Source organism: Abramis brama (assembly GCF_963993115.1).
Source record: "Abramis brama genome assembly, chromosome: 13".
NCBI lineage: Eukaryota > Metazoa > Chordata > Actinopteri > Cypriniformes > Leuciscidae > Abramis > Abramis brama.
This window is the reverse complement of record NC_139975.1, coordinates 2,426,159-2,498,247: the sequence shown is the minus strand read 5'-3', so window position 1 is coordinate 2,498,247 and position 72,089 is coordinate 2,426,159. Positions and strand designations below refer to the sequence as shown.

General features: G+C 38.3%; 6 protein-coding genes across 10 annotated transcripts in view; 5 read left to right on the top strand and 1 right to left on the bottom strand.

The window, feature by feature from the left end:
* The window catches only part of LOC311095280 (microfibril-associated glycoprotein 4-like), a 2,451-nt gene extending 783 nt beyond the window's left edge, over positions 1 to 1,668 (top strand). Inside the window, exons 4-6 of the mRNA XM_084133751.1 lie at positions 80 to 179; positions 419 to 586; positions 1,174 to 1,668. Of these exons, the coding sequence (XP_083989877.1) occupies positions 80 to 179; positions 419 to 586; positions 1,174 to 1,430 (525 nt within the window). The 3' untranslated portion in view covers positions 1,431 to 1,668. The remainder of the gene's footprint in view (positions 1 to 79; positions 180 to 418; positions 587 to 1,173) is intronic.
* A 12,478-nt stretch (positions 1,669 to 14,146) lies between these two features.
* Positions 14,147 to 17,826, top strand: LOC311094791 (microfibril-associated glycoprotein 4-like). Of its 2 annotated transcripts, none has more exons than XM_084132968.1 (6): positions 14,147 to 14,322; positions 14,579 to 14,637; positions 14,713 to 14,916; positions 15,264 to 15,360; positions 15,806 to 15,973; positions 17,315 to 17,826. In XM_084132968.1, exons 2-6 carry the CDS (start codon positions 14,632 to 14,634, stop codon positions 17,569 to 17,571), a joined length of 732 nt encoding a protein of 243 aa, XP_083989094.1. In that variant the 5' UTR covers positions 14,147 to 14,322; positions 14,579 to 14,631; the 3' UTR covers positions 17,572 to 17,826. The 2 variants fall into 2 exon arrangements, with proteins under 2 accessions (XP_083989094.1, XP_083989095.1); XM_084132969.1 differs by having other exon boundaries at positions 14,177 to 14,448.
* An 11,278-nt stretch (positions 17,827 to 29,104) lies between these two features.
* LOC311095545 (microfibril-associated glycoprotein 4-like) lies at positions 29,105 to 32,693 on the top strand. Of its 4 annotated transcripts, none has more exons than XM_084134072.1 (6): positions 29,105 to 29,250; positions 29,507 to 29,555; positions 29,631 to 29,834; positions 30,182 to 30,278; positions 30,726 to 30,893; positions 32,034 to 32,693. In XM_084134072.1, exons 2-6 carry the CDS (start codon positions 29,550 to 29,552, stop codon positions 32,288 to 32,290), a joined length of 732 nt encoding a protein of 243 aa, XP_083990198.1. In that variant the 5' UTR covers positions 29,105 to 29,250; positions 29,507 to 29,549; the 3' UTR covers positions 32,291 to 32,693. The 4 variants fall into 4 exon arrangements, with proteins under 4 accessions (XP_083990198.1, XP_083990200.1, XP_083990201.1 ...); XM_084134074.1 differs by having other exon boundaries at positions 29,105 to 29,376; positions 32,034 to 32,548; XM_084134075.1 differs by lacking the exon at positions 29,507 to 29,555 and having other exon boundaries at positions 29,662 to 29,834; positions 32,034 to 32,548.
* A 1,434-nt stretch (positions 32,694 to 34,127) lies between these two features.
* ube2ka (ubiquitin-conjugating enzyme E2Ka) lies at positions 34,128 to 48,919 on the top strand. Its single transcript, XM_084132747.1, has 7 exons — positions 34,128 to 34,237; positions 35,705 to 35,798; positions 36,668 to 36,726; positions 45,023 to 45,105; positions 45,200 to 45,299; positions 46,679 to 46,807; positions 48,059 to 48,919. The coding sequence occupies exons 1-7, from the start codon at positions 34,166 to 34,168 to the stop codon at positions 48,131 to 48,133; spliced, it is 612 nt and encodes a 203-aa protein (XP_083988873.1). The 5' UTR covers positions 34,128 to 34,165; the 3' UTR covers positions 48,134 to 48,919.
* On the bottom strand, positions 37,212 to 44,375 carry LOC311094648 (uncharacterized protein). Its single transcript, XM_084132746.1, has 3 exons — positions 44,186 to 44,375; positions 37,580 to 43,947; positions 37,212 to 37,341 (listed from the first exon to the last, which is right to left on the bottom strand). The coding sequence occupies exon 2, from the start codon at positions 43,699 to 43,701 to the stop codon at positions 37,885 to 37,887; it is 5,817 nt and encodes a 1,938-aa protein (XP_083988872.1). The 5' UTR covers positions 43,702 to 43,947; positions 44,186 to 44,375; the 3' UTR covers positions 37,212 to 37,341; positions 37,580 to 37,884.
* Positions 48,920 to 56,591: 7,672 nt separating the features above from the next.
* On the top strand, positions 56,592 to 62,976 carry LOC311094863 (neuronal acetylcholine receptor subunit alpha-9-II). The gene is made up of 6 exons (XM_084133047.1): positions 56,592 to 56,706; positions 57,895 to 58,040; positions 59,447 to 59,601; positions 60,254 to 60,434; positions 61,215 to 61,566; positions 62,390 to 62,976. The coding sequence occupies exons 1-6, from the start codon at positions 56,652 to 56,654 to the stop codon at positions 62,932 to 62,934; spliced, it is 1,434 nt and encodes a 477-aa protein (XP_083989173.1). The 5' UTR covers positions 56,592 to 56,651; the 3' UTR covers positions 62,935 to 62,976.
* The last annotated feature ends 9,113 nt before the right edge of the window (positions 62,977 to 72,089 follow it).

Genomic DNA, 72,089 nt, shown 5'->3' with positions numbered 1-72,089 from the left:
AATAAAAAACTTTTTTAATGCTTTACACCCTTAAAAGATGAATGATGTAAAACCGATGACTGATTTATGAATGTTTCAGGTGATTCTCAGGCGAATGGACGGCGAGGTGAATTTCTTCAGGTCATGGGACAGTTATAAACAGGGTTTTGGTAATAAGGAAGAAAGAAATGGATTTCAAAGTGCACGTTTTTTAAAAGCGACACTAAACTAAAAAAAGAAACGTGAGTTTGTGAATACACCGTTTTTGTCATTTCAGCGGATCCGTCCGAACGCAAAAAAATAGAGAGTATAAACTTTTCTAGGCTATCGTTGACGAGTAAACCTTCCCTAATCTGGACCACAGCCTATGAATGCAGATTTATGTGGACATTTCTTTGAGTTAGCCTGCTAAACCGGTTTCATTTCATGTTTTCCACAGGTTTAGAGTTTATTCACCTGCTGACACGCAGGAATCAGTATAAACTCAGAGTAGATTTGGAGGATTTTGATGGGTCAACGTCTTACGCTGTGTACGAGTCCTTCTCTGTGGATTCTGAGGCTGATGGGTACAAACTGCGTATCAGCGGCTTCGTAAATGGAGGAGCAGGTAAAATATCCACAAATGTTTTCAGGTTTTCACTTGTGTGACCCTAATGATGAATCTACACAAGTTGGACTGTTTAATTAAGGAGGATGAAAATGCTTTAAACCGTGTTTAAACTAACGTGTTTTTTTTTAAAGTCCCCCTGTGGTGAAATAAAGTTTTAATGTTGTTTATATGTCTATGTGGTGTTTTTAATACGCTTTAAGACAAACCATGTGCAAACTCATAAGTCAACACCATTGCTAAGTATTTTTACGGTTTGAAATCGCTGGTGTTTCTGACGTCACAACCAATCAGATCAACGTGTGATCGTCAACGAGTGAGTGGAGGCGGGGCTCATTTGCATATTCATAGAACCGCGCATACTAAATGAGGCAAGGGTGTCGAGTTACATTCAAGATATTTAAAGGCACGAAGAAAAAAAAATTCAAGAAAAAACGTTTAAATATGTCATTTTGGTGATCAAAGATGAGTTTTAAGGGATACAATTATTGACTACAGGGGGACTTGTAATTTTATTTAATTTTATTTTAGATGAATGAAAAGATAAATAAAAGTGTGTCTGTAATGAAAGTTTCTCCTTTTTGCAGGTGACTCTTTGAGTTACCACAATGGAATGAAGTTCTCCACCTTTGACAAAGACCAAGACAATAAGAATAGTGCCTCCTGTGCTATAAGCAAATCAGGAGGGTTTTGGTACAACTCTTGTTATTACACAAACCCCACTGGTCAGTATTTGTGGGGGAAAGATACTGTGGATATAAATACTTCGGCCAACTGGTACTACTGGAAGAAAAGCTGGAGATCTCTGAAGTCCATCACCATGAAGATCAGACGCGTGATGTAGACAAGGGGTTAAAAACGCTTTGCATATCCACAACTTTAATGCATTCATGTGGATCTTTCTTAAAATATGGCGACCAGCATATTCCCATCAGAAAAAATTCCACATAAAAAAAGAACAATAATTTGACATCCGTTGTCCTTTTAAATAAAAATGTTGAAATTGCGTTCATGACTTCAAGCTTTTCTACATGCTTTGTTTGCTTTGATTTTGAAGCAATAAAAGTGTATGCTCAATGCAAGCGATATGTTGTTTTTGTGTGTTTTATGTATTAATCAACTAAATAGACAATAGCAATACTCATGTGGGCTTCATATATGAATTAGGAAAATAGTGTATTCAGCGTTTCATGTAAATAAAAGGGGACACAATATGCCAATGTGTTCTCGAAACATGAATGTCTATGGAGCAAATGAGTTGTTTTAGCAACAGTTTGAAAATGCAACTTCCAACATTATGTTTTAATTTGACAAAAAAGCTAGAATATAACTTCTATAATATATATATATGTGTGTATATAGATATATAGATATAGAATAGAACTTCTGCAAAAAAGTGCTGTTCTTCCTCAGTATTTTTGTCTTTGCAATCATAGTCCTCAAAGATCAATCTCTACCATATAATGGCATATTAAGAAATATAATATCAAGTAAGAGAGGTCAGATGTTTAAATGCAAGTGTGTGTCATGAGTTCCCGTGTGTGTGTGTGTGTATAAGTGTGTCCAAGGCCTTGTTTTGTCAGGGTGTGTCCATGATGTGCACATAAGAAGTTACACACAGACAGTCTAACACAAGAATAGTCAAAAGTGGAGCCTAAGAAATAAGAAAATACAAACATGAATATATTTAGGTGTAATCACAATAAAAATGTACAGTGATTTGAGCAGGTTAGAAATGAACCAACTTCGTCTTCTGTGACAGCAGACTCACTGACAGATGTTCAAGGTCGGCTATACGTTAAAGCACAACGAAGTTGCAAAATAAAGCAACTTCATAGCATGATGAACTTGAAGCACAACAATGACTGACAATGAGTCGACTTTTCCATATAGAAGATGTTTTGACATTCAAATCTTTTTTTTTGCCCTATTAGGCTATCTCTCCAAGCAGCCTTGGGTGAACTTCTGATGAATTAACTAGATAAACACACACACACACACACACACACACACACACACACACACACATAAATGTATTTATTTAATGTATTTATTTCAAAATGTATTTCAAATGTTTATGTAAGGCTGGAAGCTGCTATTTTGAACCAATAATCGAAACAAAAAGCAGTTGAAGGATGAAGTGCATAATTCTTATGATCTTATTTACTTAAATTAATTTTATTATTTAATTTTGTATTTGTCCATTACACAGTTTTTATGTTGTTTTGCACTACTTTCTAAATGCTTTGGAAATACGAATGTAAAAACATTTGTCATGGCAATAAAGCACCTTAAAACTAAAACTTCTTACTCTGATATAGAGACACAACATTCGCTCACACTCACTCTGAATGAAGTGTAGGACAAAAGCTGAAGGTCGTGCAAAAGCTGCTGTGGTTATTACTGGTATCAGGAGTCAATACTGGTACTTTGATATGGAATCATTACCATATTCATGTAGCCAAGGCACATCAAAAATACCTGTTATTGCACTTTTGCACATTTTTATTGTATACAGCTGCAAATGAGGAGAGAGAGAGAGAGAGAGAGAGAGAGAGAGAGAGAGGTGTGTGTGTGTGTGTGTTGTTGGTGGTGGTGTATGAACAGCATGGCCAACATCGCGGTCCAGCGGATCAAACGGGAGTTTAAAGAGGTTCTGAAAAGCGAAGAGGTTCGTTTAACACTTACACACATGTGTGTATTTCGCTTGACAGCTGTCAATCATGCCTTATGACTGACACATGTGCATTTAATCATGTGAGATGATGGACGGATCAATTGTGACTCTCTCTGATCCGGACCGAGTCCGCTACTGCTGTGATTTGTCTCGTTCACTGAGATAATGCAGTTTAATGTGTGTTTGTGGTGTCAGATACGCGATTTGGGGGAATATTATGGGTTACCGAAGACCCTTCAGGAGACCACGGCGGAGAAGACCCTTCGGGAGACCACGGCGGAGAAGACCCTTCGGGAGACCACGGCGGAGAAGACCCTTCAGGAGACCACGGCGGAGAAGACCCTTCAGGAGACCACGGCGGAGAAGACCCTTCAGGAGACCACGGCGGAGAAGACCCTTCAGGAGACCACGGCGGAGAAGACCCTTCGGGAGACCATGGCGGCGCGGCCTTCATGGTCCCATCGCAGGACCTACTGCCCCCCCCCCAAATTTTCTTGGGGGCAGCTACGGGGTCATAGGCTGGAGCAGGCACCGGCTCAGGGACAGGAACAGACAGTGTGGCGGAGGCCATCTTGTCCGGAGACACTGGATCGGCAGACGTGACGTGAACAGTCTCTGGATCGGCAGACGTGACGTGAACAGTCTCTGGATCGGCAGACGTGACGTGAAGAAGCTCAGGCATGTCGTGCAGATCCTCAGGCTCAGCCTTGGCAGGCACTGTGGGGTTGCGGGGCTCCTCGTCCACCAAACCCACAGTAAAAGCTGAGCCGTTCAGTTGCAGGGCCAAGTCAATATAATACTCAAGAGTCCAGCTAGGGTCATGTAATGGCATAATGTAGCTGAGTGGCTCAGACAGTCCTCCGCGAAAAAATATCATCAAGCATACCTCGTCCATAATAGTCAGGTGAGCCAGCTCTAAAAAGTCAATCACAAAGCTCTCAATGGGTCGATCTCCTTGACGGAGACGGAGAGTTCTTTGATGAGTTCTTCTGTAACGATGAGGCAGGAATGAAGCAGAGAGAGAATCCAAATGCAAGCATTATTTTAATAAAGTAAACAGGTCATACAAAGGAACTCAGGACAGGACATGGAGAACATCAACATTACAACATCAAGAACTCACAAAGACTGAACTAGACACAGGGCTTAAATACACAGGAAAACAAGCTAAACAAGATAACAAGGGGGCGTGGTCAGGGCTGGACTAGGACAAAAAATCGGCCCTGGCATTTTGACCCAGACTGGCCCACTTCTCTTCTTCGGTTGTCAATCGAAATCCGATGATGACGTCCACGCCTTTAACGGTGAGATCTTTGATGGCTGAACAGTCCTATCCTGGACCCACAAGCTCTATTGCAGGTGGGGCATATGTATGTGATGGTGGTCACAGTGGCAGCTATGGCTGCATTTCTCCTGGCTCGCTTCTGCAGTCTTCTGGTTGTCCTCTCCATCTCTAGTGTACGAACCCCATCTCCACACAGCTGTCGCCAGATGGTGCGGTCAGCAGCAACATCCTCCAGATCCTCAGGTCTGATCTTACACTTTCTCAAGGCGTTCTTAATCTGATCTTTATAGCGCTTCTTCGGACCCCCAGCTGAGCGTCGACCATGATGTAACTGGCCATATAGTACTTTGCGGGGCAGCCGACATGGGGGCATCCTTATCACATGCCCCAACCACTGCAGTTGGCGCTGGGTAATAATGGCCTCAATGCTTCTGCAGTTCGTCTTTTTAAGTATTTCAGTGTGAGGCACATGATTACGCCAGGTAATTCCCAGAATGCGCTGAAGGCAGCTTATGTGGAAGTGCTCTAAAGACTTGATGTGACGAGAGTAGATTACCCATGCTTCACAGCTATAGAGGAGGGTGGTGACACAGACCGCTTGGTACACGGCGACCTTTGTGGAGGGATGAAGGTTCTTATTATGAAAGACTCTACATCGAAGTCTCCCAAAGGAAGCTGATGCCTGTTTAATTCGGCTCTGGATTTCATTGTCGATGCCGCTATCCTCAGAGAGAAAACTCCCCCGATATTTGAAAGATGGCACTACTGACAGCTGTTCATCTCCAACAGTGAAGGCAGGAGATGTGGGTGGGACATTGGTACTCCATTGGCAGACCACTTCTGTCTTGGTGGTGTTGACAGTCAGCCCCATCCCGCTGTACGCCCTCACCGCCACAGCAAGGACAGTTTGAAGATCCTCCGAAGTATGGGCCACAAAAGCACAATCGTCTGCATACTGTAGCTCCAGGACCTGCTCTCTACTGATTTTTGTTGTTGCATGTAGCCTCCTAATGTTAAAGAGGTTGCCATCTAATCTGAAGTCCACTGCCACACCATTGCTGTTTTCAATCTCATTGTGGAGAAGCTTGGTGACACACAGGAGGAAGATGTTAAAGAGCACTGGCGCTAACACACACCCCTGCCTCACCCCTGTGCGTACAGGGAAGGGCTCGGACTCTTGTCCGCCTATGGTCACCTGAGCAGTCAACCCTTCATGGAATTGGCGGAGGATGTTAACAAACCTATCTGGACATCCAAACCTGAGGAGGACAGCCCATAAGAGCTCTCTTTGCACAGTGTCGAATGCTTTCGAGAGATCGATAAAGGCCATAAACATGTCCTGATGTTGCTCCCGGCACTTTTCCTGAAGCTGCCGGGCTGTGAAGATCATGTCGATCGTGCTCCTGTTCTTTCTAAACCCACACTGTGATTCTGGCAGCATTGACTCAGTGATGTTGTTAATAAGTCTCTGATGCAGCACTTTGGCCATGACCTTACCACCAACAGAAAGGAGTGATATGCCCCTGCTATTGCCGCATACAGCCTTGTCACCCTTGTTCTTATAGATGACTACAATGTTTGCATCTCTCCATTGCTGTGGGATGTTCTCATCAGTCCAGGCCATGGTGATGTACTGGTAGAGGGTGTGTATACATATGTACCCTCCCTCCTTCAGTAACTCAGCAGGGATGTTATCAGCGCCAGGGGACTTGTTGTTCTTAAGGGAACGGACAGATGATAGAACCTCCTGGAAGGTTGGTGGTAGACTGAGGTCGTGGATGGGAGGAAGTTCAGGCAGTTCGTCCAGGATGGTGTGGTCTGCATCAGAGTCCTGATTAAAGGGATAGTTCGCCCAAAAATGATATTAAACCCATGATTTACTCACCCTCAAGCCGTTCGAGATGCATATGTCAATCTTTTTTCAGACGAACACATTTTCAGTTATTTTAGAAAATGTCTTAGATCTTTCAGTGGTTATAATGTGAAGCAATGGGATCCAGTTCCTTCAAGTCCCAAAATGTGCATGCATCCTTCACAAAAGTAATCCATCCGGCTCCAGGGGGATAAACGAAGGCCTTCTGAGGGTAATCCGTGCGGTTTTGTCGTAAAAATATACATATTTAAAACTTTATAAACGAAAATAACTGGCTTCCGGTAGCGGTCGACGCGCGTTCACGGAGATGGATGCTGGCATATGACGTAGGACGTAGAGTAGGAAACGTCGTGACGTAGAACGAACGTAGAGTTTTGTTTTGCTCTGCTCTCTGGCTGCGCTGTCACGTTCGTTCTACGTCATGCCGCTTCCTACTCTACGTCCTACGTCATATGCCAGCATCCATCGCTGTGAACGCGCGTCGACCGCCACCGGAAGCCAGTTATTTTCGTTTATAAAGTTTTAAATACTGTATGTATATTTTTACGACAAAACCGCACGGATTACCCTCAGAAGGCCTTCGTTTATCCCCCTGGAGCCGGATGGATTACTTTTGTGAAGGATGCATGTACATTTTGGGACTTGAAGGAGCTGGACCCCATTGCTTCACATTATAACCACTGAAAGATCTAAGACATTTTCTAAAATAACTGAAAATGTGTTCATCTGAAAAAAGATTGACATATGCATCTCGAACGGCTTGAGGGTGAGTAAATCATGGGTTAAATATCATTTTTGGGCGAACTATCCCTTTAAGAAGGGTGTCAAAATGGTCAGCCCACCTCAATAGGATACTATTCTGGTCCTTCAGAAGTGTTTGACCATCAGCTGTTTTCAGCAAAGTGACACAGCGATTTGTTGGACCGTAGATGGTTTTGACAGCATTATAAAAATTATTCTCCACAGTGATGAAGCTGCTTTGGCATAAGCAATACCAGTGTTTCTCACATGATTTTGGGTACATTTGTGGTGAGTGGATCTCTGTCCCTCTAGGGGGGTTTGGGGGCATGCTCCCCCGTAAGAAAATTTTGTGCTTTTTAATGATAAATTTATCAATCTGGTGCACTTTGAGAGTTCAAAATTAAGAGCTCCAACCAATATTCAGTGTGCAAATTGAACAAAGAAAAACTCAAAAATCTTTTAGTTGTGATATAGTATCTGTCTACATTACACTACTACATAATCATAGTTATAATATTAATCCCATGACAGTAATAGCCATATATTGTAAAACACATGCACTGAAAAATAAAAGCAACTTTCATAATTAGTTTTGTACTAATTTCTATACTTGAAAAAGATAAGCACATGATCTTTTGACCATGAAACTGATTTATTTTGACGGAAACTGCATCGAGCTTTTATTTTGACGGAAAAAATGGTTTACAAACGCGTCTCATTACAATTCTAGTAAAATGCGTAATTGTCAAATATGCAGATGTGGAAATAATGCGTAACTGGGTAATGGGCTCCTACACTCATAGCCTAAGTGTTCTGAAAGTAACCTAGTTCTGTCATGAAATGATGGAAGGAAGCAAGATGCAAGTAAACTCTTTTATTGTGATATAATTGACGTAACGTCCAGAGAACAGGCTAGCGGCGCAGGGACCCCGATGGCCAGATGAACCCGGTGGTGAAGGTGCAGCAGTGCGATGAGGTGAGTCCAGAGGTGAGATTATCCAAAGTTAATCCACAGGAACACGAACAGGAACACAATTGATTGACAAGTTCTGCTTACCGCAGTTCTCTACAAACTAATTTCTCTCCTGATCCTCCTCACTCCTCATCAGCCACTTGAAGGGCCTGTTTCTTTTTTTCACACTTTTTCTCTGCACATTCCTTGCGTTTCTTCTCCATCGCTCTGACTATTTTGACAGATACACACTGACACTGCAGGCTCGCTCAGACCCCAGAGGGGGAGGTGATTAAAGATGTGATTGGACCAGAACAGTGTCAATCAAGAAAATAACCAATGGGCCGCTGATCTACATGTTTCATGGGCCAGTCTGTGTGAGAGAAAAAAAACTACGCTGACTTTTTTGTCCAATGCGTTACACCGGCACAAAGATCCCAGCATTGCGAATTAAGCAAAACTAAACGATTGGGCCGCCGATGTACGAGTTGTATGGGCCGTTCAGACAACAACAACAACAAAATGTATATATTTTTTTAAAGTATGAGATGTATCGGCCCAAAAAGCATGTCGGCCCACCGGGAAAATGCCCGGTATGCCCGATGGCCAGTCCAGCCCTGGGCGTGGTTAATCTAAAACACCTGGGGAGACTAATAGACATAACAGGGAACCGCTGAACATGAAAAGACAGGGGAACACATGACAGACAAGAACAAGACACAAAACCCACACCGTTACACTTATACACTATGCACTTATACACTATGCATTATGTACTTATACACTATGCACTTATACACTATGCACTATGTACTTATACACTATGCACTTATACACTATGCACTTATACACTATGCACTATGTACCTATACACAATGCACTTATACACTATGCACTATGTACTTATACACTATGCATTATGTACTTATACACTATGCACTTATACACTATGCACTATGTACTTATACACTATGCACTTATACACTATGCATTATGTACTTATACACTATGCACTTATACACTATGCACTATGTACTTATACACTATGCACTTATACACTATGCACTTATACACTATGCACTATGTACCTATACACAATGCACTTATACACTATGCACTATGTACTTATACACTATGCACTTAAACACTATGTACTTATACACTATGCACTTATACACTATGCACTATGTACTTATACACTATGCACTTATACACTATGCACTATGTACTTATACACTATGCACTTATACACTATGCACTATGTACTTACACACTATGCATTATGTACTTATACACTATGCACTATGTACTTATACACAATGCACTTATACACTATACACTATGTACTTATACACTATGCACTTATACACTATGTACTTATACTCTATGCACTTATACACTATACACTATGTACTTATACACTATGCACTTATACACTATGTACTTACACACTATGCACTTATACACTATGCACTATGTACTTATACACTATGCACTTATACACTATGTACTTATACTCTATGCACATATACACTATGTACTTACACACTATGCACTTATACACTATGCACTATGTACTTATACACTATGTACTTATACACTATGCACTATGTACTTATACACTATGTACTTATACACTATGCACTATGTACTTATACACTATGCACTATGTACTTATACACTATGCACTATGTACTTATACACTATGCACTATGTACTTATACTCTATGTACTTATACACAGTGCACTTATACACTATGCATTATGTACTTATTCACTATGCACTTATACACTATGCACTATGTACTTAAGCCCAATTTATACTTCTGCGTCGAACTTACGCCGTAGCTACGTCGTAGGCTGTGTGTAGCGCGCGTACCCTTCGGCGTACCCTGACGTGCACCTCTCCAAAAATGTAACAACGCGTCAACTCTACGCGGACGCAAGCGCTGTGATTGGTCTGCTAGGACCGCTCCCTCGGGTTTCACATGCTCCCTCTGCGCGCGTGAACGTGGACAACGACGCAGAAGTATAAATGAAAACCAACGCGTTGCCTACAGCGTAGAGGCTCCGGCGTAGGTCCGACGCAGAAGTATAAATTGGCCTTTATACTCTATGCACTTATACACTATGCACTGTGTACTTATACACTATGCACTATGTACTTATACACTATGCACTATGTACTTATACACTATGCATTATGTACTTATACACTATGCACTATGTACTTATACACTATGCACTATGTACTTATACACTATGCACTATGTACTTATACACTATGCACTATGTACTTATACACTATGCATTATGTACTTATACACTATGCACTATGTACTTATACACAATGCACTTATACACTATGCACTATGTACTTATACACTATGCACTTATACACTATGCACTATGTACTTATACACTATGCACGTATACACTATACACTATGCACGTATACACTATGCACTATGTACTTATACACTATGCACGTATACACTATACACTATGCACGTATACACTATGCACTATGTACTTATACACTATGCACTATGTACTTATACACTATGCATTATGTACTTATACACTATGCACTATGTACTTATACACAATGCACTTATACACTATGCACTATGTACTTATACACTATGCACTTATACACTATGCACTATGTACTTACACACTATGCATTATGTACTTATACACTATGCACTATGTACTTATACACAATGCACTTATACACTATACACTATGTACTTATACACTATGCACTTATACACTATGTACTTATACTCTATGCACTTATACACTATGTACTTACACACTATGCACTTATACACTATGCACTATGTACTTATACACTATGCACTTATACACTATGTACTTATACTCTATGCACATATACACTATGTACTTACACACTATGCACTTATACACTATGCACTATGTACTTATACACTATGCATTATGTACTTATACACTATGCACTATGTACTTATACACTATGCACTTATACACTATACACTATGTACTTACACACTATGCACTTATACATTATGTACTTACACACTATGCAATTATACACTATGTACTATGTACTTATACACTATGCACTTATAGACTATGTACTTACACACTATGCAATTATACACTATGCACTATGTACTTATACACTATGCACTTATACACTATGCACTTACACACTATGCACTTATACACTATGCACTTACACACTATGCACTTATACACTATGCACTATGTACTTATACACTATGCACTTACACACTATGCACTTATACACTATGCACTTACACACTATGCACTTATACACTATGCACTTATACACTATGCACTTACACACTATGCACTTATACACTATGCACTATGTACTTATACTCTATGCACTTATACACTATGTACTTATACACTATGCACTTATACACTATGCACTATTTACTTATACACTATGCACTTATACACTATGTACTTACACACTATGCACTTATACACTATGTACTTACACACTATGCATTATGTACTTATACACTATGCACTATGTACTTATACACAATGCACTTATACACTATACACTATGTACTTATACACTATGCACTTATGCATTATGTACTTATACACTATGCACTATGTACTTATACACAATGCACTTATACACTATACACTATGTACTTATACACTATGCACTTATACACTATGTACTTATACTCTATGCACTTATACACTATGTACTTACACACTATGCACTTATACACTATGCACTATGTACTTATACACTATGCACTTATACACTATGTAATTATACTCTATGCACATATACACTATGTACTTACACACTATGCACTTATACACTATGCACTATGTACTTATACACTATGCATTATGTACTTATACACTATGCACTATGTACTTATACACTATGCACTTATACACTATACACTATGTACTTACACACTATGCACTTATACATTATGTACTTACACACTATGCAATTATACACTATGCACTATGTACTTATACACTATGCACTTATAGACTATGTACTTACACACTATGCAATTATACACTATGCACTATGTACTTATACACTATGCACTTATACACTATGCACTTACACACTATGCACTTATACACTATGCACTTACACACTATGCACTTATACACTATGCACTATGTACTTATACACTATGCACTTACACACTATGCACTTATACACTATGCACTATGTACTTATACTCTATGCACTTATACACTATGCACTTATACACTATGCACTTACACACTATGCACTTATACACTATGCACTATGTACTTATACTCTATGCACTTATACACTATGTACTTACACACTATGCACTTATACACTATGCACTATGTACTTATACACTATGCACTTATACACTATGCACTTATACACTATGCACTTATACATGTACTTACACAATGCAATTATACACTATGCACTTATACACTATGCACTATGTACTTATACACTATGCACTTACACACTATGCACTTATACACTATGCACTTACACACTATGCACTTATACACTATGCACTTAAACACTATGCACTTACACACTATGCACTTATACACTATGCACTATGTACTTATACACTATGCACTTACACACTATGCACTTACACACTATGCACTTACACACTATGCACTTATACACTATGCACTATGTACTTATACACTATGCACTTACACACTATGCACTTACACACTATGCACTTATACACTATGCACTATGTACTTATACACTATGCACTTACACACTATGCACTTAAACACTATGCACTTACACACTATGCACTTATACACTATGCACTATGTACTTATACACTATGCACTTACACACTATGCACTTATACACTATGCACTTAAACACTATGCACTTACACACTATGCACTTATACACTATGCACTATGTACTTATACACTATGCACTTATACACTATGCACTTACACACTATGCACTTATACACTATGCACTTATACACTATGTACTTACACACTATGCACTTATACACTATGCACTTATACACTATGTACTTACACACTATGCACTTATACACTATGCACTATGTACTTATACACTATGCACTTATAGACTATGTACTTATACACTATGCACTTATACATGTACTTACACAATGCAATTATACACTATGCACTATGTACTTATACACTATGCACTTATACACTATGCACTTACACACTATGCACTTACACACTATGCACTTATACACTATGCACTATGTACTTATACACTATGCACTTACACACTATGCACTTATACACTATGCACTTACACACTATGCACTTAAACACTATGCACTTACACACTATGCACTTATACACTATGCACTATGTACTTATACACTATGCACTTACACACTATGCACTTACACACTATGCACTTATACACTATGCACTTAAACACTATGCACTTACACACTATGCACTTATACACTATGCACTATGTACTTATACACTATGCACTTATACACTATGCACTTACACACTATGCACTTATACACTATGCACTTAAACACTATGCACTTACACACTATGCACTTATACACTATGCACTATGTACTTATACACTATGCACTTATACACTATGCACTTAAACACTATGCACTTACACACTATGCACTTATACACTATGCACTATGTACTTATACACTATGCACTTATACACTATGTACTTACACACTATGCACTTATACACTATGCACTATGTACTTATACACAAACATAATAACGTAATAATAGTTTTAACTTGGTTATGAATGTTTAGGTTGCAGGGCCGCTGTACTTGGGATGATTGCAAAATTCTAACACTAATCAAATGTGATTCAGTTTGATTTGTCACAGCATGTTTAGACACCAACATCATGTTAAAGATTTTTGAATGTTTGCATGTCAGAAAGGCATCAGAAACTGGTTGTGACAAACCCTTTTTGGCTAAGAAACAACAAATTATGCCTAAGGGTTTTCTTAACTTTTTTCTTAATGGGTCTGTTGCAATCAGTTCCAGATACTTTATCATCACTTTCAGAGGAAATAAATTCCACTTTTGATTCCTCTGAAGATGATGAAGCAGGTTTCGCAAAAAGGCTGAAAATTAACAAAAACTCCTTTTATGGCATCTAACCCATGACTGTCCAATAAAGATTTGAAGGTAAGCTTTAGTGTTTTTTTTGTGTGTGTGTAAATGTGTCAGAAACAGAGGAGGATCCTGACGATTGGAGAGATATTTAAAGACACATCTCTCGCCTGAACATTCACAAGATTCTCAGCCCATACAGTGAGTTTTATTACTGGTCATTTTGAAAACGATGCAGGTCTCAACAAATACAGTTGATTCTTCAGGAAATGACTGAATACGTGTTCACGTTCAAGCAAAGTTGATTTTATTTGTCTGAATTGTATTTCAGGTGCAAATCCCACCTAATCCTCTGAGCTGGACCTCTGAAGCAACTCCGCAAACATGATTGTGAGTTTGTGTGTGTAAGAATGTAAGTCAGATTTAGTCAAACAGCAGATCTTGAGCTGTGTGTGTCTCTCTCAGGTGTTGCTGTGTTTGTCTGCACTGTTTCCAGTGTTGATGGCGACTGAAGTGCCCAAATTTGATTGCTTTGCCACTGACTGCTCTGATATTTATTCGAGTGGGAAATATGACAGTGGCGTTTACACCGTCACCTCAAAAGATGGACCGGTGCAGGTCTACTGTCAGATGGTCCCCACCGGACAACATGAAAGAGGCCACTGGACGGTAAGCATTTAAATTTGAGCGAGTGTTTTATCTTGAGACATTATTTTATAAGCACATGCCCAGCATGAATGATAACATTTGCATATTTTATAGTAACATATACTATTGTCACCTAGTGCTTTTATTTGTGCTCTTTTATTTTACTTAGGCCTATACAAGTATCTAAGTATGAAATAGTTCCATAAAAGACTGTCATGCATTTGGTGGCTTAGGAATAATACAACAGATTTGACATTTGTTGCTAAAGAAAGCCTGTGAACTTTAAAAATAAAAAGCTTTTTTAATGCTTTACACCCTTAAAAGATGAATGATGTAAAACCGGAGAATGATAATTAATAATGTTTCAGGTGATTCTCAGGCGAATGGACGGCGAGGTGAATTTCCTCAGGCCATGGGCCAGTTATAAACAGGGTTTTGGTAATAAAGAAGGCGAATACTGGCTGGGTGAGTGTTTTTGTGACATTTTGGGCAACAACAAAAAAAGCAAACAAAGTGAAAAACATGCAATCAGACACATGGAAAGGAGCCATTTACAGGACACTGTTTTCAACTGAAAAAAAAAAATTAAACGAAATTATGCGTTTTGAAAACGCAAGCTTTTGAAATTTCGAATTTCAAAGTGCACGTTTTTTAAAAGCGACAAAAACTTGAATTTGTGAAAATGGTGAATTCATGCAAAGTCACATTGCCATCTACTAGCCTGGCAGCAGAATACAGTGTTTTTAGTCATTTCAGCGGATCCGTGCGAACGGAAAAAAATACAAAGGATAAACTTTTTTTATCGTTGAGGTGTAAACTTCCCTTAATCTACCACAGTATAAATGCAGATTTATTTGGACATTTCTTTGAGTTAGCCAATTAAACCGGTTTCATTTCATGTTTTCCACAGGTTTAGAGTTTATTCACCTGCTGACATGCAGGAATCAGTATAAACTCAGAGTAGATTTGGAGGATTTTGATGGGTCAACGGCTTACGCTCTGTACGAGTCCTTCTCTGTGGATTCTGAGGCTGATGGGTACAAACTGCATATCAGCGGCTTCGTAAATGGAGGAGCAGGTAAAACAATCCACAAATGTTTAATTTTCATATGTGATGAATCTACACAAGCTGAATTGTTTTAATGAAGGAGGAAGAAAATGCTTTAAACCAATTTTTTTTTTAAAGTCCCCCTGTGGTGAAATTAAGTTTTAATGTTGTTTATACATCTATGTGGTGTTTTTAATATGCTTTAAAGGGACAAAGGGTAGGAATTTCTCCCATCTAGCTGTGAAATTGTATTTTGCATTCAAACGAATAGTGCTTTCTAGCGCCTCGCGTTTTCAAATCCGTGTTGCACTACGGTAGCCCTTATGTGCCAAGAAGCTATGACAACATGCCTTCCAAAGTTCTTCATTGAGTTTAACTATACATGTTATACTGTTATGCTTCCTATATAATGAATTACACAACCAAGCAATGGAAAAAAGCTTGTAATTTAGACAGATAACATTGACTTATCTGTTGAGAAGAAAGCAGGCAACTTCAGCGTCCCTTTCAAAGTCTTTCTCCTTCATTAGCTCTTTCCATTCACCAGTCAAGTTTCCTTAGTTTAACGTTCAATTTTGGGCTTTTTTGGCGACGAGGATTCCTTCTCCTGTGGCTCGGCAATGCATAACTATGATCCTGCATTATAAAGTACCGTCAAATTTGCCGGGGCAGTGACAAGCGCCTCTCACTGATCTCCTTGTCCGCTTCAGCCTTTTTCAGTCACGTGACGCTGGCTCTGAACGAAAACGCGTTGTGGAAACGCGTTAGCCTAGTACTTTTTGTCCCTCTCTGCTATTATAGTTTTTCAAGATGGCAGAACGACAAAGAAACCTCCGTGGAGTTACCTGTCCCATGTAAATAAAGATAAGAAATTCTTCGTTTACGAGGATAAGTCAGATCATTGGCAGAGGTGTTTGTACACCATTGAGGACATATTTATGAATAAAGATATTGATTTTAGATCATAAAATACTTAAAAAACTATGGATTTATGGAACTACAACACCATTGCTGAGTATTTTTACGGTTTGAAATCGCTGGTGTTTCTAACTTCACAAACTACCTTGTAACCAATCAGATCAACGTGTGATCGTCAACCAGTGGATCTCTGAGCTGAGTGAGTGGAGGCGGGGCTCATTTGCATATTCATAGAACCGCGCGTACTAAATGAGGCAAGGGTGTCGAGTTACATTCAAGATATTTAAAGGCATTTTTTCAAGGAAAAATGTTTAAATATGTCATTTTGGTGATCAAAGATGAGTTTTAAGGGATAAAATGATTGACTACAGGGGGACTTTAAATAATTGTATTTTAGATTAATGAAAAGGTAACTAAATGTGTGTTTATAATGAAAGTTTCTCCTTTTTGCAGGTGACTCTTTGAGTTCCCACAATGGAATGAAGTTCTCCACCTTTGACAAAGACCAAGAAAATTGGAGCCAAAATAACTGTGCTTTAAAAAAATCAGGAGGGTTTTGGTACAACAATTGTTATGAAACAAACCCCACTGGTCAGTATTTGTGGGGGAAAGATGATGAGGATTCGAGTACTTCGGCCAACTGGTTCCACTGGAAGAAAAGCTGGAAATCTCTGAAGTCCATCACCATGAAGATCAGACGCGTGATGTAGACCAGAGGTTAAAAACGCTTCACGACTGCAGCTTGTGCGCATATGCACAACTATAATGCATTCATGTGGATCTTTCTTAAAATATGGCGACCAGCATATTCCCATCAAAAAAAATTGCACATAAAAATAATAACAACAATTTGACATCCGTTGTCCTTTTAAATCAAAATGTTGAATTGGGTTCATCACTTCAAGCTTTTCTACATGCTTTGTTTGCTTTGATTCTGAAGCAATAAAAGTGTATGCTCAATGCAAGCGATATGTGGTTTTTGTGTGTTTTATGTATTAATCAACTAAATAGACAATAGCAATACTCATGTGGGCTTCATATATGAATTAGGAAAATAGTGTATTCCTACGGTGGCCGAGAGAGCTCAACGCGCTGCAACTGAAGAAAACACATGCAAATAGAAAAACACCTGCAAATTAAGAAAACATCTTCATCAGTTTCACAACACATGTGTGCTCCAAATACTCACAACACAACCAAATACAGAAACGCGCTGCAAAAGTTCACAACACAAACAAATACAAAAACGCGCTGCAAATAAAACAGAACACAACGGAAATGTATAAGTCATTATAAGTGCATATATATGAAACGATACAGCCGTCCATCCGTCAGTTATTGGGTTCCCCGGAAACATTTCCGTTGTGTTCTGTCCTATTTGCAGCGCGTTTCTGTATTTGGTTGTGTTGTGAGTATTTGGAGCACACATGTGTTGTAAAACTGATGAAGATGTTTTCTTAATTTGTGGGTGTTTTTTTCTATTTGCATGTGTTTTCTTCAGTTGCAGCGCATTGAGCTCTCTCGGCCACCGTAGTATTCAGCGTTTCAAGTATATAAAAGGGGACACAATATGTCAATGTGTTCTCGAAACATGAATGTCTATGGAGCAAATGAGTTGTTTTAGCAACAGTTTGAAAATTGCAACTTCCAACATTATGTTTTAATTCGTTTGATTCTATAATATATATAATTTATATAATATAATAATTAATTAACTGATAATAATTATATATATATATATATATATATATATATATATATATATATATATAAATATATATATATATATATATATATATATATAGAATAGAACGTCTAATGCAAAAAAGTGCTGTTCTTCCTCAGTATTTTTGTCTTTGCAATCATAGTCCGCAAAGATCAATCTCTACCATATAATGGCATATTAAGAAATATAATATCAAGTAAGAGAGGTCAGATGTCAAGTAAGAGAGTTCCCGTTTGTGTGTGTGTGTATAAGTGTGTCCAAGGCCTTGTTTTGTCAGGGTGTGTCCATGATGTGCACATAAGAAGTTACACACAGACAGTCTTACACAAGAATAGTCAAAAGTGGAGCCTAAGAAATAAGAAAATACAAACATGAATATATTTAGGAGTAATCAGAATAAAAATGTACAGTGATTTGAGCAGGTTAGAAATGAACCAACTTCGTCTTCTGTGACAGCAGACTCACTGACAGATGTTCAAGGTCGGCTATACGTTAAAGCACAACGAAGTTGCAAAATAAAGCAACTTCATAGCATGATGAACTTGAAGCACAACAATGACTGACAATGAGTCGACTTTTCCATATAGAAGATGTTTTGACATTCAAATAATTTTTTTTGCCCTATTAGGCTATCTCTCCAAGCAGCCTTGGGTGAACTTCTGATGAATTAACTAGATAAACACACACACACACACACACACATAAATTTATTTATTTAATGTATTTATTTCAAAATGTATTTCAAATGTTTATGTAAGGCTGGAAGCTGCTATTTTGAACCAATAATCGAAACAAAAAGCAGTTGAAGGATGAAGTGCATAATTCTTATGATCTTATTTACTTAAATTAATTTTATTATTTAATTTTGTATTTGTCCATTACACAGTTTGTATGTTGTTTTGCACTACTTTCCAAATGCTTTGGAAATACGAATGTAAAAACATTTGTCATGGCAATAAAGCACCTTAAAACTAAAACTTCTTACTCTGATATAGAGACACAACATTCGCTCACACTCACTCTGAATGAAGTGTAGGACAAAAGCTGAAGGTCGTGCAAAAGCTGCTGTGGTTATTACTGGTATCAGGAGTCAATACTGGTACTTTGATATGGAATCATTACCATATTCATGTAGCCAATGCACATCAAAAATACCTGTTATTGCACTTTTGCACATTTTTATTGTATACAGCTGCAAATGAGGAGAGAGAGAGAGAGAGAGAGAGAGAGAGAGGTGTGTGTGTGTGTGTGTTGTTGGTGGTGGTGTATGAACAGCATGGCCAACATCGCGGTCCAGCGGATCAAACGGGAGTTTAAAGAGGTTCTGAAAAGCGAAGAGGTTCGTTTAACACTTACACACATGTGTGTATTTCGCTTGACAGCTGTCAATCATGCCTTATGACTGACACATGTGCATTTAATCATGTGAGATGATGGACGGATCAATTGTGACTCTCTCTGATCCGGACCGAGTCCGCTACTGCTGTGATTTGTCTCGTTCACTGAGATAATGCAGTTTAATGTGTGTTTGTGGTGTCAGATACGCGATTTGGGGGAATATTATGGGTTACCGAAGACCCTTCAGGAGACCACGGCGGAGAAGACCCTTCGGGAGACCATGGCGGCGCGGCCTTCATGGTCCCATCGCAGGACCTACTGATGTACTGGTAGAGGGTGCGCATACATATGTACCCTCCCTCCTTCAGTAACTCAGCAGGGATGTTATCAGCGCCAGGGGACTTGTTGTTCTTAAGGGAACGGACAGATGATATAACCTCCTGGAAGGTTGGTGGTAGACTGAGATCGTGGATGGGAGGAAGTTCAGGCAGTTCGTCCAGGATGGTGTGGTCTGCATCAGAGTCCTGATTAAGCAGGGTGTCAAAATGGTCAGCCCACCTCAATAGGATACTATTCTGGTCCTTCAGAAGTGTTTGACCATCAGCTGTTTTCAGCAAAGTGACACAGCGATTTGTTGGACCGTAGATGGTTTTGACAGCCAGGGTGGGAATTATACCGCGGCCACGCGGCCATGGCCGCCGTTGCCCTACACTTTGGCCTTCATGCCCCGTGAAAAAAAAATCATCGTACGGCCACAGTGGCCTGTGTGCCCTGGCCCTGTCCAAGTTCCACCCAAGTAGTCTCTGAACTTCAATTAGTTTGTGGATTCGCGCAGGTGCAGTGTCATAATCACATCGATGATCTCACGCATCAAAACAGCAGTGCAAGTAGCATGTAACGTCAGCACCAACAGAAGAACGACACTCTGTTGTCGACACTGGTGCATAGATATATAAACTAGATTTCGCCTTGGCTACGGCATTCGTTCATGAACTGCCGTAGCCAAGGCGAAATCTATATGTCTATCTATGCACCAGTCTGCGCACACGTCACACAGCAGGAAGCGCGGGCGCCCTCAGATCACTTGGACGTCGCTGTGTTACAAGAGGTAAAAACGATATAAATACTGTTCGTTTTCTCACACAAACCGCTCGTTTCGTGTCTTAGGCCATCAATGTGTACTTACGATGGGGAATTGTTTAATTTGGACGATGTGGAATTGTTTTAATTTGGACTCTGTGGATGCTCTTTGAGACCGTGACCATAGACCTGCATTATATGACTGACAGACAAGAACGGTTTGACCTAAAAATATCAAAATCTATTTGCTAGTAGATAAGTGCCCTTTTCAGAAAAGGGCCCTATGCAAGGTTCCAGAGGTAACGGCGTCGCCGCACTGAAGCGTTTTTTTTTTTTAATAGTTCAAAGTTACTATAAGATTTAATGTTATTACCTTGACAAACTATAACTTACATCATTAAAAAGATATAAGACTCACGTTTCAGTATTTGACCACTATTGTATTCTGAGAAATCTATATTGACAGTTATGTCTTAATTTGTGTCAGGAGTTATGAAATGCAAAAATGAGTCGATACCTTTAATATGAATTATGAGCGTCAGACGCTCCCATTCATAAAAAACTCCTGTGCTGTCGTCATGAAAGCGATTCACAAAACAACGTCCCTCACGGCTTTTAGCTCAAAAGTGTGCAGATTTGGAGAAATATTGATATATTCTCAGTTTACATCAGATTTCTATTGACAGGAATAATATTTTATTGAATGTATAGCCAAATGCGTCGATGTAATCATTATGAGCGCTGTATACTGATGTGCTGTGTTTTCAGTTCATACCAGCAGCCTGAGGGCGCTCTACTGAACATTATAGTCCATATTTGAAACGCATGAAGAAAAGCGTTCGACAGTGCAGGAAATTATTAATTTATTGGCATTTGTGTTGTTTCTGAATGCTTTTATTGGCATTTGTGGTGTTTCTGAATGCTTTTATTGGCATTTATGTTGTTTCTATTGTTGTGTGAGGGTGTATATACCTTCTGGATGTAATGGCGCGCTCTCTCTCATTAAAAAATGTTTTTTTTTATTAAAAAAGTCATAATCCATGTCTTATTCCAAATTAGGATGTTATGGTATCAATCTGAATGGGAAAACCATCGAATTGTACGATGGCCTTTGTGCCCTGTCATATGGCCTTGGTGCCCCTAAAAAAAAAAAAAAAGGTGGAGGCCAAATGGCCTTGCCCCTAAAATTACATAATTCCCACCCTGTTGACAGCATTATAAAAATTATTCTCCACAGTGATGAAGCTGCTTTGGCATAAGCAACACCAGTGTTTCTCACATGATTTTGGGTACATTTGTGGTGAGTGGATCTCTGTCCCTCTAGGGGTGTTCGGGGGCATGCTCCCCCGTAAGAAAATTTTGTGCTTTTTAATGATAAATGTATCAATCTGGTGCACTTTGAGAGTTCAAAATTAAGAGCTCCAACCAATATTCAGTGTGCAAATTGAACAAAGAAAAACTCAAAAATCTTTTAGTTGTGATATAGTGTCTGTCTACATTACACTACTACATAATCATAGTTATAATATTAATCCCATGACAGTAATAGCCATATATTGTAAAACACATGCACTGAAAAATAAAAGCAACTTTCACAATTAGTTTTGTACTAATTTCTATACTTGAAAGAGATAAGCACATGATCTTTTGACCATGAAACTGATTTATTTTGACGGAAACTGCATCAAGCTTTTATTTTGGCGGAAAAAATGGTTTACAAACGCGTCTCATTACAATTCTAGTAAAATGCGTAATTGTCAAATATGCAGATGTGGAAATAATGCGTAACTGGGTAATGGGCTCCTACACTCATAGCCTAAGTGTTCTGAAAGTAACCTAGTTCTGTCATGAAATGATGGAAGGAAGCAAGATGCAAGTAAACTCTTTTATTGTGATATAATTGACGTAACGTCCAGAGAACAGGCTAGCGGCGCAGGGACCCCGATGGCCAGATGAACCCGGTGGTGAAGGTGCAGCAGTGCGATGAGGTGAGTCCAGAGGTGAGATTATCCAAAGTTAATCCACAGGAACACGAACAGGAACACAATTGATTGACAAGTTCTGCTTACCGCAGTTCTCTACAAACTAATTTCTCTCCTGATCCTCCTCACTCCTCATCAGCCACTTGAAGGGCCTGTTTCTTTTTTTCACACTTTTTCTCTGCACATTCCTTGCGTTTCTTCTCCATCGCTCTGACTATTTTGACAGATACACACTGACACTGCAGGCTCGCTCAGACCCCAGAGGGGGAGGTGATTAAAGATGTGATTGGACCAGAACAGTGTCAATCAAGAAAATAACCAATGGGCCGCTGATCTACATGTTTCATGGGCCAGTCTGTGTGAGAGAAAAAAAACTACGCTGACTTTTTTGTCCAATGCGTTACACCGGCACAAAGATCCCAGCATTGCGAATTAAGCAAAACTAAACGATTGGGCCGCCGATGTACGAGTTGTATGGGCCGTTCAGACAACAACAACAACAAAATGTATATATTTTTTTAAAGTATGAGATGTATCGGCCCAAAAAGCATGTCGGCCCACCGGGAAAATGCCCGGTATGCCCGATGGCCAGTCCAGCCCTGGGCGTGGTTAATCTAAAACACCTGGGGAGACTAATAGACATAACAGGGAACCGCTGAACATGAAAAGACAGGGGAACACATGACAGACAAGAACAAGACACAAAACCCACACCGTTACACTTATACACTATGCACTTATACACTATGCATTATGTACTTATACACTATGCACTTATACACTATGCACTATGTACTTATACACTATGCACTTATACACTATGCACTTATACACTATGCACTATGTACTTATACACTATGTACCTATACACAATGCACTTATACACTATGCACTATGTACTTATACACTATGCACTTAAACACTATGTACTTATACACTATGCACTTATACACTATGCACTATGTACTTATACACTGACTATGCACTTATACACTATGCACTATGTACTTATACACTATGCACTTATACACTATGCACTATGTACTTACACACTATGCATTATGTACTTATACACTATGCACTATGTACTTATACACAATGCACTTATACACTATACACTATGTACTTATACACTATGCACTTATACACTATGTACTTATACTCTATGCACTTATACACTATACACTATGTACTTATACACTATGCACTTATACACTATGTACTTACACACTATGCACTTATACACTATGCACTATGTACTTATACACTATGCACTTATACACTATGTACTTATACTCTATGCACATATACACTATGTACTTACACACTATGCACTTATACACTATGCACTATGTACTTATACACTATGTACTTATACACTATGCACTATGTACTTATACACTATGCACTATGTACTTATACACTATGTACTTATACACTATGCACTATGTACTTATACACTATGCACTATGTACTTATACTCTATGTACTTATACACAGTGCACTTATACACTATGCATTATGTACTTATTCACTATGCACTTATACACTATGCACTATGTACTTAAGCCCAATTTATACTTCTGCGTCGAACTTACGCCGTAGCTACGTCGTAGGCTGTGTGTAGCGCGCGTACCCTTCGGCGTACCCTGACGTGCACCTCTCCAAAAATGTAACAACGCGTCAACTCTACGCGGACGCAAGCGCTGTGATTGGTCTGCTAGGACCGCTCCCTCGGGTTTCACATGCTCCCTCTGCGCGCGTGAACGCGGACAACGACGCAGAAGTATAAATGAAAACCAACGCGTTGCCTACAGCGTAGAGGCTCCGGCGTAGGTCCGACGCAGAAGTATAAATTGGCCTTTATACTCTATGCACTTATACACTATGTACTTACACACTATGCACTTATACACTATGCACTGTGTACTTATACACTATGCACTATGTACTTATACACTATGCACTATGTACTTATACACTATGCATTATGTACTTATACACTATGCACTATGTACTTATACACTATGCACTATGTACTTATACACTATGCACTATGTACTTATACACTATGCACTATGTACTTATACACTATGCATTATGTACTTATACACTATGCACTATGTACTTATACACAATGCACTTATACACTATGCACTATGTACTTATACACTATGCACTTATACACTATGCACTATGTACTTATACACTATGCACTATGTACTTATACACTATGCATTATGTACTTATACACTATGCACTATGTACTTATACACTATGCACTATGTACTTATACACTATGCACTATGTACTTATACACTATGCACTATGTACTTATACACTATGCATTATGTACTTATACACTATGCACTATGTACTTATACACAATGCACTTATACACTATGCACTATGTACTTATACACTATGCACTTATACACTATGCACTATGTACTTATACACTATGCACGTATACACTATACACTATGCACGTATACACTATGCACTATGTACTTATACACTATGCACGTATACACTATACACTATGCACGTATACATTATGCACTATGTACTTATACACTATGCACTATGTACTTATACACTATGCATTATGTACTTATACACTATGCACTATGTACTTATACACAATGCACTTATACACTATGCACTATGTACTTATACACTATGCACTTATACACTATGCACTATGTACTTACACACTATGCATTATGTACTTATACACTATGCACTATGTACTTATACACAATGCACTTATACACTATACACTATGTACTTATACACTATGCACTTATACACTATGTACTTATACTCTATGCACTTATACACTATGTACTTACACACTATGCACTTATACACTATGCACTATGTACTTATACACTATGCACTTATACACTATGTACTTATACTCTATGCACATATACACTATGTACTTACACACTATGCACTTATACACTATGCACTATGTACTTATACACTATGCATTATGTACTTATACACTATGCACTATGTACTTATACACTATGCACTTATACACTATACACTATGTACTTACACACTATGCACTTATACATTATGTACTTACACACTATGCAATTATACACTATGCACTATGTACTTATACACTATGCACTTATAGACTATGTACTTACACACTATGCAATTATACACTATGCACTATGTACTTATACACTATGCACTTATACACTATGCACTATGTACTTATACACTATGCACTTATACACTATGCACTTACACACTATGCACTTATACACTATGCACTATGTACTTATACACTATGCACTTACACACTATGCACTTATACACTATGCACTTACACACTATGCACTTATACACTATGCACTTATACACTATGCACTTACACACTATGTACTTATACACTATGCACTATGTACTTATACTCTATGCACTTATACACTATGTACTTACACACTATGCACTTATACACTATGCACTATTTACTTATACACTATGCACTTATACACTATGTACTTACACACTATGCACTTATACACTATGTACTTACACACTATGCATTATGTACTTATACACTATGCACTATGTACTTATACACAATGCACTTATACACTATACACTATGTACTTATACACTGCACTTATGCATTATGTACTTATACACTATGCACTATGTACTTATACACAATGCACTTATACACTATACACTATGTACTTATACACTATGCACTTATACACTATGTACTTATACTCTATGCACTTATACACTATGTACTTACACACTATGCACTTATACACTATGCACTATGTACTTATACACTATGCACTTATACACTATGTACTTATACTCTATGCACATATACACTATGTACTTACACACTATGCACTTATACACTATGCACTATGTACTTATACACTATGCATTATGTACTTATACACTATGCACTATGTACTTATACACTATGCACTTATACACTATACACTATGTACTTACACACTATGCACTTATACATTATGTACTTACACACTATGCAATTATACACTATGCACTATGTACTTATACACTATGCACTTATAGACTATGTACTTACACACTATGCAATTATACACTATGCACTATGTACTTATACACTATGCACTTATACACTATGCACTTACACACTATGCACTTATACACTATGCACTTACACACTATGCACTTATACACTATGCACTATGTACTTATACACTATGCACTTACACACTATGCACTTATACACTATGCACTATGTACTTATACTCTATGCACTTATACACTATGCACTTATACACTATGCACTTACACACTATGCACTTATACACTATGCACTATGTACTTATACACTATGCACTTATACACTATGTACTTACACACTATGCACTTATACACTATGCACTTATAGACTATGCACTTATACACTATGCACTTATACATGTACTTACACAATGCAATTATACACTATGCACTTATACACTATGCACTTATACACTATGCACTATGTACTTATACACTATGCACTTACACACTATGCACTTATACACTATGCACTTACACACTATGCACTATGTACTTATACACTATGCACTTATAGACTATGCACTTATACACTATGCACTTATACATGTACTTACACAATGCAATTATACACTATGCACTTATACACTATGCACTTATCAACTATGTACTTACACACTATGCACTTATACACTATGCACTATGTACTTATACACTATGCACTTATAGACTATGCACTTATACACTATGCACTTATACACTATGCACTTATAGACTATGCACTTATACACTATGCACTTATACATGTACTTACACAATGCAATTATACACTATGCACTTATACACTATGCACTTATACACTATGCACTATGTACTTATACACTATGCACTTACACACTATGCACTTATACACTATGCACTTACACACTATGCACTTATACACTATGCACTTAAACACTATGCACTTACACACTATGCACTTATACACTATGCACTATGTACTTATACACTATGCACTTACACACTATGCACTTATACATTATGCACTTATACACTATGTACTTATACACAATGCACTTATACACTATGCACTTATACACTATGTACTTACACACTATGCACTTATACACTATGCACTATGTACTTATACACTATGCACTTATAGACTATGTACTTATACACTATGCACTTATACATGTACTTACACAATGCAATTATACACTATGCACTATGTACTTATACACTATGCACTTATACACTATGCACTTACACACTATGCACTTACACACTATGCACTTATACACTATGCACTATGTACTTATACACTATGCAATTACACACTATGCACTTATACACTATGCACTTACACACTATGCACTTAAACACTATGCACTTACACACTATGCACTTATACACTATGCACTATGTACTTATACACTATGCACTTACACACTATGCACTTACACACTATGCACTTACACACTATGCACTTATACACTATGCACTTAAACACTATGCACTTACACACTATGCACTTATACACTATGCACTATGTACTTATACACTATGCACTTATACACTATGCACTTACACACTATGCACTTATACACTATGCACTTATACACTATGTACTTACACACTATGCACTTATACACTATGCACTATGTACTTACACACTATGGACTTATACACTATGCACTATGTACTTATACACTATGCACTTATACACTATGCACTATGTACTTACACACTATGGACTTATACACTATGCACTATGTACTTACACACAAACATAATAACGTAATAATAGTTTTAACTTGGTTATGAATGTTTAGGTTGCAGGGCCGCTGTACTTGGGATGATTGCAAAATTCTAACACTAATCAAATGTGATTCAGTTTGATTTGTCACAGCATGTTTAGACACCAACATCATGTTAAAGATTTTTGAATGTTTGCATGTCAGAAAGGCATCAGAAACTGGTTGTGACAACCCCTTTTTGGCTAAGAAACAACAAATTATGCCTAAGGGTTTTCTTAACTTTTTTCTTAATGGGTCTGTTGCAATCAGTTCCAGATACTTTATCATCACTTTCAGAGGAAATAAATTCCACTTTTGATTCCTCTGAAGATGATGAAGCAGGTTTCGCAAAAAGGCTGAAAATTAACAAAAACTCCTTTTATGGCATCTAACCCATGACTGTCCAATAAAGATTTGAAGGTAAGCTTTAGTGTTTTTTTTGTGTGTGTGTAAATGTGTCAGAAACAGAGGAGGATCCTGACGATTGGAGAGATATTTAAAGACACATCTCTCGCCTGAACATTCACAAGATTCTCAACCCATACAGTGAGTTTTATTACTGGTCATTTTGAAAACGATGCAGGTCTCAACAAATACAGTTGATTCTTCAGGAAATGACTGAATACGTGTTCACGTTCAAGCAAAGTTGATTTTATTTGTCTGAATTGTATTTCAGGTGCAAATCCTCTGAGCTGGACGTCTGAAGCAACTCCGCAAACATGATTGTGAGTTTGTGTGTGTAAGAATGTAAGTCAGATTTAGTCAAACAGCAGATCTTGAGCTGTGTGTGTCTCTCTCAGGTGTTGCTGTGTTTGTCTGCGCTGTTTCCAGTGTTGATGGCGACTGAAGTGCCCAAATTTGATTGCTTTGCCACTGACTGCTCTGATATTTATTCGAGTGGGAAATATGACAGTGGCGTTTACACCGTCACCTCAAAAGATGGACCGGTGCAGGTCTACTGTCAGATGGTCCCCACCGGACAACATGAAAGAGGCCACTGGACGGTAAGCATTTAAATTTGAGCGAGTGTTTTATCTTGAGACATTATTTTATAAGCACATGCCCAGCATGAATGATAACATTTGCATATTTTATAGTAACATATACTATTGTCACCTAGTGCTTTTATTTGTGCTCTTTTATTTTACTTAGGCCTATACAAGTATCTAAGTATGAAATAGTTCCATAAAAGACTGTCATGCATTTGGTGGCTTAGGAATAATACAACAGATTTGACATTTGTTGCTAAAGAAAGCCTGTGAACTTTAAAAATAAAAAGCTTTTTTAATGCTTTACACCCTTAAAAGATGAATGATGTAAAACCGGAGAATGATAATTAATAATGTTTCAGGTGATTCTCAGGCGAATGGACGGCGAGGTGAATTTCCTCAGGCCATGGGACAGTTATAAACAGGGTTTTGGTAATAAAGAAGGCGAATACTGGCTGGGTGAGTGTTTTTGTGACATTTTGGGCAACAACAAAAAAAGCAAACAAAGTGAAAAACATGCAATCAGACACATGGAAAGGAGCCGTTTACAGGACACTGTTTTCAACTGAAAAAAAAAAAAATTAAACGAAATTATGCGTTTTGAAAACGCAAGCTTTTGAAATTTCGAATTTCAAAGTGCACGTTTTTTAAAAGCGACAAAAACTTGAATTTGTGAAAATGGTGAATTCATGCAAAGTCACATTGCCATCTACTAGCCTGGCAGCAGAATACAGTGTTTTTAGTCATTTCAGCGGATCCGTGCGAACGGAAAAAAATACAAAGGATAAACTTTTTTTATCGTTGACGTGTAAACTTCCCTTAATCTACCACAGTATAAATGCAGATTTATTTGGACATTTCTTTGAGTTAGCCAATTAAACCGGTTTCATTTCATGTTTTCCACAGGTTTAGAGTTTATTCACCTGCTGACATGCAGGAATCAGTATAAACTCAGAGTAGATTTGGAGGATTTTGATGGGTCAACGGCTTACGCTCTGTACGAGTCCTTCTCTGTGGATTCTGAGGCTGATGGGTACAAACTGCATATCAGCGGCTTCGTAAATGGAGGAGCAGGTAAAACAATCCACAAATGTTTAATTTTCATATGTGATGAATCTACACAAGCTGAATTGTTTTAATGAAGGAGGAAGAAAATGCTTTAAACCAATTTTTTTTTTAAAGTCCCCCTGTGGTGAAATTAAGTTTTAATGTTGTTTATACGTCTATGTGGTGTTTTTAATATGCTTTAAAGGGACAATGGGTAGGAATTTCTCCCATCTAGCTGTGAAATTGTATTTTGCATTCAAACGAATAGTGCTTTCTAGCGCCTTGCGTTTTCAAATCCGTGTTGCACTACGGTAGCCGTTATGTGCCAAGAAGCTATGACAACATTTCCTTAGTTTAACGTTCAATTTTGGGCTTTTTTGGCGACGAGGATTCCTTCTCCTGTGGCTTGGCAATGCATAACTATGATCCTGCATTATAAAGTACCGTCAAATTTGCCGGGGCAGTGACAAGCGCCTCTCACTGATCTCCTTGTCCGCTTCAGCCTTTTTCAGTCACGTGACGCTGGCTCTGAACGAAAACACGTTGTGGAAACGCGTTAGCCTAGTACTTTTTGTCCCTCTCTGCTATTATAGTTTTTCAAGATGGCAGAACGACAAAGAAACCTCCGTGGAGTTACCTGTCCCATGTAAATAAAGATAAGAAATTCTTCGTTTACGAGGATAAGTCAGATCATTGGCAGAGGTGTTTGTACACCATTGAGGACATATTTATGAATAAAGATATTGATTTTAGATCATAAAATACTTAAAAAACTATGGATTTATGGAACTACAACACCATTGCTGAGTATTTTTACGGTTTGAAATCGCTGGTGTTTCTGACGTCACAAACTACCTTGTAACCAATCAGATCAACGTGTGATCATCAACCAGTGGATCTCTGAGCTGAGTGAGTGAGTGGAGGCGGGGCTCATTTGCATATTCATAGAACCGCGCGTACTAAATGAGGCAAGGGTGTCGAGTTACATTCAAGATATTTAAAGGCATTTTTTCAAGGAAAAATGTTTAAATATGTCATTTTGGTGATCAAAGATGAGTTTTAAGGGATAAAATGATTGACTACAGGGGGACTTTAAATAATTGTATTTTAGATTAATGAAAAGGTAACTAAATGTGTGTTTATAATGAAAGTTTCTCCTTTTTGCAGGTGACTCTTTGAGTTCCCACAATGGAATGAAGTTCTCCACCTTTGACAAAGACCAAGAAAATTGGAGCCAAAATAACTGTGCTTTAAAAAAATCAGGAGGGTTTTGGTACAACAATTGTTATGAAACAAACCCCACTGGTCAGTATTTGTGGGGGAAAGATGATGAGGATTCGAGTACTTCGGCCAACTGGTTCCACTGGAAGAAAAGCTGGAAATCTCTGAAGTCCATCACCATGAAGATCAGACGCGTGATGTAGACCAGAGGTTGCAAACGCTTCACGACTGCAGCTTGTGCACATATGCACAACTATTATGCATTCATGTGGATCTTTCTTAAAATATGGCGACCAGCATATTCCCATCAAAAAAAATTGCACATAAAAATAATAACAACAATTTGACATCCGTTGTCCTTTTAAATCAAAATGTTGAATTGGGTTCATCACTTCAAGCTTTTCTACATGCTTTGTTTGCTTTGATTTTGAAGCAATAAAAGTGTATGCTCAATGCAAGCGATATGTGGTTTTTGTGTGTTTTATGTATTAATCAACTAAATAGACAATAGCAATATTCATGTGGGCTTCATATATGAATTAGGAAAATAGTGTATTCAGCGTTTCAAGTAAATAAAAGGGGACACAATATGTCAATGTGTTCTCGAAACATAAATGTCTATGGAGCAAATTAGTTGTTTTAGCAACAGTTTGAAAATGCAACTTTCAACATTATGTTTTAATTCGTTTGATTCTATAATATATATAATTTATATAATATAATAATTAATTAACTGATAATAATTCTATAATATATATATATATATATATATATATATATATATATATATATATATATAATAGAACTTCTACTGCAAAAAAGTGCTGTTCTTCCTCAGTATTTTTGTCTTTGCAATCATAGTCCGCAAAGATCAATCTCTACCATATAATGGCATATTAAGAAATATAATATCAAGTAAGAGAGTTCCCGTTTGTGTGTGTGTGTATAAGTGTGTCCAAGGCCTTGTTTTGTCAGGGTGTGTCCACGATGTGCACATAAGAAGTTACACACACAGACAGTCTAACACAAGAATAGTCAAAAGTGGAGCCTAAGAAATAAGAAAATACAAACATGAATATATTTAGGTGTAATCACAATAAAAATGTACAGTGATTTGAGCAGGTTAGAAATGAACCAACTTCGTCTTCTGTGACAGCAGACTCACTGACAGATGTTCAAGGTCGGCTATACGTTAAAGCACAACGAAGTTGCAAAATAAAGCAACTTCATAGCATGATGAACTTGAAGCACAACAATGACTGACAATGAGTCGACTTTTCCATATAGAAGATGTTTTGACATTCAAATAATTTTTGAATTATAACTATCTCAAATAACTATCTCTCCAAGCAGCCTTGGGTGAACTTATGATGAATTAACTAGATAAACACACACACACACACACACACACACACACACACACACACACACACACGCACACACACACACACACACACACACACACACAAATGTATTTATTTAATGTATTTATTTCAAAATGTATTTCAAATGTTTATGTAAGGCTGGAAGCTGCTATTTTGAACCAATAATCGAAACAAAAAGCAGTTGAAGGATGAAGTGCATAATTCTTATGATCTTATTTACTTATAAATTAATTTTATTATTTAATTTTGTATTTGTCCATTACACAGTTTTTATGTTGTTTTGCACTACTTTCCAAATGCTTTGGAAATACGAATGTAAACATTTGTCATGGCAATAAAGCACCTTAAAACTAAAACTTCTTACTCTGATATAGAGACACAACATTCGCTCACACTCACTCTGAATGAAGTGTAGGACAAAAACTGAAGGTCGTACAAAAGGTGCTGTGGTTATTACTGGTATCAGGAGTCAATACTGGTACTTTGATATGGAATCATTACCATATTCATGTAGCCAATGCACATCAAAATACCATCGTACATGTGCACTGTTATTGTACTTTTGCACATTTTTATTGTATACAGCTGCAAATGAGGAGAGAGAGAGAGAGAGAGAGAGAGAGAGAGAGAGAGAGAGAGAGAGAGAGAGAGAGAGGTGTGTGTGTGTGTGTGTGTGTGTGTTGTTGGTGGTGTATGAACAGCATGGCCAACATCGCGGTCCAGCGGATCAAACGGGAGTTTAAAGAGGTTCTGAAAAGCGAAGAGGTTCGTTTAACACTTACACACATGTGTGTATTTCGCTTGACAGCTGTCAATCATGCCTTATGACTGACACATGTGCATTTAATCATGTGAGATGATGGACGGATCAATTGTGACTCTCTCTGATCCGGACCGAGTCCGCTACTGCTGTGATTTGTCTCGTTCACTGAGATAATGCAGTTTAATGTGTGTTTGTGGTGTCAGATACGCGATTTGGGGGAATATTATGGGATGTTAGTCCCGTCCAGGCCGAACAGGATTTAAACGAGTCCAAACCCGCCGAAACGAGCCACAACACATTTCTCTGACATTCAAATGGCTTATTTAATCGATTCTGCGGTGTCTATTGTGTTTATGCAGTGGTTTGATGTGTATTTATGTGTGTTTATAGTGTTTTTTAATAAAGGCCTGTGTGTGTGTGATTAGCCGCATGCTAACTGAAGGCCAGCTAGTGCTACGTAAACACACATATTTACGCTTACGTTTGACGTTAAAACAACATTTTTAGACGCACAACAATGAATATTTGGGTTAATTTATATGGGCTGACAGGTTTGTAAACTTTTTATTGTAGTTTTGTCATGGATTTGATAATAGTTTCGACAGAATCACAACAATGATAATTGATGATTATTATAATTGTATTACGGGCGCGAATTTTCATTAAAACCTCCATTTGTGACTCGTGATTAAAGTTTATTCTTTAAATAATTTGTGTTATGATGTACTAATGTGTGTATTGAATGTTGTGTGACACTTTTAACACGAGTATAAACGAAAACTTAAGAAACAATGAACTGAATTTACCATCTAAATCTCTGATCTTTCATTAAGTATTAATCTAACTTAAATTACAGGTTTAGTTGGGTATAACCAATTCTAGTGAGTTGTCACAACTGTCAGTCACAAACGAAGTGCCAAAAATACCATAGTATTACCATGGTACAAAAACAATTTTTTTTTTTACTTTTAGTTGCATTTTACCTTCTGATATCATCACGCTACTATGACTTAACTACAGTATCCCAGTTAACAAAAATATGTTTTGCCAAGAACGTTTGTTCATAACTTTGGGAGAGCCTTGTCGGAACTTTCTGGGATGTTTTTGCTGGAGTTGGTCCTTTTGAATTCTGGCGAGTTGGGCATTATTGGGTTTGAATTTTGGATTTAGTTGCGAAGTTTAGGGGTTTTGACTTTGGATTTAGCCATTTAAATTTCAAGCTTTGACTTTACATTTTGGAGTCTGTGTTTATTTTTGAGGGCATGAAGAAAACTAATAGCTACCATCCAAAGTTGGAAACCTAATCCATACTTTAAATTGCCCACTTTCGTCCCCAAAATTAGAGCAGAAAATGCCTATAGGCATTTTCTGCTCTAATTTTGGGGACGAAAGTGGGCAATTTTGTGGAATGGATTTTTATTTAAAAAAAAATTTGTTGACTAATTTTACATTTCTTTTTATTTTCACAGACGAGTAAAAACCAGATCAAGGTTGATTTAGTGGATGAGAATTTCACAGAACTGAGGGGGGAAATCGCAGGACCGCCAGATACACCTTATGAAGGCGAGAGCAAAGAAATTATTCTGATCTATTAACTGTGTTTCTGTCTTACCTGATCAACCACATACATCTCAAGATATCTGCACTATTTGATGCCACGCCCGCCAATGGCACCTAAATAATCTTCTTTCTCCTTTTCTATCTGGTTTTTGAATGCAGAATAGCACAGTTACAGCTGTTATTAAAGTGTTTAGCGACATTATTAATGCCATAGATTGCAGGCAATTTTGCCTGCAAATTTTCTTGATTTATCGAAGGCTTTTGACACAGCTGATCATGACATTCTTTTAAAGAGACAAGCCATTGTTGTTCTGTCTCTAAAGGAGTCTGTACTGGGACCCATTTTATTTTCCTTGTTTATAAATAATATCTGTGATAACATTCTCAATGCTAGGTCTTTATAAAGATGATACTGCCATTTATTGTCGTGCATCATCAGCTTCACAAGCTCTTCAATACTAGCAATCAGCGTTTGATATTGTACAGTCTCGTCTGTGTCGACTTAAACTGATTTTAAATCCAGATAAAACCAAATTAATGTTATTTTCAAATTCCAAAGCTCTACAAGGAATCTTCCTGATATTATTCCTGAATGAAATGACAGTGTGTGGTTATTTAGCCATTTTGTCTTGTACATTAGTGTCTCATTTCTAAAATCTTCCCTTTCTGACATTGGAACGTCAATCAATTTTCTGAATGCATGCACTTGTTTATGTTGATGTTTCTAAACGTTTCAGATGATGTTTTTTAACATATGTCTTGGTGACATGTTTACCGGAGTAGATATTTACACTAATATGATGTTGATTTCATAAACTGTTTTGATTTTGTCTCTACGTTCATGTGACTTTCTGTCTTTTCCATTTTTGTAGGTGGCAGATTTCAACTAGAAATTAAAATTCCAGAGACGTATCCATTTAATCCACCAAAGGTGAGTCAACGCTGGGTTAAACACTGGGTTAAACGCTGGGTTAAACACTGGGTTAAACGCTGGGTTAAACGCTGGGTTAAACACTGGGTTAAACACTGGGTTAAACACTGGGTTAAACGCTGGGTTAAACACTGGCTAATGTTGGTATCATATGGTAGATCAGGAGTGCTGTGAAGTTTGTGCAAACAAATATATGCAGGAGCCTTCATATAAGTGCAATAAGACAAAGTTCAATGTTCTTCATCAGTGTTTCTGTCTCGTTTTCCAGCACAAATATCTAAACATTCTTAAATCAAGATGCATTTACTGGAGAAGCAAAATCACTGAAGATATTAAGTCTTGTTTTATGAACAAATGATCAAAAACTAATACTTAAAACAAGAACAAATATCTAAACAAACTTAATTCAAATGGAAAACAAGTTGTTTTTCTGATCCCACTGGCAGATATTTGTTCTTGTTTTAAGACTTAAGTAAATATATTCTGTCCTAGATGCGCGTTCCGTCTACGCAACACTGACAGATAGCTAACAGGAGTCAGAAAAGGGCAGACGCAGTAGTAAAGTTGAAAGTTTTACTGTTTTGTTCTTTCCTCTTCTTTCTCTTTTTTGTAAAACTGAAATATACAAAGATTACAAATGTCTTGTTACAAAATATTCTCAAAATAAACACAAATGAATTTCCGCTGTTTACAAATATTCTCTGAGCACATATCAAAAGGCTACAATCAGCTCTTCTTAGTGTAATTATAAACAAATTGCCATCACTGTTGAATAGTTCGTTTTTAAACTCAAACTAATGAATTACAAATATATATACACGTTCATGCAAACACTGAAAAAAGATAAACTTACAGGCAAAGCCTTTCCGAGGCACAAAAACGTAAAGAAAACAGAGAGATGACTTGTTGGCCCACCGCATGGAAAGAAACTGGAACACAGCGGCTATTTCCTGGTTAACCTCTAACCCAAGAGTCACATGACCTAAACCAACCACTAAGAAAACGGTTCACAATAATCAATTTCTTTGTTATAACACCAAACTGCCACAAGATGGTGCTAACAAATAAAAAACAAATATGTGCCATGACACTCCCCGCCTGGTATTGTTTAGATACCACGATATAACCTGAGAATGTTCACATAAGACCTCACAAATATCAGTCCTCCGTTGGCATGAGCAGAACTGTTTCCGATATAGGTCTGAGGAATGTCTTGATTGTCCCATTCCTTGCAACTCTTAGTTCAACCGTTCTGACTCTTTTGTCACTGCTGGGAAAAATCTTGGTCACAAGAGCCATAGGCCATTCATTGCGCTTACTTTGAGCATCCTTAAGAAGGACAACATCGCCCTCTCTTAGATTTCGTCGTTCCTCTTGCCATTTGCTTCGGCTTTGAAGCGTTGAGAGGTATTCACGCCTCCATCTATTCCAGAAAGTATTAGCAAGATGTTGCACCCTTCTCCATTGCTGTCTATGGAGATTGGTTTCCTTGAAGTCACCTGGAGGTGGGAGGAGTGTATGACCCTTTTGAGTTAGGAGCATGGCTGGCGTTAACAAGAAAGGTGAATCTGGGTCTGTGGAAATAGGAACAAGGGGTCTTGAATTGACAATTCCTGTAACCTCTGCCATCAAGGTAGACAACACTTCATGTGTCAAGCAGGAAGGACTGATCTGTTGGAGCATGGAATCTAGTATGCGCCTGGAGACTCCTATCATCCGCTCCCAGGCTCCTCCCATGTGGGATGCGTGAGGTGGATTGAAGACCCATGAACAACCCTCTCCACCCAGGTACTTCCTCACACTAGGCTCTTGAGGATCATTTACCACAATTTCCAGCTCTTTACAGGCTCCTACAAAATTGGTCCCGCAATCAGACCGGATTTGTTTGGCAGGACCTCGTAGAGCAAAAAACCTTCTCAAGGCGTTTATAAAGGTGGATGAATCCATACTGTCAATCAGCTCAATATGTATGGCACGAATACTCATACAAGTGAAAAGAACAGCCCATCTTTTGCTCTGAGCTTGTCCTCCTCGCGTGCGCCTTGCGACAACTGTCCAAGGTCCAAAAACATCAAGACCGACATGCGTGAAGGGAGGTTCAGTGCTCAGGCGATCGATGGGTAAGTCCGCCATCTTCTGCTCAGTTACCTTCCCACGAAGTTTGTTGCATACGACGCACTTGTGTACAATGCTGTTGATAAGCTTCCTAACACCAACAATCCAATACCCTGCATTGCGGATAGCTGATTCAGTAAACACACGGCCCTGATGCTTGACTCGATCATGGTAATGCTCCACAAGTAGCTTAGCAGCATGACTGCGTCCTGGAACAATCAAAGGAAACTTCTCTTGGAGATCCAAAGTTGCATTTTTAAGCCGACCTCCTATCCTGAGAAGACCTCTACTATCTACGTAAGGGTTCAGTTTTTTCAGAGCGCTGTGCCTCGGGATGTCATTTCTTTTGGCGATGCAGGTGAGCTCTTCTTGGTAAGCTTCCCTCTGAACGCTCTTGATTACAACTTCCTCTGCTTGTAACAACTCTTTCACTGTACGAGGCTTAGCACAGTAGTGCCATGAGCTGCAGGCTCTTTCTCTATCATCAGACGACTTGTAAGTCTGGGCGACATGTATGAGAAAAGCTATGGCTCTGACTAATGACCTCCAAGAAGAGAATCGCTCGAATCGTTGACATTCAAGATGAAAATCGTCGGATACAGTAGTAGCAAGAGGACGAACTTCTGTGTCCAACTCTGGTCCGAGGAGGTCAAATTCCCTCTCCTCTAGAGACAGATTCTGATCCATTTGCGACAGGAAGGCAGGTCCTGTAAGCCAGGTGGTTGTGCCCAACAGAGCTGCCGGAACGGAGCGGGTTGCGTGGTCTGCAGGGTTATGCTTAGTAGACACATAGTGCCATTGCATTGGGTTTGACACTCTGTGGATACGCTGCACTCTATTGGCTACGTATACATAGAACCGTCTTGTCTGGTTATAGATGTACCCCAGGACGACTCTACTATCCGTGTAAAACTCCACAGCATCTAGAGTGAAGTCCAACTCGTTTGTGATTATCTCTGCTATCTCTGCAGCTAAAACCGCAGCTCCTAGTTCCAGCCTGGGAATGGTATGAGCAGCTTGCGGAGCTAATTTGGCCTTCCCCAAGACGAACCCAGTGTGACATGCTCCTTCGCCATTGATGACACGAAGATATGCCACTGCTGCAATCGCTTTGACAGAAGCATCAGAGAAAATGTGGAGCTCCTTCCTCACAGCTGTAGAGAGAGTAGTATGAACATATGTTCTAGGAATCTCCAGCTGTTTGAGATCTTGTAGGGATCTCCTCCATGCATTCCATGCTTCTTCCTTGTCTTCAGGGAGGGGAGAATCCCAGTCACAAGTCTCACCTGAGAGTTCTCGTAGCAGGAATTTCCCTTCAATGATGATAGGGGCAACGAACCCAAGTGGGTCGAAGAGACTGTTGACAGTAGCCAGTATCCCTCTGCGAGTAAAGGGCTTCTTAATGTCGGTTACATGAAAGGTGAATGTGTCCCCTTTCACATCCCAGCTAAGTCCGAGACTACGTTGGATGGGAGTAGGGTCAACTTCCAAGTTAAGATCTTTGAGTCCCTTCGCATGATCTTCGGTCGGGAATGCATTCATTACTTCCTTGCTATTAGAAGCAAACTTGTGCAGTTTTAAATTCGAAGTGGCCAGCATTTTCTTTGTTCGTGTCAACAGATCGATTGTTTCCGCAGCTGTGGGTGTTGATAAAAGTCCATCATCGACGTAGAATTCTCTTTCTACAAAGTGTTTGGCGTCTGAACCATACTCCTCCTTACCATAAGCCGCTGCTCGTCGAAGACCATAAATGGCTACAGCAGGAGATGGACTATTACCGAACACGTGCACCCTCATGCGGTATTCGATGATCTCTTTGCTGGTGTCATTATCCTTGAACCAGAGAAAACGAAGGAAGTCTCTATCTTCCTCTTTCACAATGAAGCTGTGAAACATCTGTTCGATGTCTGCAGTTACAGCTACCAGCTCCCTTCTAAAACGCAGTAAGACTCCCAAGAGGCTATTATTTAAGTCAGGACCAGAGAGAAGAACATCGTTCAAGGAGATGCCCTGTTTTTGCGCGCTGGAGTCGAAGACAACTCTGATCTGACCGGGCTTCTGTGGGTGGTACACCCCAAAGGTAGGTAAATACCAACATTCCTGGCCTTCTCGAAGAGGAGGGGCTACTTCGGCATGGTCACGATCAAAGATGTTCTGCATGAAGGTAACAAAATGAGACTTCATCTCAGGCTTCTTTTCCAATGTGCGCAAAAGGGAGGTTAGGCGTGTAAATACCTGTTCTCTATTATTAGGGAGTCGTTGGCGAGGTGTTCTGAATGGGAGTGGTGCGACCCAACTATTGCTCTCGTCCATGAACATCTCTTTATCCATGATGTCCAAAAAGCGCCTGTCTTCAATAGACAATCCAATTTTATTATCCTCCTTTGTCCTCTCAAAGATGGTATCTCCTATGGCATAGTCATCAAAGATGAAGGTGCCGTGCGCCAGAGATATCTCAGGCAGAGGCTTGATGTCAAACTTCTCCCTAACGCTGAGTTTGTTGGGACATGGAGGAAGTAGAGAAGGACGTCCATTATCAAGTACATGGGTACGGTAAGCACTAAGTGCTGCAGACCTGTGCACGGATCCTAAGCAGACGTCTCCCACTACGACCCATCCTAGGTCTAGTCTTTGCGCGTAGGGTGCGTTATTAGGTCCATTACGTTGCTCCCGTACTTTATGAACCTGAAGGATGTCACGACCCAAAAGAAGAATAATTTGGGCTTCTGGATCCAAAGGAGGAATGCAATGAGCGATGGGCTTTAGGTGAGTGTGCCAATGTGCTGCATCAGGTGTTGGTATCTCGGCCCTGTCGTCTGGCATATTGTTGCATTCGATCAATGTTGGCAATTTCACCTTCATCACTCCATCTAAAGACTCTATAATGAAACCAGTAGCTCTTCTTCCCACGGTCTCTGTCACACCTGCACAGGTACGTAGAGTATATGATGACTTCTCTCCTTTGACATGCAGCAAGTCGAAGAACTTGGTTCTAGCGAGCGATCTATTGCTCTGGTCATCCAGGATCACATAAAGCTTGATTGCTCCTTCTGGGTGGCCTTCTGGGTAAACCTTAGCCAGGCAAATCTTAGAGCATGACCGTGAACATTCACCGTAACCACAGACTTCTGTGCACTTGGAAGTTATAGCAGGTTGAGGCGTGTCTATCTCTCCCTCCCCGCCATGAACAAATAAATTTGAAGGCGGTGGTCCTGGATGAAGCGCTGCGATGTGAGCATCACTGCCACATTCCTTACATTTAATAGCTGCCTTACAGTCCCTGGCCAGATGAGTGGTTGTTGCACAGCACCTGTAGCAAACACCTTTCTCCTTTAGGAAAGTCTTGCGCTCATCCAGAGGTTTGATCCTAAAACCTCTGCAACGATTGAGAGGGTGGGGCTTCTTATGAATCGGGCAGGTCTTATCCACATCATCCAACTCATAGTTTGAGCTGCGTGTCTGACTCACAGTCGCTGCTGACACTTCCGTCTTGTGAGTATAGACTGAGCTTTTAATTTGTCTCTTGAATTGCTGCTCTGGTTTCAACACACTATGGATTCCTGAAGACAGAGCAAAACTTGGATCGTTGCGTGTTCGAGCCTCTCTGCAGATGAAATCACAGAAGAATGAGAATGGAGGAAAGGCGACTTGATGTGCTGTTTTGTACTGAGAACCTTGAGCCATCCACCTCTCCTGAAGACTGTAAGGCAACTTATCTACGATGGGAGCAACACCACGAGCGGTGTCAAGATAAGTTAGTCCGGGTAGGTAGCCTTCATGTTTCGCAGACTCCACTTCCTGTAGAAGATCTCCAAGTTCTCTAAGCTTTTTCGCATCTTTGGTGCTGATTTTTGGAAAGTTATCAATCCTGTCAAAGAGGGATTTCTCAATAATCTCTGGAGAGCCATAGCAGTCTTCCAAGCGCTCCCAAGCCTTTCCCAAGCCTGTGTTTGGATTACCTGTGTGCACAGCTCTGATCCTTTGCACATGATGTGAAGACTGTTCTCCCAACCATTTAGACATAAGGTCTAACTGCTCAGCAGCTGACAGGTGCAAACCTTCAATTGCGTTGAGGAAAGAGGACTTCCACGCCCAATAATTCTCCGGACGATCATCAAACTTGAAGAGACCTGAATTAACAAGCTCTCGGCGTGCTAAGTACCTGGCGACCTCACTAACATTAGTGTCATTGTTGAACGATGGTTGTGGTGTTGTCTTATATGGAGAAGAAGTGAACGGCGGAATTTGGTATTTTTGACTAGTTGTTTGCACTGACTTCTGGGGATGCTGCGTTATACTCTCAGTATCAGGTTTATTGTTGGAATCTCTGACATCCCAAGATGCAAAGCGACGATGCCTTGGAGGTGTCTCAGGCCTCAACACATGGACAATTGGCTTTAGAGGTAGTTGACATGGCTCATCTCCAGCTGGAGACAATAACCTCAGTTGAGACTGATTCATGACGTAATCACGAGTGCGATCAGAAACTTCTCTCACATCAGAAATCCTTTCTCCAAGTTCACTATCTGCTGCTGCCTCCAAAACCTTTGTCTCAGCAATGGCTGCTGCCACCTCACTTTCGTGCTTTATAGCTGCCAGAGACGCTTCCATGCATGCCTCTGTAACTTTCAGTTGAGCTTTCTCAATCAAGATTTCTGATTCTTTTTTAAGGAATTCAGTCCTGGCCCGTGCAGCTTCCAGTTTAGCGCGAGCCTTGGCAGCAGCTGCGCTAGCCGCTGAGCTTCTAGATCTATTAGTCGAAGCAGAAGCTATAGATCTTGTTTCTAATGCTTGACTTAGCTCTGTAGCTTCCCCAGCCTCCATAGCTTTCTCAGCCTCCGTAGCTTTCTCCGCCATCATGAATTGCTAATACTGTCTAGGAGTACAGGGCGTGATGATGAACGAGGAATGATGGAGTTAAAGCTTGCTTTCCTTGAACTTCAGTGCCTACTGAGCGGTTGCCTTTTTACTATTCTGTCCTAGATGCGCGTTCCGTCTACGCAACACTGACAGATAGCTAACAGGAGTCAGAAAAGGGCAGACGCAGTAGTAAAGTTGAAAGTTTTACTGTTTTGTTCTTTCCTCTTCTTTCTCTTTTTTGTAAAACTGAAATATACAAAGATTACAAATGTCTTGTTACAAAATATTCTCAAAATAAACACAAATGAATTTCCGCTGTTTACAAATATTCTCTGAGCACATATCAAAAGGCTACAATCAGCTCTTCTTAGTGTAATTATAAACAAATTGCCATCACTGTTGAATAGTTCGTTTTTAAACTCAAACTAATGAATTACAAATATATATACACGTTCATGCAAACACTGAAAAAAGATAAACTTACAGGCAAAGCCTTTCCGAGGCACAAAAACGTAAAGAAAACAGAGAGATGACTTGTTGGCCCACCGCATGGAAAGAAACTGGAACACAGCGGCTATTTCCTGGTTAACCTCTAACCCAAGAGTCACATGACCTAAACCAACCACTAAGAAAACGGTTCACAATAATCAATTTCTTTGTTATAACACCAAACTGCCACAAGATGGTGCTAACAAATAAAAAACAAATATGTGCCATGACAAAATACATTTTTAATATATTTTACTTAATATCTGAAGTCATTTTGCTTCTCAAGTAAATTAATATTTCGATATTTCGACTGGAAAACAAGATGGAAATACTGAGGAATATTTTACTGTAAAACGAGAAAGATATGTTTAGAAAATAGTTTTTCTAAGGCGGCATGCATGTCTTTACACAGGAACACGTGCATCACACACTTAAAAGTTGAATGTTCCCGCGCACAACCACAGAAAACAAGACGCATGCCGACTGACAACAACAACGTTTGAGGCGGTTCTGATACATAATCTCATTTACAGCATAAAAACTGCTGAATCGCATCTAAAAGAAGCTTATTTACCTTCTTATTCTTCTACTTCTGTTGTCTGTGCACACAAACAATCAACTTTAGAGTTGTAGATTGTAGTGCAGATTTTTATTGCAACAAGCTGCATTAATCCGCCAAATATTAGCGCTTTAGATGCATTTTATATTTGTATTGTGATTCCCTGAATTGAAACTGAGTCACATTGTGAGCTGTGTGCTCTGCTATTGACTGATGTTTTTTACTTTAGGTATTAGGTATTAATAATTCCACTTGTCCGCTGATGTTTTTCAGGTTCGGTTTATAACGAAGATCTGGCATCCCAACATCAGCTCAGTAACAGGTGCCATTTGCTTGGACATCCTGAAGGACCAGTGGTAAGATCTTACTGAACGCACTATAGAGCTGTGAAGCAACAGTGAACAGTGAAACTGATGAACTCTCTGCTGTGTGTGTGTGTGTGTGTTTCAGGGCGGCAGCCATGACCCTCCGAACAGTGTTACTGTCACTACAGGCTCTTCTGGCCGCTGCTGAACCAGATGATCCACAGGACGCTGTAGTCGCCAATCAGGTATATAGAGAATTATGTATTTATTAGGATTAACCCCTTGAGATGAATCATCTTGTTTTCGGGGGGGTCCCACCACATAACAGCCACTACATATCAAAAACAAATTAACAATACATCTACAAACAACAAAACACAAACATTAATTGAAAAATGACACCACAAAGTTGAAATAATAACAAATAATAAATGTATATGTGAGCTTGTGTCGGGAATGAGCAACAAAAGTGGGCGTGCAAATAGTATAGCAAAATCTCTAGTGGTTCCAAGAGTTTCTGTAGAGTTCAGAGTCCCCGTGTGTGCTTAAAGTGGGCATGAAACAGAAGTTGTGCTGGTCTTTTCTTCTCTATTGTGTCGTATATCCGAGTGAAACGCTTCTGGAACAAGAACAAATGTAGGCGGGGCTTGATTTAGTCTGTGTGGAATTGATTGGATGGTTGTGGTTTGCTATTGGCTGATCTCATGTGAGTGACAGGTTGCCCCGCCCACATCATCAGAGAAGAGAAGAGATGCTGCGAGAGGAACTTATTCTCATTCAAGATTACGAGACATGAATTAATAATAATAATTAAAAATAATAATGATGTGCACGGATAAATCATAAAAAATAAAATCTTACATTTTGTTTGATCGAATTTAAGGCCATAACATTTTTTAAATATCTTAAATGGTATTATCATACTCTTAATTGTCATTAAGATGTATTAAATTTGGCGACAGAAAGACAGGAATCGTGAATGCGTCCTAATGTGATTATTAAACTTCGAAAGACGATCTCTTTTTTATTTATTTTAATTTGTATTAATATTGAGCAAGGACACATTCAATTGATTAAAAGTGACAGTAAAGACATTTATAATGTTACAAATGATCACTGTTACAAATAAATGCTGCTTTTTTGACTTTCTATTCATCATAATATAATCATAAATGTTTCTTGATCATCAAATCATCATATTAGAGTGATTTCTGAAGGATCATGTGACACTGAAGACTGGAGTAATGATGCTGAAAATACAGCTTTGATCACAGGAATAAATTACACTTTACTATATATTCACATAGAAAACTGCTGATTTATATTAGAATAATATTTAACTGTTTTTACTGAATTTTAATCAAATAAATGCAGCCTTTGTGAGCAGACGAGACTCTTTCAGAAACAGTAAAAACCTCAAACTTTTTTGTACCATCGTAGTTTTACTATTGTTTAAGAGTGATATGGCAAACATGCAATTCAGAAAGTTATGTTCTAGAAAAAGAGATACTAATAACTACACATATTTACTAGCTAATATAAGGAAACAAGATTCTGCTTCATTTGGGTGTCAGGCTGATGTGGTCACTTCCTGTTTTCACTGTGTTTATTTCCTGTCTGACAGTATAAACAGAACCCAGAGATGTTCAAACAGACGGCTCGACTCTGGTCACATGTTTACGCAGGAGCTCCCGTCTCCAGCCCAGACTACACACGCAAAATAGACAAGCTCTGCGCCATGGGCTTCGAGAAGGTGAGTAGCGAAACACACGCTTACCAAAACCACACTTATGAAAACCAAATGTTATTTTTGAATGTTCAGAAACAAGTAGAAACATTTAAAAAAACGTCAGACGAACGTCCAACTAAAATGTTTCCGAAACAAATGTATGGAAGATGTATAAATAATGTTTTTGTGCTAACGTTCTGAGAACATAATTAAAAACCAGATAACATTAAATGATCTTTCTATTAATGTTACTGGAAGAAGGTTTGTCAGCTGAGCTTTTTCTGTTGCACTTCTATGCTAAATATTTGTTCAAAAAGCATGTACAAAAATCAGGGCCCTATGAAATCCTTTATATTTTTCTTTTTTATTCTGTTTTATTCTATTTGGACTCCTTTTTATTGGTTAAATTAAATTTTAGGAATCAGAAAGCATGTCTAATTAATTGAAACCATGCAACTTAATCAATTTAACAACAATTTATTAAAAGTTTAACAAAAAAGGATGTTTAGGGCCCTATGAAATAGGTTTTATTAATTTTTTCTCAAATTCCATTTGATGTTTTTTATTTATTTATTTATTTTTTAACCAAATTCTGTGTTAAGGTTTCTGGATTCCATTTTAATGGTTACATTAAAATACATACAAAATACATACAAGTTGCAATAATCAAAAATCATGTATATTTAATTGAATTAATAAAAAACTATTTATAGAATAAATTATTTTTATATACATTTTTTTAAATTATAAATCATTTTTATTATTTATAAATTCCCCCTATAAATTCTGTTATGTATTTTAATCTTTCTTGAAATCAGATAAAGGCAAAAACATTCATTTTAACCATATGATTAAATCAATATTAATTTTAATCATATAAAATAAAACAAACTTTTTTGTCAAACAGAGTTTACATCTGTAAAATATTTCTGTCACAATTTCTTCAAGTTAAACCAAACTTTTATTTCGAGGGGTTGCTGTGAAGAGAGTTTCTGTGTGTTTGTGACAGTAGTTGTTCTTAAATGAAACGGTAAATGCTCATGAAGTGACTCTGGAGCTGAAGTTCATGCGTTGTCATCCTCATAGACCTAAACAGTAAATCCTGTTTTTATGACTGGATTCCGCGATTCCGTCCACGTTTTCCCGCATTGTGGGATTCATAGGGCCCTAACAAGTGCACATGCTATGCTTTAGAAGCCACTAATGTGATTTTGCACACTGTTTAGTCGGTGTAGTATTTCCTCCCGTCAGAATGCCGTGTTTTCCTCTGTGCAGAACGCAGTCATAGTGGCGCTGTCGTCGAAGTCCTGGGACGTGGAGACGGCGACAGAACTATTGCTCAGCAACTGAGTCCGACACGAGGAGCCAAAGCACCTGATCTGACACAATCACACTCTTTCTCTTCATCCTCCTGTTCTCTCTCCATCTTTTCCATTCCTTTACTCTACATAGTTCATCCCAAACTGAAAACGTCATGTTTATGTTGTTCTGAACTCGTATTTGTTCAGCAGGAGACGTTTAGCCGAATGTTCACGCGGCTCTTTCTCTGTATGAAGGAAGCGGCTGGTGATTTTGCAGTACAAATGCCGGTTTTTGAACAACATGAGCGCGAGGAAAAGATATGTTTACTTTCATTTTTGGGTGAACTGACTGTGAACTTTTCTATCTCTTTCTTTTGTTTACTTATTTTGGTTTGGATGTGCCTTTTTTCTTTCTCTCTTATAATCTTCATCATCATTATGATCATCATTTCCCTCAGAACGGTGCAGCAATCCGACTCCAGCCCGACTGTAGCCCCGCCCCCTCTCACACACACACACACACACACACACAATCAGCACTGCAGTCTTTCTCCCTCCCGCTCAATCATTGGCTCTTTTATCTGGAAAACATTTTTAAAACTACAGTGTCAAACAGAACGACGTGAAATGGTACCTTCACTCATAGATGTTAATCTCAAACATTCAAGACTGGAAAACACACACACACACACACACACACACACGCAAATATATGAAAGACGAGTTCATCTGTAAATAAAGCTATTAAAGTCTGTATAAATTAAAGCAATGTGGCAATGCCTTTATTTATTATTGCTTTGTGGAATAGTGAAATAAACACTAGTTTCATGGCTGAGCATGTGATGTTTGGATGATCTGTGTTTTACATTGACTGAGGTTCTGAGAGCACAAAAACATCATACAGATGTAGACATGGAGACATGGAGAGAGAGACTGCCGTTCAAAAGTTTTAGAGCGGTAAGATTTTTAATGTTTTTAAAAGTCTCTTCTGCTCACCAAGGCTGCATTTATTTGATTAAAAATACACACAAAAAACAGTAATATTGTGAAATATTATGACAATTTAAAATAACTTTTTTATATTTTGATATATTTTAAAATTTTCAGCATCATTTCTCCAGTCTTCAGTGTCACATGATCCTTCACAAATCACTCTAATATGATGATTTGATGCTCAAAAATCATTATTATTATCAGTGTTGAAAACAGTTGTGGACATTTTTTTCAGGATTTTTTGTTGAATAGAAAGTTCTAAAGAACAGCGTTTATTTGAAATAGAATCTTTTGTAACATTATAAATGTCACTTTTGATCAATTTAATTAATTCTTGATGAATTAATGTATTCATTTATTTTATTTTATTCCCCCCAAAAATAAAATAAAAATTCTTACTGACCCCAAACTTTTGACCGGTAGTGTTTAATGTTACAGAAGCTTTAGATTTCAGATAAGTGCTGTTCTTTTGAACTTTCTATTCATCAAAGCATCCTGAAATAAAAATGTAAATAACTGTTCTGAACACTGATAATAATCATAGATGTTTCTTGATCATCAAATCATCATATTAGAGTGATTTCTGAAGGATCATGTGACACTGAAGACTGGAGTAATGATGCTGAAAATACAGCTTTGATCACAGGAATAAATTACACTTTACTGTATATTCACATAGAAAACAGATTTTAAATTGTAATAATACTTTTATGATGGATAGATGCACTATTATGATGATAGATGCACTTTTATGATAGATGTACTTTTATGATGATAGATGCACTTTTATGATGGATAGATGCTCTTTTATGATGGACAGATGCACTTTTATGATGGACAGATGCACTTTTATGATGGATAGATGCACTTTTATGATGATAGATGCACTTTTATGATGGACAGATGCACTTTTATGATGGACAGATGCACTTTTATGATGGATAGATGCACTTTTATGATAGATAGATGCACTTTTATGATGATAGATGCACTTTTATGATAGATAGATGCACTTTTATGATGATAGATGCACTTTTATGATGGATAGATGCACTTTTATGATGATAGATGCACTTTGATGGACTTCAAAACAGAAACAGCCATTCACTGTGATTATAAAGCTTGGAAGAGCCAGGACATTTTTTAATATAACTCTGATTGTGTTCGTCTGAAAGAAGAATGTCATATACACCTAGGATGAGTTCAGGGTGAGTAAATCATGGGCTAATTTTCATTTTTGGGTGAACTATCCCTTTAAAAGAGCGGTGTGAGGTCTGTGGCTCGGGAAGGTGACGGAGTTTATCCGTGCTTTCAGAAGAAAGATATGCATCTAGCCAGCAGAAACACGACAAAACGGACGGAACCCGAGAATCCTGATCAGTTTGGACTGGAACCAGAGGACCGGAGCTCAGTGTAATACTGTGGTACTTTCATACAAACACATGTATTGAATGATTACAATTTGCAAGTCAATGTAAATTGCTTAAATTATTAGGCTACTATCTGTCTGTCTCTATCTATCTATTCATCTATAATTTTATCTCTCTAAAAATCAATATTTCATCTGTTTCCTTGTATTTCCGTTAACCAACATCAGAGAACACATGCGACTGTGTCGTTGAATTATTGAACTGTTAACTTAAAGCGCAATGCTAGGCCTACTTCGTGTACATCGTGTGTGTGTGTGAGGGGTTCGGCTGACAGAAGAGAGTTTAGGAAGCTCTGGTCTAGTGGAGTTGAGGAGAGAGAGAGAGAGAGAGAGATATGTGTGTATATGTTAAAACACTGTGGTATAAAATGTTCCGATACTATAATTTGTATATATGTTAAAACACTATGGTGTAAAACGTTTACAGATATTATAATTTGTTACACTGTTAATTTGTACAATTAATTTAAGTAGTACATTTAGATTTAAGTTATGTTGTAATACTGTATTATTTTGATGTCTTCTACAAGCTTTGGCAATATTGTAAAATGTACAGTCATGCCAATAAAGCAATTTTTGAATTTGAATTTGAATTTGAGAGAGAGAGAGACTCGATCGCCTCCTGGAGGAGAGAGGAGGAATGACGAGGCTGAGCTGTGCTTTTCCTTTCCGCACTCATAGTGGACAAAAGCCAGAGAGAAAACTGAATGTGAGAAAATAAGATAAAGGAAAAAGCAACAGATCTGAGCCTCGGTGAAGTGGATTATGTGAGTAGTGAGGATGAAGCAAAAGCTTACAGCACCTGGTATTCCCAGGCGGTCTCCCATCCAAGTACTAACCAGGCCCGACCCTGCTTAGCTTCCGAGATCGGGCGTGTTCAGGGTGGTGTGGCCGTAAGCGGGAGTCTCTGCCGAGAGAGGGGGGTTTAAAGAAGGACACCAGCACCTCTACACGTGACGGACCGCGCATGCGACACACTGCAGAAACACCCCTTTCCCCCTCAAGTGTTTTCATGGCTGTATCCGAAATCGCCCCCTATACCCTCGAACAGGGCGTTATTTGAAGGGACAGGCATTTGTAGAGGTGTCCCAATCCACAGTGGACGTTATTGAGTGAGTGCACTCATTCAATCCCACAATGCACTACAATAACGAGTGTCCTCAACCGATGTACACTCAATGCTCACTCGTTTTCATTCACTCCATCAAGTGAACAGTATTAGTGGACTAACGTGGGGAATAGGGAATGAGGGTTTAGGGGACGATTTCGGATTCAGCCCATTACTTTAAATATATATATATTCGCATCATGAAATTTGAACTCAGTTCACAACATTTGTGCCATAACGGTGAGTAACTAAGAAAAAAAGTTGACTCGTCCCATTTTCTTAAAAAAAGAAAGAATGAAAAAGGCAAAAGCGGTTACAGTGCGGGACTGTGAGAGGAAATTATGAGTGCATCCTAATGATATTGAATACAAATGTGATAATTCCCTGAATACATTGCATTCCAATTAAATACAAGTCAATATTTGTTTGTTTATTTAATTATTTTAATGTATAGTTTTAATAGGAGTTCAAGATCAAACGCGTGCATATAAATAAATAATTAAAATAATTACATATATAAACAAACAAATGATATTGACTCATATTTAATTGGACTGTAATAGCCCATATTCAGTAATGTTTGGCAACTAACAAATTTGTATTCAATATCATTAGGATGCATAACCAGGGGCATAATTTGTGGGGGGGTTATATTTAATCCAATATTTAAATCTATGCATTACAACCCCCCCCCCCCCCATCAGGAGGCATACCCAAACTTCAACCCCCCAATGTTCAAACCAAATCTACGCCCTTGTGCATAACAATCCACTCACAGTCCCTCACTGTAACCTTGACTTTTGCCTTTTTCTTTCTTTCTTTTTTTTAAAGAAAAAGGGACGAATCAACTTTTTTTTTTTCGTTTATTATTTTCTTAGTTACTCAGCGTCACGTGTAGAGGTGCTGGTGTCCTTCTTTAAACCCCCCTCTCTCGGCAGAGACTCCCGCTTACGGCCACACCACCCTGAACACGCCCGATCTCGTCCGATCTCGGAAGCTAAGCAGGGTCGGGCCTGGTTAGTACTTGGATGGGAGACCGCCTGGGAATACCAGGTGCTGTAAGCTTTTGCTTCATCCTCACTACTCACATAATCCACTTCACCGAGGCTCAGCTCTGTTGCTTTTTCCTTTATCTTCTCAAATTTGATTTATTTTCTCACATTTTGCTTTCTCTCTGGCTTTTGTCCACTATGAGTGCGGAAAGGAAAAGCACAGCTCGGCCTCGTCATTCCTCCTCTCTCCTCCAGGAGGCGATCGAGTCTCTCTCTCTATCTCTCTCTCTCTCTCTCTCCTGGAGCCGCTCCTCTCCTCAACTCCACTAGACCAGAGCTTCCTAATAGTGATGGGCGATACTGCAAATTTCGGTACCGATCCGATACCAAGTAAATACAGGGCCAGTATCGCCAATATCGATACCGATACCAATACTTTTTCATTTTAAAAGCATGCACTTTAACTTGTATGCACTTTCCTGTGCTAGAGCAGTGTGTCATGATTTATGAGGTGAATGCATCATTAATATGATAAATCTGAATACGTTTTCATGACTACTAGGCCTAAATATTTTGTGATTTGTGCTCTCAACTCGCCTGTAATTAGTCAGTGACTTTTACAAAACGACCCTAATTACAGTACTAGCCTACTAGTACTAGCCTACTGTTCAAAAATTTGGGGTCTGTAAGATTTTTAATTCTCTTCTGCATTTATTTGATCAAAAATACAGTAAAAACTGTAATATTACAATTTAACATAGGCTATCTGTTTTCTATGCCATAGTAAACTGTAATTTATTCATGTGATCAAAGCTGAATTTCTGGCATCATTACTCCAGTCATGATGATATTTCATTTTAATATGCTGATTTGCTGCTCAGGAAACATTTCTTATTATTATCAATGTTGGAAACAGTTTCATATGTGGAAACCATGATACATTTTATGCAGAATTATTTGATGAACAAAGTTGAAAGAACAATTTATATGAAGTAGATTTTTTTTTAACAGTGTAAAACCCTTGACTGTCACTTTTGATCAATTTAATGCATCGATCCTTGTTGAATAAAAATATTAATTTCATTAAAAAAAAAAACTTACTGACGTCAACATTTTGAACCGTTATGCACACTTTTGGTTTGTTTATTGCGAAATAACTCCCGATTGTTTCTCTGTGTCATCTAAGCAAGGCTTCGTTTCCCAAACGCACTGGGCCTGCGAGCTCAGCGAAGCACCAGCATCGAACGCTCTCTGTGATTGATTGGTTTCGTCTTGTATCCAGATGACTAGGAGAAAAAGTTCTATCCTACACAATTATCCGCTAACATTCGCTTATTTTTCCACTTAGAAGCTTATTTTACGCACTGAATTGCGTGCTAAATTGATAAAAAATTACTGGTAAAAAAAACACCCATTTGGATCGATATTTTTATGTGAGGATCGATCCTTTTTGATACCACGTCAGTGTCGAAGTATCGATACTTCAGGATCGATCCGCCCATCACTACTTCCTAAACTCTCTTCTGTCAGCCGAACCCCTCACACACACACACGATGTACACGAAGTAGGCCTAGCATTGCGCTTTAAGTTAACAGTTCAATAATTCAACGACACAGTCGCATGTGTTCTCTGATGTTGGTTAACGGAAATACAAGGAAACAGATGAAATATTGATTTTTAGAGAGATAAAATTATAGATGAATAGATAGATAGAGACAGACAGATAGTAGCCTAATAATTTAAGCAATTTACATTGACTTGCAAATTGTAATCATTCAATACATGTGTTTGTATGAAAGTACCACAGTATTACACTGAGCTCCGGTCCTCTGGTTCCAGTCCAAACTGATCAGGATTCTCGGGTTCCGTCCGTTTTGTCGTGTTTCTGCTGGCTAGATGCATATCTTTCTTCTGAAAGCACGGATAAACTCCGTCACCTTCCCGAGCCACAGACCTCACACCGCTCTTTTAAAGGGATAGTTCACCCAAAAATGAAAATTAGCCCATGATTTACTCACCCTGAACTCATCCTAGGTGTATATGACATTCTTCTTTCAGACGAACACAATCAGAGTTATATTAAAAAATGTCCTGGCTCTTCCAAGCTTTATAATCACAGTGAATGGCTGTTTCTGTTTTGAAGTCCATCAAAGTGCATCTATCCATCATAAAAGTGCATCTATCCATCATAAAAGTGCATCTATCTATCATAAAAGTGCATCTATCATCATAATAGTGCATCTATCCATCATAAAAGTGCCTCTATCCATCATAAAAGTGCATCTATCATCATAAAAGTGCATCTGTCCATCATAAAAGTGCATCTGTCCATCATAAAAGTGCATCTATCATCATAAAAGTGCATCTATCCATGATAAAAGTGCATCTACCATCATAAAAGTGCATCTATTCATCATAAGTGCATCTATCCATCATAAAAGTGCATCTATCTATCATAAAAGTGCATCTATCATCATAATAGTGCATCTATCCATCATAAAAGTGCCTCTATCCATCATAAAAGTGCATCTATCATCATAAAAGTGCATCTGTCCATCATAAAAGTGCATCTATCCATGATAAAAGTGCATCTATCATCATAAAAGTGCATCTATTCATCATAAGTGCATCTATCCATCATAAAAGTGCCTCTATCCATGATAAAAGTGCATCTATCCATCATAAAAGTGCATCTATCCATCATAAAAGTGCATCTGTCCATAATAAAAGTGCATCTGTCCATAATAAAATTAAGGTTAATAAAGGCCTTCTGAAGCGAAGCGGTTGTGTAAGAAAAATATTAATATTTAACACTCTACAAAGTAAAACTCTAGCTTCCGGCCGGGGTGGTTGATTATGATTTGACTTTTCTAACTTTAGTTAGTGTGTAATGTTGCTGTTTGATCATAAACAACATCTGCAAAGTTACAACGCTCAAAGTTCAAAGCAAAGGGAGATATTTGCTTTTACAGAAATCACTTTTTAAGGACTACACCAAATGGCTGGTAGAGACTACACCACATTCCTCCCGGGTTAGTGACATCACCAACCCTAGAATTTACATAAACCCCGCCCCCTGAACACGGTTTATAGATTATCATGACAGAATATGCTAATCAATGACTAGAAGATAACTACACATCAGCTTCATAAATTCATCAACTAACCAGTCAGAAATGTTCTGTTGCTTCTACATGTTTCTCTTCTTCTTGAGTCTCTCCATCTTTCTGACTCCGGTTTGAACATAAAAGGCTAAAAGTTTGTGAAATTTTCACTGTATGTGTGTGTGAGGTGAAAGAACACAAGAACACAATACATTTGCATTTAAAGGAACAGACACAAAAACAGTGCATTTTTGCTCACTCTCAAAAAGTGACATTAACATGCTGTATAAAAATATCTGTGGGGTATGTTGAGCTAAAACTTCACACACACACTGGGGACATCAGAGACTTATTTGACATCTTGTGAAAAGGGTAGGCTATTACACCACTCCGTAAGGGGAATCCGTATGTTTGTTTGGCGTAGTTATTTTACTTTATAAAGTTTTAAATATGAATATTTTTTCTTACACAATCGCATCGCTTCGTAGGATGACTTGAGGGTGAGTAAATCATGGGCTAATTTTCATTTTAAAGTGAACTAGGATTCCCAGGGAAAGCAAGAACTGATAAGAATGTAAATGTGTCTGCCAAATGCATAAATATAATGTAAATGCAAACTACTCCTTAAACATCTATAAACCAAAGGCGCTCTAGACAGTTGACCTATAGATCGCATTTCGCTCCCGTGTTATTTCAGGACACGGTAATGATGATAAAGGTGTTATTTCCGTCTCAATCCCACATCATCTCCGTTACCTGTCCGCGAGCCCACCTGTTGCGCGCATGATTGACAGCGGAATAGCGGCGCGTCTGGTTACCGGAGCGACACGCGACACCCGGAGCTCCAGTGACGGCAAAACCAGCGCGGAACGGGGGAGAGGAGAGCAGATCCAGCGCTGATGCTCCTGTGGGATCTCCTGTAGGATCTCTGCTCGAGGGGATGGAGAGGATCTGGGTGGAGATGCTGTTCTTCTCCGCGCTGTTGCTCGTTGAAGGTGAGACACGCATATTCTATCCAGATTATACATTCATATTCATTTCAGGCTGGTTTGGCAGGCCTAGTGGTGGCTAGTTAAGCAATATGTTCTTCAAAGACAACACAAATAGTTCTAAGAACTTTTCGTTGACGTTCCCATTAAGGTGTGAAAACGTCATTTTTTAATGTTCTTTGATCATTCGAAATGATTTTTAACGTTATTCGAAGGAACATTCCATTTCAGAATTTTGCAAACATTATGGGAACGTTACTTTAGAATTTTCTCTGAACGTTCTGAAACAAATAATAATAATAAAAAAAACAATAAATGTTCAACAAAAACTTTTTTTTTCTGGGTTACTGGTTAAGAAGTTTAATCAGGTTAGTTGCAAGTTTGTATTTTAACATACAGTACCCTACAGTATAATGGTGATAAATGTTTTGTTTTCCAGTACAAATGTTAACAATCTAAAATCAAGATTTACTTGAAAATCAAAATGACTGTTTGATATTAAGTTTTGTTTTCTGAAAAATCTATTGAAAAATCAGTGAGTTTTTGCTTTTAAAAGTGTCAGTGGAGTGTGAAAAATAATAGTTTTCCCTTTGAATGAAGTTTATTTGTGTGTTGTGTTACAGATATTTGTTCATGTTTTAAGCATAAACTTAGTTTGTTATTTAAACATTGTTTTATATCTAAATGTTTTAATATATATATATATATATATATATATATTTTTTTTTTCGCACAGCATGAGAGACTGGGGAAATGTGACACATTTTGTTAGTTGTTTTGTGTTGTGTCTTAAACTTTCCATATATTCTCACATTTATCAGCCATAAATCGGTTTAGAAATCTCAAATTGATCCCAAACGTTGTTACAACCAGCCTCATTACTCTAACAAGAAAACATTAATGTGTTCAAATTGTTTTAAAACCTGGTATATATTATGAATATTTGTTGGCTCTTTGACAAAATACTTTTGTTCCATTTTAATCAGCTTAAACAGGGAACATTCACAGAACTTTAGCTAACATTCTTCCAGTAACGTTAATAGAACATTTGTTCAAAGTTATCGGGTCAAAAACATTATTTATACAGTGATTGTTCATGGAGCTTTTTCCTGAAATGTTTTACTAGGGTGTTTTTTAAATGTTACTACTTGTTTCTGCATGTGTGTGTGTGTGTGTGTGTATTTGTGTGTTCAGCAGCTCATTGTGCTCAGGGTCGATACGCACACAAACTCTTGAATGATCTGATGGAGAATTATTCCACCGCTCTACGACCGGTGGACGACACTGACAAAACCCTCAACGTCACGCTGCAGGTCACGCTGTCTCAGATCAAGGACATGGTCAGTATCTCTCCGTCAGTTCACTGGTTCATTCTGGGAAAAGAACTAGCCATGACATCACACACTCGTACAAAGAAAAGTTTCAAAAGTGAGTTTTCGCAGCTGTCAATCATATGACATCATACACTCGTAAAAAATTAAAGTTCCATAAGTGAGTTTTCGCAGCTGTCAATCATATGACATCATACACTCGTAAAAAATGAAAGTTCCATAAGTGAGTTTTCGCAGCTGTCAATCATATGACATCATACACTCGTAAAAAATTAAAGTTCCAAAAGTGAGTTTTTACAGCTGTCAATCATGCGACATCATATACTCATAAAAAATGTAAGTTCCAAAAGCGAGTTTTCACAGCTGTCAATCATGTGACATCACACATATGTAAAAAATGTAAGTTCCAAAAGTGAGTTTTCGCAGCTGTCAATCATATGACATCATACACTCAAAAATTACCGGTTCCAAAAGCGAGTTTTCGCAGCTGTCAATCATGTGACATAACACACATGTAAAAAATTTAAGTTCCAAAAGTGAGTTTTCGCAGCTGTCAATCATATGACATTATATACTCAAAAATTACCGGTTCCAAAAGTGAGTTTTTGCAGCTGTCAATCATGTGACATCACACACGCGTAAAAAATTTAAGTTCCAAAAGGAACTTTCCGTCGCTGTCAGTCATGTGACATCATGCACTCGTAAAAATAAAAGTTCCAAAAGTGAGTTTTCGCAGCTGTCAGTCATGCGACATCATACACTCGTAAAAATAAGTTCCAAAAGTGAGTTTTCGCAGCTGTCAATCATGTGACATCATACACTTAAGTTACCCCTTCTAAATAGGGGTTTTTACAGTGATGAAAAATGTTTGTTTCCCCAAAGAACCTTTCAGTGAACAGTCCTTAAAAGAACCATTTTCCCTAGTCTGAAGAACATTTTTTAAAAATGTAAAAATAAAATCTAACCTTTTTCACTCCAAAGAACCCTTTTGTGCAAGGAAAAGGTTTTATACATGTTAAAAGTTCGATGCCATTAAAGAACCTTCAGTTTAAGAGTGCACATGTGATATATATAGCCATCTATAGTCTCTCTCTCAGCCACTCTCTCTTTCTGTCTCTGTCTCTAGTTGGCATCTAATATTAACAGCAGTCTGAGCGTCTCTAGTAACATCATTAGGAGTAGAGAATGGAAAATGTGCATTTAAATGTTTTTATCCGCTGCATTATTTCATCACACATTATAATAAAATAGATGGTTGATCAAACTCAACAACAGCTGTCCATCTCTGTCACCTTCATTTTTTTTTATATAGCTTTTTTTTTTAAACAATATAGATAGTTTCAAAGCAGCTTTACAGTGATAATAGGAAAATGAATAATAGGAATAATAGCTGATAGGAAATGACCTCTGTGCAGGACGAGAGGAACCAGGTGTTAATCGCGTACCTGTGGATCAGACAGACGTGGAACGACGCATACCTGAAGTGGAATAAAGACGAGTATGATGGTCTGGAGGTCATTCGCATTCCTAGCAGCCTCGTGTGGAGACCAGACCTGGTGCTGTATAACAAGTACGCCCGTACGTTCATGCACACGATAGCTTTCCTGTCATTTTCCCCTGTTGACGTCTCTATACAGCTGCAGTATAAGAGCAAAGAACATACATCTAAAGAACCTTTTTCCACTATAAAGAACATGAAAAATCTCTGCAAAGTCCCACAGTTCTTCTCTATATCAGTGTCAGTGTTTCTGAACTCCTGAAACGCCTCCATTGTAGTCTTGAGTTTCTTCCGGGAAGGAACACGTCACAATATTCCTCATTGTAATAATTCATGTGCAGAATAAAGGGGCGGGGCCTGGTTGAGTTAGTTAGTAGTGTGTTAAACTGGCGGTTATGGGAAGGGGCGGGGCATTTCCCAAACACACTCGAAGCGCTCGACCAATCACAACACACTGCTCCAGCTGACCAATCAGAGCACAGTGTGCTTTTCAGAAGGAGGGGCTTCATAGAGACAGGAAGTAAACAGAGCGTTACTGACAGACTGGGAAAAAAGGAGCTGCAAAAATATGAAAAATAATGTGTTTTTGAACATTCAAGGATGAAAACATATTTTAGCAAAAACAAAAATCAAGGCTTTGTAAAAGGGCATAATAGGTCCTCTTTAACTTGAATTCTCTCTCTGTGTGTTTTCCTCTTATAAACACACACGTGTGCGCTGGCAGGGCGGATGATGATTCCTCCGGGCCGGTGGACACTAATGTGGTGTTGCGGTATAACGGTGAGATCACGTGGGACGCCCCGGCCATCACGAAGAGCTCGTGTGTGGTGGATGTCTCCTACTTCCCCTTCGACAGCCAGCAGTGCAACCTTACCTTTGGCTCATGGACCTACAACGGAAACCAGGTACAAACACCAAACACAGCTGCCAGGAAGAGAAAGGGAGAAAAGAGAGAGAAAAAGCACATTGTAGTGCTTTTAAATCATCACGTTTTCTTGAGATTTTTAGTTTTTAGTTTGTTTATAAAGGGTTTCTAAATAAAATGAGAAAATTTTGGTTAGCAAAGAACCCACTTTTTTTATGTATGTGGTATTTTCCTAATAAAATAAATAACTGCATAACATATACTCTTCACTTAAAGGTGCAGTGTGTAATATTTAGGAGGATCTGTTGACAGAAATGCAATATCATAAACATAACTATGTTTTCAGTGGTGTATAAAGACCTTACATAATGAACTGTTATGTTTTTATTAGCTTAGAATGAGCATTTCTCTCTACACACACCGCGGGTCCGCTTACATCGACATGTTTCTACGGTGGCCCTGAACGGACAAATGCGTTTCGTCACTATGTTGTTCTTCGTGTAAAGAAGCGAGCTAAAGTCAGCGAATAAAACGCTAACAGAATGATGAACAAGTGACAATAATATTCGCAAAAACATAATTTTACTGAATAATTAAGTAAATATAATTTCTTCATTTATTTTTGTAAAGAAACCTCATTGCTACTCTCTGCTGTCTCGACATCACTTCCTGTCGGCCTCCGTAACTTCTGTTGGGTGCAATTCGCAACCTCACCACTAGATGCCGCTAAAAATGACACTCTGCACCTTTAAAATATATAATATAGTGTGACATGCGTTATAAAGTCGTGACTATCTGGTCTCTAATCGGTCTCCTCCAGGTGGACATCGCTATGGGGATGGACAGCGGCGACCTCTCGGACTTCGTGGAGAACGTGGAGTGGGAATGTCACGGGATGCCGGCCACGAAGAACGTGATCATGTACGGCTGCTGCTCGGACCCGTATCCTGACATCACCTACACGGTTCTGCTGCAGAGGCGGAGCTCGTTCTACATCTTTAACCTGCTGCTGCCCTGCTTCCTCATCTCATTCCTGGCTCCTCTGGGCTTCTACCTGCCCGCCGACTCGGGAGAGAAGGTTTCGCTGGGCGTGACGGTTCTGCTGGCGCTCACCGTGTTTCAGATGATGGTGGCGGAGAGCATGCCTCCCTCCGAGAGCGTTCCTCTGATCGGTGAGTCTCTAAATCAAGCAATCAGCGTGCTAATCATGTTAGCAACATGCTAATTCACGCAAGCAATGTGTTAAATCATGCAAGCAACATGTTAAACATGTGTTAAATCATGTTAGACAAATGCAAGCACTGTGGTAATTATGCTAGCAACATGCTAATTAATGCTAGCACTGTGTTAAATCATACTAGCAACATGTTAGCAATGTTAAATCGTTAACAACATGCTAAATCATGTTGGTGACATTCCAACAATGTGCTAAATCATGCTAGCAACACGTTAAAACTTGCTGACAATGTGTTAAATCATGCTAGCAACATTTTAAAACACGCTAGCAATAAATATATATGTTATTATAAAGAGATTTTAAAACATGCTTTATATATATTTGTGTGTGTCAACAATTAAATTCAAACTTCAAGCTTTTAAAAGTTATGTCAAACTTTCAGGCACATTATGCCAATAAAACAGCCAACTGGCGAAAAACTTTTTAATCGATTTTGACTTCTGATAGTATGCTATTCTGAACACAGCAAATTAGTGTCTGTATCTGAGTGTGAACGTGCTGAGATCAGACAGACAGTGTTTCAAAAGACAGCAAGAAAGGGATTGACGCAGAGCTCTGTCTTTCTCCGCTAGGTACAGTAAGTACTACGTTAAAGGCTACGTTCTAGGTTAAATCATGCTAGCAACATGTTAGCAAAATGTTAAAACATGCTAGCAATGTGCTAAATCATGCTAGCAAGGCGCTAATCATTTTAGCAACATGCTAATTAAAAGATAGCAAGAAAGAGATTGACTCTGAGCTCTGTCTTCCTTCGCTAGGTAAGTACTACGTAGCGACGATGACTATGATCACAGCGTCCACTTCTCTGACCATCTTCATCATGAACATTCATTTCTGTGGAGCGGAGGCCAAACCGGTGCCGTACTGGGCCAAAGTTCTCATCATCGACTACATGTCCAAGATCTTCTTCGTCTACGAGGTCGGCGAGAGCTGTGCGTCACCTTTCGGAAAGTCGGAAGAATCCGAGCCCTTCATTCGCAAACAGAACAAGAACCTCAAAGAGAAACCGAAAGGAGCTCCGCCTCCCTGTTGCCCCGACGACGAGAAACCAGCTGCATTCCATCTGACCTTTAACCCCTGTGTTTACTGCAGTTGTCGTGGGAACGGCGGAATTCTCGGGTGCGACCCGAAGCTGGTTTGGAATGTTGAGTATATCGCGAACTGCTTCCGCGAGCAAAAGGCCACGTGCCTGAAAGTGGCCGAGTGGAAGAAGATCGCCAAGGTGATGGACCGGTTCTTCATGTGGATATTCTTCATCATGGTCTTCCTCATGAGTATCCTCATTATCGGTAACGCACCTTAACACCGTGTCCTAACCAGACGCCTAAACAAACAAATAATTTGTCTGTCCACACTAGATGCGACTGTGAGATGCGTCAAAATCAATCAAAACCCACAGCCAATCAGAACAGCGTGTGGGCGGAGTCTCGCGGCGCCAGAGAGTAATGTTGAAGGCACTCGCAAGAAAATGGATAAGTACATAATCAAATTCACAAATATTACACTATTTAAACATTATTAAAAATACATAGGCTGAGTTACTAAAACAATCTTTGTCAAAGAATACACTTGTTTGTTCACAGTTTGAACGTTCTTGTTTCCATTTGTTTAACTGAGGTGAATTATCCATTGTTGCTTTTACAGCCACAAAGCTGGAGCACTAAATGATATTCAAAGTCACATTACACGCTTTTAACATTAAATAAAGCACATAAACAGTGCTTGAGATTATCATCGCCACACTTTGTGTTTGTTGTTCCAGCGCGACGTCGCAGAAAAATAGAAACCGTTTCTAAAATAGAAGCGCCGCGTGTCGCCGTCGTGGCTGGTTAGGACAAACACTCTGATCAATAGGGCTGGGTAAAAAATATCTTTATTTCTCGATTTTAATCAATTATCATTTTTACGAAACGATATTGATTCTTAAATCCCAAGAATCGATTAGTCATCCTGTTTTCAGTTGATGAATGAATGGAACATTGTTGCGCGCATCCCATCCAATAAATCGCAATAATCTTTGTGCTTTGTTACTATTGATATGAAACAAAGTCTCAGATTTCAAATTACGTCCATTTAATTACGAAATTCAAAAACATAATTACCGTTTTTGGCGCTGTGGCGTGAGATCGCTCTGGCTCAGCTCAAGAGAAGCACATGATCTTCTCTTCCGCCTTAATAACACCAGTTACAGCGCGAAATAAACATGAATGAGCGTCTGAAAGTGTGTTAAAAGGTAGAGTACAACTTATCGAAGTCCGTATCATGTCACATGGAATCGCTCAATCGGTGTTTCAACCGTGGAAAGACGTTAGTAAACAATGTCATGTAACGTCACATTTACCTCAGAAAAACCATATCCAGTGACCATAAACTCGTTAGTCAGCTAGAAAAATTAACTCTAGAGAGGAGCATTTTGTTAAATATATGCACCATATTACATATTCGTTATAATTTTTAATGTTCTTCAATATTTAATGCATGTTTGAATAAATCTGGAAAGTTTTTTATGACAGCCACCATTTAAAGTTTTATATAATTTCATATAACTTTATTATTATAAAAATAAATAAAAGTTTATTTTAAGTGTTTGTATACAAATCAGTTAATTTTTACCTTCAATATTATAGTAGGCTAATGAAGCCTATAGGCTACAACTGACTCCCATAGTTTACAATAATAGTGAAGAGATTTGTTTTCCTTGAGAAAATTTGCAATGTATTGTACCTGATATCCAAAATAATCAATATTGAATCAAATCGAATCGCGAAATCGAATCGAATTGCAAGCTTGTGAATCGAAATCGAATCGAATTGTGAAATTTGTGTCAATACCCAGCCCTACTGATTAACATGGAAAATAACCTTTTATCGTGCGGCGCATCGTGTGTAGTTAGGACACGTGTGTAGTTAGGACACGTGTGATATTAACAGCAGTCTGAGCGTCTCTGCTCAGCTGACCTTTAGTAACATTGTTATTGCTAATGCTAGACATACAGCAGTTTTTCATAGAACAAGCATTATATCTTCAGTCATGTTTCTTCTCCAGTAAATGTGTCTTGATTTAAGAATGTTTGGATATTTGTGGTGGAAAACGAGACAGAGACTCTGAGGAAGATCATGATTATTTGCAGTGATTCCCTGAAACTCTTGAGAATGTGATGTAGGTTAAGAAAGACAATACTCTTACAATTATAACTGTGTGTGTGTGCGCGAGTGAATGAGTGTGTTTGTGAGAGTTTGTGTGTGCGAGTGATGGGTAGATTTAAGGGTCTGTTTTTTTTTTTTATGGGGGGGGTTCTGAAACTACTGTAAACTCGCGCTCGATCGTCCCAAAGGAGGCGTCCGACCAGCGCAGACGGTCTTTACGTGTTACTGTCTTTTCTCGAGGCAAAGTATTTTTTGATTAAATGCAATACATTTGAATATGTATTCTCTCGTTATTTCATCTGACTCCATAAATGAAAAGGTTTTAATGATATCTGTGCATCATTAATTATGAGCGAATGTTTGACTATTCCTTTTAACTCTTTAATGAAAATAATGTCAAAGTCAGTTAGAATAATCAAATGTAACAATTTATTATGTCAGGTAAATGTATCATGCATTTCCATAATCAATTCAAAGATAATCGATACAAAACATAAAATGCTCTGGAATAAAGAAAAGAGATGCAACTCAACATTAAGAAATACGTGAGGCTGAGAGATCTCACGGGCTCATCTGAGGTACAGAAAAGGCCCAGAATCCCCTGCTGCATTTCATTATATAGTCAGGACCTCTTTCACTTGGAAACATCTTTTAACAATGGAAATGTGCATTCAGAGGTTACACCTTTTGGGGGGTCGGAGACCATTTGCCAGGAGACCACCCTCCTTTGTGTGCCAGTTATCTCTAAACTCTTAAAAACCTTATTACCTTTTGTTTTACTTATTTGGACATGAGACATTTGTACCAGTCGCACTGAGACATTTCAAATGATACTAAACATGTATAATACTGTAAACCATATAGATTCTTGGGTGAGTTTTGGTGATCTCAGCATGAGGGAGAAGGAGTGGGGGATGAGGGGAAGAGATGTAGATTAGGATGACTCTGAGGCACGAGGGGGAGTTCAAATGTTAGTTTCCAGAAAGGTCCTTTGTCCTCTCGAGGAGTGGTCGCTCTTCAACCAGACTGTCCGGCATCTCCTAATTTCTCAATTCTTACACTGCTAGTGTGGCGGGGCGTGTTACAGATGCGTGGTGTAAAAAGTTTTGTAATCAAAAACCATGTCTAATTAATTGAAATCATGAAACTTATACAACATTTAAAAAATACTATGAAACATAGAATAGAATATTTAATTTCTTATAATCATATGACATTAAACAAATTTTTTCGTCGATACATTAAGACGATACTCGTACAATTATAATTGAGGGTTTTCTTTACTTCTTACTGGGGTGGTTTTGGTGTTTAATCAGACAGATCGTGCTGTATTATGCATGTTGGAGCCTCTTTGTGTGCCTGGGAGTGTGTGTGTGTGTGTTCTAGTGTGTGCCTGGGAGTGTGTGTGTGCGAGTGTGTGTGTGTGTGTGAGCGTGAGTGTGTGTGTGTGAGCGAGTGTGTGTGTGCTAGTGTGTGAGCGAGTATGTGTGTGTGTGCTAGTGTGTGAGCGAGTGTGTGTGTGTGTTCTAGTGTGTGAGTGTGAACTTTGTGTCACACCAGTTTATGTTTTAGATGATCAGACAGAGTAAAGAGGACATTAAGGCCTTTAAACACACACACACACACACACTCTGAGAGCTGTAAGGCCAGTTTGAGGGTCAAGAGCTGGTTTTGGTGATCAGGTTATAATGAGGCGACGGCAGGTTTAGGGTTCAGGTTAAGCAGTTGTGATGGGTAGGGTTAGAGATTGCATTGTGCCAATGAATGTCTTCACAAAGATAGATGTACAAGTGTGTGTATGTGTGTGTGTGTGTGTGTAAGTTAATCTGCGTATTAATAATGTAGACTATCTTGCCTCTCAATGAGCACATCAGTTATGCCAGCGTTTCTGAAAACAGATCTGTTGTTCATTAGAAGACTGTAACCGTCTACATTACAGGAGTCTCACACACACACACACACACACACACACACTCATACATGTACAGACACACACACACACACTCTTACACGCACAGACACAGAGACACACACACTTGCACACAGACACACTCGTACACGCACACTCACAGACACAGACACACACACACACACACTCGTACACTCACAGACACAGACACACACACTCGTACACTCACAGACACAGAGACACACTCACTCACTCACACTCACGCACACTCACAGACACACACTCACTCACACACACACACTCGTACACTCACAGACACAGAGACACACTCACACACACACTCACTCACACACACACACACACACATGTTATGTATCAGATAAACACATGCACAGTTATATGTCACGATCACTCTGGGTTGGACTGATAAATGTACCTTTAATGCATTAATGCACTGTAGAGCATCAGCTAAACGCTTACATGTAAAGAGTGTGAGTGTGTGTGTGTGTGTGTGTGTGAGTGTGTGTCTGTGTGTGTGTGTGTGTGTGTGTGTGTGTACATAGAAATGTTTTACATTAATTAATGTGTTATGTTTTTGACTTGTTTTAGAGTTTGGTCATGAATGCTCCCTAACGTATACTTATACTTAAAAAACGTATAACGGAAAAACATAGTTGGACCCATCAAACCAGGGTCAGGGGAAATATTTAGAGAAAAAAGTCAACAACAAAAAATATTAAAAAATTTTTTTTTTTAAATAAAATAAATAAATAAATCAGATTAAAGCAAAAAAAAAAAAAAAAAAAAGATACTTTTATTTAAATAAAAAAATATAAATTAGATTAAAATAAATTGATGAAAAAAACAAAAACAAACTTGATTTAAATAATTAATAAATAAATGTATTAGATTAAAATAAAAATCAAATATTGATTTTAATAAAAATAAATAACTACATAAAACATTTGATTTAGATTAAAAAAAAGTGATAAAACTTTTTTTAATCTAGTTTAAATTAGTTTAAAAGTGATAAAACTAATAAAAGTAAGAAAAGTAGTGTAAAAATGTATGGAGCTATTCTTGTGCCAATAAAAATGAACGTAGCTTTTCAAGAAACTAATGAAAATATAAATTGAAACTAAATAAATTATCTCTAAAACTGAAAAAGAATAAATCGCAGGCATTTTTTTTTACTTCGTTTTTAATACACTGCATGTTTTGCTAACTGTTTCTCATATTTCAATCGCTGATCTTAATTTACAAATGCGCTTCCAGAGTTTTCATTTACGCTTCTGAAGTTTTCGTTTATGCTCCCGGAGTTTTCGTTCGCTGTTCTGACACATTTCTCTCGTGGGGGCGGGGCTAGTAGCAGTGTGTTCTCATTGGTTACTGAGCTTTTGATTGATAGCTTCGTGACCTGGAAGTGAAGACGTCAGTGGTGTGTTTATGTGTGGATGTGAGCGCCTGTATTCGCAGCTTTCTATTTCATTTTAGTGATATTAAGTTTATATCTGTATTTATTTGCTGCTACACTATATTGTTGAGATGATCTCTTATAGAAGGAATAGTACAGACGAATGATATTTATCATTAGTCATCGTCGCTATATCAGGAGGATACTGGATAACGTTAGCCTACTCGTGGTAAGTCTGATTTTTATTTTGTTTTTAATACTATACTAATACTATTTATAATACAGTACTGGCTTTTTTCAGGTGGAGAGGCATTTTAGAGCTCAGTTAGAGCCCATAACATTATACAGCAGTGTTGTCTTGATTTAACTGTTAGCCCAATCATTACATGACTTGTTTATCTACATTCGGTTACAGTCTTCGATTAGATCATATTTGCTTCGATTAGATCATATTTCCCCACAGCCACCCCAAACAACATTGAGCTAGAGTACTGTACAGTAGCCTATCTGTACTGTATCAGTCAATGACCGATGCCATAGGACGAGAGCGCTGTCAATCACTGCCTGATTCAACTTTGGCAATGTAAAGCCTTTTTACCATGCCAATAAAGCTATTTAAACCTGAATTTCTCAATTGCTGATTCATTTGCGATGCAAAGTTTTTGAAAGAGGAGAGACACGACTTGACCACAGACCACGTCTCTGTTCGTAATATGTAAACACTCAATTATTTTGAAGTATCGCCCTGGTTGCAATATTTATTCTGATTACTTTTGTGTGATAAAGATGACTGATAAAGCTATTATATGTATCTAGTATGAGTAACAAATTGCTTTTTCTGTGTCCATATTTGACTAATAATAAGGAAAAAAGTGCACTTCAAAATGAACATTTCTTTGACAAATGTTAAATCTTTAATAGTCTTTAATAATAAATATATGTCCAAATTAAAAACTTAATACATGCAAGTAATTATGACTGAAAACATCCATCAACTAGGGAATACACATCCATATGTTTATATATAGGGCAATACAGCCATCTACTGGTTACACAACAGTATTACAGATGATAAATGCTGCTTGATTCCGAGGTAAATATTTAGTACTGTAAAATCCCTTAAATATAAATATAATAAATATTTTAAGTCTGCAACGTGTTACTGTATGGGGAGTTCAAAGCAGTTTGTATTGTTAGATTATAATACATTTCCTCTCTCATTTTCCAGGGAGTGGAGCAACTTTTCCATAAACAAAATTCTGATGCTGACACAGAGGATGGAGTGATAATACCAGAGATCCACTATCCCTATCAGACAATAATCTTACTCTGTTCAGACACATCACCTTTGAATGACTGGGATCTTGATCTTCAGACACCTGATTTATTTTAATATAAACTAGCAAATATTTCAATTTCCTCTAGATTAAAACAAACACAGTTCACAAGTACACAAGAGGTTTCACTTTATTCTTATTAATCTATGCTGATCTTGGATTAGCATACCAATAGCATATGAATGTTGAGGGGATAGTTCACCCAAAAATACAATTCTCTCTTATTTTACTCACCCTCATGCTGTCCCAGATGCATTTTACTTTCTTTCTACAGATAAACACGAATTAAGATTGTAAAGAAAGTAATCCATCTCTGCGAGTCCTAAAGACGCTTTAAAAACCACACACAGTGAGTGTGACGGTAATCCATGCGACCTCAGTGGATGATCAATGCCTTCTGAAGTCAAACAATAGGCTAGATAAAAGAAATACTAATAATGTAAACTCTTTTAACTATTAAAAATCTTACGTACATGGGTTACAATCCACTTGTATTATGGACTCACAGAGATGGATTATTTCCTTAAATATCTTTGTCTATGTTTATGTCAAAAAGAAAGTCATATACATCTGGGATGGCATGAAGGAGAGTAAATGATGAGAGAATGCTCATGTTTTGGGTGGACTATCCTCGTACTGCTTGCAAGGGTGTAGATTTGGTTTGAACATTGGGGGGGTTGAAGTTTGGGTCTGCATATTTTTCATGTGATCATGGTATAAATATTGGGGGGGTTGTAATGCATAGATTTAAATTTTTAAATCCCCCCCAAAACTACGCCCCTGACTGCTTGTGTCCATTCACTGCTTTGTCAAAGTCACTGCTTTGTTACTTGTACTGCAACAGGAACTGCTCAAAGAATCATTACAACATTTAAAATGTATATGAATTTTTAAAATGTATTCTGTATTTGTAATTGTGCATTTTGTATAGTAATGTATATCATGAGAATACTGTGCATTACATGTATATTATGTAGTTAATGTTTTGTGGATTCTGGTCTTTCCTGTCACAATATAATTGCATCCAAGACCTTCACTCTGATACTTGTGTATATGCTTTAGTGACAATAAAGAATGTACATTTATTTGAATTCATATTTTCAATTACATTAATTTAACTGGTTGTATAAGTCACGATTGAAACGGTTGATGATTGTTAAAATATATTTACAATTTTAAATGTTAGCAGATAGTGTTAATTAAATGAAATAACTAAATACAATTATCAATTTTTAAAAAATGGCAACAAGAACATTCTTTGTGTGACATATGTAATGAAATGCCCTTTGAGGTCTGTATCTGACAGCAGGCCACGACTGTAATTTTCATATTGTTTAAATTCCTCTTATTTAAGTGATCATTAATTTTGATGGTGTAAACGTAGGCTATATCATGCTAACGATGAGTAGTGTGATGGCCATGGCTGCCAAACTTGATTACTTGGTTGAAGTTTGACTTTCTTGACGGCTGAATATATCACACACGTTTGCTAGTATTCTCTTTAAATTGTAACAGCTGAACCTAATCAGAGCCTAACATGCAAAATAATCATCAGGAATAAACAAATATTCTCCGAAAACATTGGACACTACAATATTTTAAGTATTATATACAGTACTTTAATGTGCAATTACACCTGAATAGACTGAATAGATCTCTTGTGCTCCTAAAAAGCTTCTGCCAACTAAGTAGTAGCAGCAGGTAAATACAGATAAAATTAAAAAACAAACATAACTTAATATCACTAAAATGAAATAGAAAGCTGCGATTACAGACGCTCACATCCACACATAAACACACCACTGACGTCTTCACTTCCAGGTCACGAAGCGATCAATCAAAAGCTCAGTAACCAATGAGAACACACTGCTACTAGCCCCGCCCCCACGAGAGAAATGTGTCAGAACAGCGAACGAAAACTCAGGGAGCGTAAACGAAAACTTCAGAAGCGTAAATGAAAACTCTGGAAGCGCATTTGTAAGTTCAGATCAGCGATTGAAATATGAGAAACAGTTAGCAAAACATGCAGTGTATTAAAAACGAAGCAAAAAATTTGCCTGCGATTTATTCTTTTTCAGTTTTAGAGATAATTTATTTAGTTTCAATTTATATTTTCATTAGTTTCTTGAAAAGCTACGTTCATTTTTATTGGCACAAGAATAGCTCCATAAAAATGTAAATAAATAAGAATAAGATTAAACTAAGTAGCTACATTATTAAATGTATTTAAATAAGATTAAAATAAATAAATTTGATTAATGCTAAAAAATGAATAGATAAATACAATTTTATTAAAATTAATTAATGAATTAATACATTGGATAAAATAAATAGATTTGGAGGCCAGCCGATAGTCCTTCTCCATGGCCTCACCGAACTCCTCCCAGGCCGAGTTTTTGCCTCCACAACCACCCGGGCTGCAGTTCGCTTGGCCTGCCGGTACCCGTCAGCTGCCTCAGGAGTCCCACAAGCCAGCCAGGCCCGATAGGACTCCTTCTTCAGCTTGACGGCATCCCTTACTTCCGGTGTCCACCACCGGGTTCGGGGATTGCCGCCTCGACAGGCACCGGAGACCTTACGGCCACAGCTCCGAGCGGCCGCTTCGACAATGGAGGTGGAGAACATGGTCCATTCGGACTCAATATCTCCAGA

What these genes read in the sequence shown, in the direction of transcription:
- LOC311094791 (XM_084132968.1), top strand. An exon ending in AGAAGGCGAATACTGGCTGG is followed by an intron (nt 15,361 to 15,805) that starts GTGAGTGTTTTT and finishes TGTTTTCCACAG; the next exon opens with GTTTAGAGTTTATTCACCTG. An exon ending in CTTCGTAAATGGAGGAGCAG is followed by an intron (nt 15,974 to 17,314) that starts GTAAAACAATCC and finishes TCCTTTTTGCAG; the next exon opens with GTGACTCTTTGAGTTCCCAC.
- LOC311095545 (XM_084134072.1), top strand. An exon ending in ATGAAAGAGGCCACTGGACG is followed by an intron (nt 29,835 to 30,181) that starts GTAAGCATTTAA and finishes ATAATGTTTCAG; the next exon opens with GTGATTCTCAGGCGAATGGA. An exon ending in CTTCGTAAATGGAGGAGCAG is followed by an intron (nt 30,894 to 32,033) that starts GTAAAACAATCC and finishes TCCTTTTTGCAG; the next exon opens with GTGACTCTTTGAGTTCCCAC.
- ube2ka (XM_084132747.1), top strand. Translation starts at nt 34,166, where the DNA reads ATGAACAGCATGGCCAACATCGCGGTCCAGCGGATCAAACGGGAGTTT. An exon ending in GCCAGATACACCTTATGAAG is followed by an intron (nt 35,799 to 36,667) that starts GCGAGAGCAAAG and finishes CCATTTTTGTAG; the next exon opens with GTGGCAGATTTCAACTAGAA. An exon ending in GCGCCATGGGCTTCGAGAAG is followed by an intron (nt 46,808 to 48,058) that starts GTGAGTAGCGAA and finishes TCCTCTGTGCAG; the next exon opens with AACGCAGTCATAGTGGCGCT.
- LOC311094648 (XM_084132746.1), bottom strand. Translation starts at nt 43,701, where the DNA reads ATGATGGCGGAGAAAGCTACGGAGGCTGAGAAAGCTATGGAGGCTGGG.
- LOC311094863 (XM_084133047.1), top strand. Translation starts at nt 56,652, where the DNA reads ATGGAGAGGATCTGGGTGGAGATGCTGTTCTTCTCCGCGCTGTTGCTC. An exon ending in TGTCTCAGATCAAGGACATG is followed by an intron (nt 58,041 to 59,446) that starts GTCAGTATCTCT and finishes ACCTCTGTGCAG; the next exon opens with GACGAGAGGAACCAGGTGTT. An exon ending in CGAGAGCGTTCCTCTGATCG is followed by an intron (nt 61,567 to 62,389) that starts GTGAGTCTCTAA and finishes TTCCTTCGCTAG; the next exon opens with GTAAGTACTACGTAGCGACG.